The sequence below is a fragment of the Pseudorasbora parva genome, chromosome 2, assembly GCF_024679245.1.
Source record: "Pseudorasbora parva isolate DD20220531a chromosome 2, ASM2467924v1, whole genome shotgun sequence".
Lineage (NCBI taxonomy): Eukaryota > Metazoa > Chordata > Actinopteri > Cypriniformes > Gobionidae > Pseudorasbora > Pseudorasbora parva.
The window spans coordinates 29,712,801-29,782,659 of NC_090173.1; the positions used below are offsets into that span (position 1 = coordinate 29,712,801).

The 69,859-nt window shown below is 38.8% G+C and overlaps 1 protein-coding gene and 1 long non-coding RNA gene across 3 annotated transcripts; one reads left to right on the top strand and one right to left on the bottom strand.

Moving 5' to 3' along the window:
- Window positions 1–15,593: 15,593 nt before the first annotated feature.
- Window positions 15,594–57,990, bottom strand: gsg1l (gsg1-like). Its single transcript, XM_067414946.1, has 5 exons — window positions 57,431–57,990; window positions 47,850–47,897; window positions 41,850–42,002; window positions 21,376–21,487; window positions 15,594–16,727 (listed from the first exon to the last, which is right to left on the bottom strand). The coding sequence occupies exons 1-5, from the start codon at window positions 57,723–57,725 to the stop codon at window positions 16,415–16,417; spliced, it is 921 nt and encodes a 306-aa protein (XP_067271047.1). The 5' UTR covers window positions 57,726–57,990; the 3' UTR covers window positions 15,594–16,414.
- LOC137039671 (uncharacterized) lies at window positions 32,990–34,422 on the top strand. 2 transcript variants are annotated; one of them, XR_010897762.1, is made up of 3 exons: window positions 32,990–33,623; window positions 33,755–33,912; window positions 34,013–34,422. It is a non-coding gene; the product is annotated as an uncharacterized lncRNA (long non-coding RNA). The 2 variants fall into 2 exon arrangements; XR_010897763.1 differs by having other exon boundaries at window positions 33,811–33,912.
- Window positions 57,991–69,859: the final 11,869 nt, after the last annotated feature.

Genomic DNA, 69,859 nt, shown 5'->3' on the forward strand with positions numbered 1-69,859 from the left:
ATTGTCTTCCTTGCTGAATAAAGTATTAATTTGTCTAAAATAAATCAATAAATAAAAGGTAGTGTTTCAAAATCCCCATTTCAGTTGTGATAGTAATGATCTTATTTAGATCTACTCTACTCATCACAAACTCAAATCGCACATCTTTGGCTATCACTTTAAGTGTGCTTGGTCTCTGTATAAAGCCAGTGGTTTAGTTAAAAGCTCCTCTGATGGATCTGATGTTCCAGCCAAAGTAATTGAACGGTAATTAACGTGGACATGTTTTGCGGTGGGCCTGGCCTCACCTGGCAAACTAGGTCATCATTAGAGAGGACAATATGGCAAGGCAGCTGTTTCACCTGTCACAGGGGCTTCAGTCCATGCCAGACTCCCAAACAGCTCTGTAAAAGGTGAGAGAAAAATCTCAGACTGGCAGTGAGTAAAATCCAATATGTTTGTCTGCCCTCCATAGCTCAGAGCAGCAGAAACTAATAAGAATTGACCAATGTGAATTGATTGATATCGTTGTGGAGACCTCACATTATTTATTATTAAGCTGTAATCAACCTCCCTATATGCACAATTTGATTATCACTAATCACATAAGTGAGTGTTTCTTTTCTCTTTTCTTTTTTATAGTGGACTGCCTACATCAGTTACTTTGAAAATCACAGTGCTTTACGAAAGGATTATGTTAAAGGTGCAGTGTGTAGTATTTTTGAGGATCTATTGACAGAAATGCAATATACATAACTATGTTTGCAGTGGTGTATAAAGACCGTACACAATAAACCGTTATTGTAATATTCCACTGCAGGCAAGTTGATAGAACCCATGTGCAGTTTATAACATCCAAACGTGAACAGATACAAAAACAAAACACAGGGCTGATCATACTCCCTAAACAGTGCCCTGACTACTGAATTAGGGACCTGATTGAGACACACCCATGACATGAAATAAACATGAACATAAACATAAACTATGAAACTAACCTCACAGTGGTTACATGAACAATACTAAACAAATTAACAATGCAAACATGAGGACTTAAATACACATGGACTAATGACTATCACGGAACACCTGTGCACAATCAAACCAATAAACCAATCAGAACATGACAACATAGAACACATGACAAGGGAGCACATGGCAAGCCCACATGACAACAGGGACCATGACAGTGCTAACCCCTATACATGAAATAACCAAAACTATACAAGACCATTTCTATCTACATACACCGCGGGTCCCCTTACAGTGAAGTCGCCATTTAGCACCGCTGTGTTTCTACAGTAGCCCTAAATGGACAAACTGCTTTACAGAGCGCTAGCTACTCTCTGCTGTCTCAGACGACGACATCTTTGTCCTGTGTCAGCCACCGTAGCTTCTCTGCGCGCTCCAAAAGCGATTCGCAACCTCACCACCAGATGCCACTTAAATGTACACACTGCAACTTTAACTCTTGATAAGGCAGATTGATTGCAAAAAGGTTCACATATTTGGCTTAGGAGAGAACAAATAAAAGTAATGAATAAAAGTAATGAATTTATTTAGTCAAGCAGCATTCAGGAAGAATTAAAAGTACTGTTCATGGCGTTTAATATGTAAACATGTCATGCAAGTATGTATCATAGCATGGCATGATTTGCATTGGGAGCATGATAACAAAATTACTCCATAAATAATTCAAATTTTCCTGGAAATATTCAATCATGACAAATGACTTCTACCATTTGCCTGTTAAATGGGAGCTGTGCAAATGAACTGTATAAAAGTGATTTCTACTGAGTGCATTATATTAGCTGCATACATTAGTGCATTACAACCGGTGCTGCAAAAGCTGTATTTATTGGGCAGGGTGCGTTCTGTGCATCAATTATATGAATGAGAACGTGTCAGAATATTATGCTTAGAGTTTGTAAACACCATGTGATATGAACTACAATCTGATGTACAAGTGCAGTTCAAGCACAAATTATTTAATGGAACTGTCTGTCTTGGCCTGTTCCACTGCGCTGCACACCATGAAATCAAAATTGAACATTAGTCTTTTTTTATGGGATATTACACTATTTATTATAAATAGTCCCTTGTAATATGCCCTCGTAATATTTAATCAAAATAACTTCCTCTCCCTCTGATTATGCGTTTACATCACTCACGACATCATCACAGCAATAGCTGATATATAGCTTGTATATTATTGTTATACTGTATCTATTTTTTGATATATACAAGAAAAAAACTTGACATCAGTTATGCTCTTTGCTTGCTCCTTTTGAAGTTAGTTTAAGTAAAATGGCTCTATTTGACGAAGCAACCTGAAACAGGCTGGTAACCCCCATTGAGTTTTAACAGACCCCCTAAAGCGTGCTGGTTCATTTTAATGGCAGTAAACGGCAGCCCAAAAAAGTGGATCCATCCATAATAAAAGTAATCCACCCTGCTCTGGGGAGTTGATAAAGGTCTTCTGAAGTGAATCAATGAGTTTTTGTAAGAGAAATACCCATATTTAACACGTTATAAAGTTAAATATCCAGCTTCTGGTGGACCGCCTACACAAACTCATTGGTTCACATCAGAAGGCCTTTAGTAACCCCATGGAGCCATATGATTTACTTTTATAATGGATGGATGCACTTTTTTGAGCTTCAAATTTTGAGCTGCCGTTCACTGCCGTTATAATGCTTGGATTAACCAGGGCACTTTTTTATATAGCTCCAACTGTATTTGTTATGTTATGTATGTTTTATAGGGCTTAGTAAGGATAAGTCCATTATGCACTGAAAAAATAAATATTTTTACTGCTTGTTGAAATTGCTTAGTTAAAGGACAACTCCGGTGAGAAATGAACCTAGGGGTAATTAACAGATGGTTACCGAGTAGATCGTTCTCTGGGATGCGCTTTCATGAAAATCGAATGTAAAGAGTTTTATCTTTAAAAACAGATTAGCTTATAACGCTTGTCTATGGGGCACAGGGTAGACACAGGGTGGTAAAATTAAATCGCTAGTTAATACCACTAACAAGGCTCAAAATAGCCTCACACTAACACGGTAGCATAACGAGGGTCCCTACATGCAAACCGAAGCATTGAGAACTTTGTAAGTGTACAAACAGTTTAATAAGAAGATACTTTATAAACATAGTGCCTTACGCGTTCACGGACAGGCGCCATCTTGGAAAACAAGAATCTCGACGAATCGATCCACGAGCGCTGTTCTAAGTGAGCTGGTCGATAGGAATTAAAGGCGGGCGTACATTGTGCGAATTCGGACACTCGGAAGGTTGTGAGATATTGCAGACACTACGAGTCATTTAATTTGATCATCGCATCAAATCAGCTGGTACACAGCACGACTGTTTGCACCGCGAGCCGGCCGCGATCACACGAGTTTTCATGTAACACAGACACCGGAGCTTTCAATGTTGCTGCTATAGCTTTAGAGTTCATCACTTAGCAGAGCATTTGTGGCTCGATGAGTCGAGACTGTTTTCCAAGATGGCGCCTGTCCGTGAACGCGTAAGGCACTATGTTTATAAAGTATAAAACTGTTTGTACTCTTACAAAGTTCCCAATGCTTTGGTTTGCATGTTGGGACCCTCATTATGCTACTGTGTTAGTGTGAGGCTATTTTTAGCATTGTTAGTGGCATTAACTAGTGATTTAATTTCACTACCCGGTGCCCCATAGACTAGTGTTAGAAGCTAATCTGTTTTTAAAGATAAAACTCTTTACATTCGATTTCCATGAAAGCGCATCCCAGAGAATGATCTACTCTGTAACCATCTGTTAATTACCCCTAGGTTCATTTCTCAATTGAGTTGTCCTTTAAAATGAGCTAAAGCAACATAATTGCTATACATTTTGTCTGTATACAATGTATACAAACTTAATTTGATTGTGTTTGGTCCACTTAAATATAAGTCAAATTGAATTGAAACTTAATCCGTTTGTGTTGCTATATGAATGATATTTGTTGCATTAACTGAAACTGGGTGGGGCTTGTTAATTCCCAGCATGCTTTGCATATGGCTAAATCAAGTACGAGTAAATGTTGTTATTTTATATATAAAGTGGGTTTTTTTAAAATGTATTTTTGACCAAAATGAGAAAGGAGGAGACTTGATTGTGTTTAATAGAGTTTAATGTTCAATTATGTTGGAATTAACAATTTACATTATTGTGGGTTACCATTGTGGAGAAGAGTGGAGCATTTGCTTAGGCTGTGGACTAATACAACTAATGTCATAATGCCTTTGCGGAAGGAGCTTTAAATGCTTAACATGTAAAGTGCTAATGTGTGCTCTTGTTAGCTAGAATCTCAACTAGCTAGTGTTTAGCAAACTAGTGTCAAGTTAGCAGTATTGCAAACCAACTTGTAATTCAAAAAATGAATTAGACACCCTTAGACACCCCCAGCTCAGGTCATGGAGTACTAAACTAATCAGCTGATGAGTTAATACAGCTGTGTTAAATAAGACACCCATCCATCATATGCAGCACCTTTTACTATACAGAAGCCTAAGCCTTTAAGAATCTGAAATCGGATTGGAAAAGTAGTGTAAGTAAACATATCTATTGAGATGCATTTCTTAGGGGGCTGCATATGTTGGACAAGTGTCTTATTTAACACAGCTGTATTAACTCATCAGCTGATTAGTTTAGTACTCCATGACCTGAGCTGGGTGTGTCCAATAAGGGAGATATCCAAAATGTGCAGTGCTGGGGAGGCTCCAGGAATGGTTTGAAAACCCCTGATATAAAGGAATATCACACGCAGCAAGATGGAAAAACAGTGGCAGTGAAAGATAGGAAACACTATCAAGGCTTGTCCAGTCTAGTTAGTCAGATTTTGGACACAAGCTCCTGAACCATCTGTAGCTCTTCAGGATTAATCAATCCATTGATCTAATTGACAGAGAATTCCAGTCAGTGGTGTCACTGAGACCACCGGTAACAAATGACAAATGGGCTGGGATGTCATCAGTTCCAATTAAGAAGACAGAGCCAAAATTAATCACACACCGTGACACGACACACTTTTTTTATGAGGGTTTAATTCATGCGAATAAAGCTATCGATTCAAGCTTCTAAAGATAGACATTAGTGTGTATTATTGCAAATGCTTCTGCAGAATCTGCACTAATTTTTACAAAGCACCAATTTTCTCCACTAAATGGAGGTTTTTGTAGCATTATAATTTTTTTTCACCCACGACATGAATCTACACAGATTTTTGAAAAGCAATAAAATGCTTTTGGTACAATAGTACAAAATGTTTATTGTAGAATAATTTGATTTCTTTAAATTTGCTGTGCCCTTGAATGTTGTGAAGGTTTTCAGATAAATCAATCTCGCAGTATTTAAATCTTAATGTGAACATATAACCCAGTTGCTTTTAATATCTTTCATCGTCCTGAATGCATTTCAGTAGAATGAAGAAAACAATTATTAATTTTTTTAAATCAGTCACACTCAAGCTAGTACCTTTACTATTTTCTGCTTTCAGTAAAACTGGTACAGCTAGGCTACTAAGCCTATATTGAATAAGCCTTGAGCCCATTGTTACTTACCGGTATTCATGTTTTAGAATGAAACCTGTTATCACACGACCATTTATTTATTTTTTAAAACAATTTATTTATTGTAGAACAAAAAATATTTTACAATTAATCAATACAGTTACGTTGTGAATGCATGTTCTCATTAAATAAAGTAATTTAACGTAAGCTCATGAAACTAAGCCATATGTATAATTGTTAGGGGTTAACAGTTTATGATGACCCAAGACCAGTAGTGAAAATCTCCCCTGTGTATTTATACTCCCCATTGTGTTCTGTCCTTGGTCGGTTAGTGTTTGTAGGTGTTTGTATGCTTGTTGTGTTTGAAGTAAAGTCAGTGTTGAACCCTCATCTCCTGTGTTGCACTCTTCCTACTCCTCCTCTTCTTCAACAAACCCTGACAGATTCTTTCCAGTTATGATTTTGCTATATGTTCCTTGTTTTCTAAAGTGTTTTTCATTTAATTTATTATATTTTATTCCTTTTATATTTCCTGTTACTGAAAGAGTGATGGGGCGACGACTTGGCGATATGTGCTCTTATCTGTCTATGTGTGGAAAGTTGCTTACGTTTTATTTTATCTGAGCCTATCATAATGATGTGGATAGACCTTGAAAACAGTATACCTGTTGGGACAATTTGTATGTACGATAGGGCGAGGCAACGAGACGGTGAGAGAGGGAGCGCGGCCTACGAACTCCTTGTGAGACTTGAAGCTGGCTTCTGCTTTTGAAACTGCAAACTATTCTAAGTACATTTTTCTTTTAATTAATTGCAATCCTGACTATATATGTATGTAAATCAGATTTGTGTACCGTTGCATACTGTATATTGAAGCAGCAATGGATTTCAGAATCTTTCAGTATGTATATGTATGTATTTACAGTATGCAACGGTACACAAATCTGATGGTTCGGCTGTGTACAAAAACCTGACTTCAAAACCATGAAGTCAGGTTTTTCAGCAGTTTTACAAAATTACTTTTTATTTATTTATTTTATTAAAGAGTGGTTTACTGGGGGAAAAAATTGTCTGTCCTAAAATTAATTTGATTATAACTAAAAGTTTCTTAAAGATAAAGCTGTAAACTATATAGGGGGCCATTACTATACCATACCATTACTATAATATTAAAGGAAAGAGTCCAAACTATTAGCCTAAATTGCTTTTATATAATAACACTCAAATAAAAAAAAAATTATGCAAACATGTAAACTTCACATTAGGTGGTTTTTGCTTATGATTATACTTTTCCCCCCTCCAATTCGTTGTTGAAATTGAATCATTTGTACAACCCTGATTCCAAAAAAGTTGGGACACTGTTCAAATTGTGAATAAAAAAGGAATGCAATAATTTGCAAATCTCATCAACTTATATTTTATTCACAATAGAAGATAGATAACATATCAAATGTTGAAAGTGAGACATTTTGAAATGTCATGGCAAATATTGAATAATTTCAGATTTCATGAGAGCTACACATTACAAAAAGTTGGTACAGGTTGTGATAAGAGGCCACAAAAGTTAAATGTACATATACGAACAGCTGGAGGACAGTTTGCAACTTATTAGGTCAATTGACAACATTATTGGATATATTATAATAAGTCTAGATGGGCAGAGAATCACGAATTCTGCAGCTAAAATAGTGGACCTATATCAGAAAGGAGTTTCTTAGAAAAAAATTGCAAAAAGTTTGAAGTTATCTCTGCAGTGCATAATATCTGCAGTGCATAATATCATAGATTCAGAGAATCTGGAACAATCTCTGTGCGTAAGGGTCAAGGCCGGAAAACCATACTGGATGCCCATGATCAATAAAAAAAACCACGAACATAAAAAACAAAACAAAAAAAAACGTTTTTTTTTTTTTTTTATCATCATGCACTGCAATCATTACAGGAATTTACATAAAATCACCACCTCATAAAAGAGTTAAGTTTTATCACGAGATCGGTTTAGACGAAACTGCATAGTTTGTTTGACTGGTGACAGTTGCCGCAAATGTTTATTGTAGTAATTTTAGTCGCTGTTTGGAACTCTGAAAACTCTGACGTTTTTTTATTAGCTAAAATGTTTTGTATGTATCTTCACCAGACCCCACAGTTTATTAACGATGCCTAATAGGTTATGCATGACTGAACAAAAGAATGAACAATCCCTTGAATTGCCATATTCCCCCTTAACAGAAGTAATTAAATGTGAAGAGTGGTAGATGATGTCATAATGCCCTCATAAATTATTCAACATTGTAGATTACGTGTAAGAAACTAATGAATGTTTTGGAAAATGCTGTTAGATTCAGAGGCGGGCGGCTCTTTTGTGTTTCAGGAAGCGTCTGCAGTTCAGTTAATATCCTCCAGACTTGCACAACTATAAAACTGGCAGGGATAAAATATATGCTGGTTTTCAGACGGGCCACTCTGAAGCTGAGCTATGTGAGAGGGATACAGTCTCATTCTTTGTGACTGCTTGCATAAATCTCCTGTATCCATTAAGAAGTGGTCAGTGATGCAGTGCAAAGCACATGTCCCCACATGTCCGCCCACACTGTACCTCACCAGCCATCACCCCTCTAAACCAAATGCATTACATGTGCAAGCGACACTGTGGAACAAATCACACCCACTTAAAGGACATTACAATTCAGACTGGTCAATGCAAGGTGACCTACAGCATTTTTAATGTACTTTTCTTCCCCCTCTAAGTCAGTCATTTAAATGAATATTGACACAGAAGGTTTGCCGTCATTTCTGTGGCAGTTACATTTCTGTAAGTCAGTTATTGTTAGAAAAAGAAAATATAGTGAGAGAGAGATAGCAAGAAAAGAGAGAGCAAGTTTCCATTCCAAGGCCGAATCCTGGAGTTGTTTGATTTGACCATCCATCAAGCCCTGATAAGACCTTTGATTATTCTCTGTCTGGAACATATGTCAGGATCTGAGAGACCAACTAAAATCCCATGATGACGGAGAGAACAGTCTTACATCAAATTGCAGAGTCTTATGAGATAAAAGAAAAAAAATACATGGGTGTTTCTTTAACTGCACTGTTAAACCTTGCTGTAGATTTCTGGGTAAATAACTGTTTACATCTTCAGTCAGAAAACAAGGATTCATGCATTAACACACACATACGCATGCATGTGAGCACACAAATGCATACACAAGGGCTGGATGTCTGAGCCTAAACGAGCAGGTGTCACCCGTTTGGAGTTTGTTTGCTACTGCTGTGTGCTGTGTTGAGAACTCCAATAGTAGATTTATATTTTTTCAGACTGAAAATGAATCGCACAACTACAAGTAAGTTAATGATTCAAATATTTGGGTTTTTAAAATACATAATGTAAAGTTAGATGGTTTGAAATAGCTTCCTGATAAGCAAGTTTTTTTACCCTCTCCCCACAACTCCTCACTAAGTAATATCCCTTTGTGTAGAATTTTTTTTTTCCTTAAACTGCATTTATCAGCAATTGAACTCTTGCTGATAAACAACTTGTTTTATCATTGCTTTCGTTTTTCTTAGTCACACTGTAAAAACTTATTTCGAAAAAAAGTTACCTGGTTTCCTTAAAATTTTGTGTTCATTGAAACTGAAAGTTTGAGTTAATACAATGAATATTTTTTGAGATTCGACAACCTTTATTAAAAGATTATTAAAAGATTGTGTAAGCATATTGGGTAATTGTGTGTTTTATTTCTGATGAACCAGTGAAACATGCCAAATTGTGCTATTTTCATGATTTACCAAATTTTTTATGTGGTTCAGATACAAAAATATTTTGAGTTTCTATTAATTAAACAAATCTCCTTCATTGTATCAACTCAAATTTTTAATTTCAATAAACTCAAAATTTTAAGGCAACCAGGTTACTTACTTTTTTAAGTTAAACCAACAAAAAACAACCAAATTTTTTTTACAGTGCAGGATTTGCCACAATGTACAGATGCAAACTTTGCAATTTACCTTTTCACTAATCAACTTTTTTATACAAAACAACTCTAACATAGGGCACATTTCTTTCCAAAGAAAACTTCAACCTGAATGTCAGTGGAAAATGAACTACATCTACCAGTCACACCAAGGCTCATCATGCTTGGTAAGAATGAAATATGGTAAATAATTAAAGGTAGTTTTTATGGTGAGAACAAATTTCACAAGATAGCCTTCTAAATTTATCTAAGTGGATGAAAGTGACACTCATTGCATTGATGAGCAGTTGGATTTCTCAGTGGCACTGCATGTGTTTTTCAGTGTCTTCTATGTATTTAACATTGAATACCAAGAGCCAGCCAGTGCCACATTAGAACTCATTGAAAGGTACATGTGCAATAATGTAACATGAGTTTGTCACAGTTGTGCATTTTATTTTTATTTATTTATGTTTCGTGATCGGGTTGTTTTTTTTCTGAAGTGTTTGATTTACTCCATTTCTGAAATAGCTGTTGTCTGATTCACTCAACAGGTTTTTAGTGAGGATTAATCCTGATAGGGAACAAAGTGTGCTTCCAAAGCTGGAACTAGCCGTAAAACTGTGTCATCTGTTAAGAAAGATTCAAAGCATAAATCCACATGTACATACATACCTGTCAACACTCCCGTTTTTGCCGGGAGTCTCCCGAATTTTACACCCATCTCCTGCCCCCCTCCCGTTTTGTTATTTCTCCCGGGAAACTCACGTAATTTGTATGGCCCAACCTCGTTATATGAATAATCACATTATTATGTTGTCTAGTTGCCAGAGCATGTATGAAAAGCATCCTTTTCGCACAATAGACACATCATACAATTTTTAACTCATTTGTGACCACCTGGCAACCTACAACCTAGTTTTTGTAGTAGCTCACTGAATTTGAGCGAAAAAATACAACTAACTGAAAGCATTTTTGTTAATGTTTTACTTATAGATATAAGAAGGTCGTTTAATTTGTGTATATCATTAGTGGTCATTAGTGGGTCATTAGTGGCTGAGATGTAGATTTGGGTGTTGCATCCAAGTTAATTTTTATTTGGTTGGAGGCAGGATTTAACATGTCTTGAAAATATTTGTGTGTTTTCATATTATGTTTGTTGATATTATTGTTATGAAGGAGCAAATTATTATTATTTTCATTCGTTTTTTTATAATTCTGTTATGTTGGGCAATAGATAAACATCTAAGTAATAATGTCAATTTGTGTAAAGATTTAAATGTTCTTTATATTTTTATATTTTTTTACATGACAGAATGCTTCGTAAGTTTAAGAGTATCACAACGAGTACTGAATTATAAATTATTTAAATTTATATGCAGTACAGTAATTAACTGAAACCACTGCTGCCAGTTATCAACTGTAATGCCTGATTTACGGTATAAAACTGGCAACACTGTTGCCAGTTAGTCACTGTAACAGATTCTTTACAGTAACTAGCTGGCAACCGTGTTGTCAGTATTTTACTAATAAAAAACCTGGTAAGGTTTAACAGTGTGCAAGCACTTTTGGCCCTGTGGACTTCTAAAAAATATTAATTGTCTAACAGCGCAACATTCACTGTTGTCTTCTTGGTACACTCATCACAAATAAAAAACATTCATTACACTTGATTAAAAAAACCTTTCTTATTTTATTTATACATTTGTTATTACATTTATTTAAAAGGTTATTATTACTTCTAAAAGACAGCTTGATGTTGTTTTTGGAAAAAAACTAAAACCGCTCATTAAAGTGTTAATTTCTGTCATTTGATTTTCATATTTTAAGGTTGAAAGCCTGGGACAGGGGTTAGATATGTTAAAAAATAAAAGTTTCTGAGACATTTTAATGAGACTTTCATTTAGCAAAACGAAAAAGTTGAGACCAACCACAAATAAACAGCCACATATTTGAGTCCCAAGAATTGGGGTTAATCTGAAGCCAACAAATCATGCTTAAAGTAATATCTACCATAAAAGGCTTTAAAAGAATAGAGCCCATGAGTTAAATGCACTACTTCTTGTATATCACTTTTTTGGGTAACACTTTTGTCTTAATGTGTCCCCCTTACACGTTACATGTATTTACTATAGTAATAACTATACATTAGGCATAATAGCATGCAACCCCAAAACCACACTCTAATCCTACCCTACCACTATAGTAAGTACAAAAGTTAATTAATATTATCTTAAATGTATAATTACACTGTTACAATGAAACAGTAAAATAAAGTGCAAATACTGCGGTCATTATTGTACCTTATTTGAAAGAATGCATAAAGCTTCTTCTAAATGTCTCATTTTTGTTTTCTTACAGAAAGGTTAATAAGGATAAAAAAAATCTTTTTTTTAAAGAAACCAATCCTTCTCAGTATTTGCATAAGCACCCTGCAATTAGAAGATGTTTCATTTATTCAGTCTGATAATGATTCATGCCATGTCATGGGAAATGAATGTCATTACACTGCAGCTAGTCTCTCTGGTTTCGTGTGCAGCACGCTGCTTATTTTGCCCTTATATTCAACCTCCATCTCGCCTAGTGAGAGGAACATCATTTATTATAATTTACATGTCTTAATTACTGTTATCTGAGCAACATCAGGGGCAGGAAGTAAGAGATATTCCTCTCATATGGAAACGAGAATAAAGCTGGATCTCAGGCCAGTCATAACTTCAGACGCAGTTGTATCATGGCGACTGGCCGTCTAATGAAAATTAAACAAATGACCCGTCCAGCTCCCATGATCCCATCTCGAAACAGCCCAGCGGGTGGTCCGCCTCATAAACTTCCTCAGCTGCATTTCATTACCTTCCATGACTAAACATTATGTAAATGGCAAATACATGCTCTGAAAAAAACAATTGCTGTCTGTCATCTTGTATGTGGATGAAAGGAAGGTAATTTTAGACCGTTAGGATTCATTCTCGTCATACAAATGAGTTTCTTTGTTTTGCACATAATTTGCAGGCCCGAAAGTTATAATACTGTAAGCGATGCCATGAGGCGAAAGACACACTGCTGATGCACTTTAATTAGTAATGGCTTCTCCTTGATTTATCACCAAACCGTGATGAATTTCTCCTCTCCCTCCAAGCTATCTCTTCCCCAAATGCCAGCTCATTGTGTTTGATCTCCAGTGCTGAAATTGAGCTTGTACCGCATGACCCTTCCTGTTAGATGTATTAAAAGTGGCTTTGTATTGTGTGCTTTGTAAAACTAAATGTGAAAGGAAGCTCTTTTCCATCACTGAACCATCCACTCTCAATGGCAGAGCAGTGTAGTGTTAATTCAAATGACTCTGTGGTCGGTCTGCTGTCAATCCCTTGTGCCATATGGAGATGGACATAATTGCTTTTCACTTAGGGTGTCGATAATCTATGTCCCAGGTCAAGGGTCGCCCACAGGTCAGTGGTCTTTTTTAAGGGGCAATGTTATGTAAAATAATCAGTCAAAGTGGATCTCTGAGGCATCCCGCTGTACTTTGGGCAAATGGCAGGTGGGCAAACCCTAAAGAAAAAAAAGGATGATGGATGAGGAATAAAAAATGAATAAGAGGATGAATGGATGTCGGCTGATTTTGCCACATCTTCAGTGGTCCAGCAATGAAAACATGCTGCAGATTCTTCCCTGTATATTTTACCCACTAGAGAAAGCACTTCACTGACCAGCAGAGCGCTACTTCTGTCTTAAATATATATTGATTACAGAGAGCATACACTAAGTGCTCTTTAGTGAACGTGCAGGTCTTTATTTAAAAGGACAGCAAAAGGAAGAGATTATAATAGAAATCTCACCAAAAGCTAGACTCTATAAGTCAGTACTGTACTGTTACTAATAGAAACTTTTGATTGCGCATTGGCACAATATGTTGCACCATCTGTAAGGACTTTGGAAGTGTGTGTGTGTGTGTGTGTGGGGGGGGGGGGGGGTGGTCTTCAAGTTTTGGGTTGTCAATGTCATCCATTCTAAAGCTTGGATTAGCAAGACATTTTCTAAATATAACTCTTAAATATAAGATAATATTCATCTGAAAGAAGAACGTCATACACTTGGCTTGAGGGCGAGTAAATTATGGGATAATTTTCATTTTTGGGTGATCCTCCTGTTAATACACTGCAACAGCACGATCAGTGTAGTCAGATTACTTAATGGCTCTTTGTATGTCAAACATATAGCTTGTATACATATATGTAGTGCAATTGCCAATTGAACCATTATAAGACATTTTTGGGGGTTTCTGCATCATAAATACCTATTATTCCATATCCCATGTCATTTGACTGTTTTTTTGCATGCTGTGAAGCAGGGAAGTAAGGATAATACACTCAAATACACAGTGAGCGTTTGTCATAGTTACAGGTTAAATGAGTAATTACCTTAATATCCAATAGATAAAAATAGGCTTGCAGCTGATCAGATGTTTTGATAATGTATGAAGATGAGAAAATGGACATCCCCTCTCCTTAATAACACAAATGAATACAACACGCTCACCCTCTGACTGTATAAATTCACACTATTACATGAGCCGGAGTGTTGCATTAAAAGTGTTATTTCAAATCAGCTTTACCAAAAGGTCTTGGCCCTAGTGCATAAACAAGTGCTTGTAGCCAATCAGCAGTAAGGGGCGTGACTACTAATGATGGAGAGAAAAGAGCGCTCGGTGCACGTCATTATTCAAAACACACGAGTCACACATGGCATTAGACGAGTGACGACAGAAAGAGAAAATGTCTGGAACAAAAGAAAGTTTACGATCAGGCGAGAAGTATCAGCTTTCCAGCGCTGGAGATAACTCAAAGGAAATGCAGAGGGTGCTTTATTTCTTCTCGATAGGCGAGTAACATTAGTTTTTGTTATACAGAATTAATATATGCTTTTGCTTGAATATGCTTGTGTGTCATGTTCTCTTGTTTGTCCATTAGCAATCGTATTGTCATTCACTTAACTTAAGCGATGATAAATACCAGTTAATTTCCACACTATATAAGCCTGGAGCGTCTAAACCCCCTCACTATCTGTTTCAGGCATCAGCTGAAAAAATGTGTCCGAACAATAAGATAATATACTCCTAATATATGTTTGTCCTCTTTTCATCATCTATATCACCCTCTAATCTTGCCATAATTGTAATATATTCGTAAGTTGGTCTGTCGTGTTCGTGTATGGGATTGTTCATGAGAACGGTTTGTGTTTTTGTGATCGCTATAACCCTCTAATCTGGTCATAATTGTAATATGTCGTTAGTTGACTTTGTAATAGTTGACGTTAGTTGATGGAAGGGATGACTGTTTAATTGAACATTCGACCTGGATTAACATAGATTCCACCATAGTCGCTGCCTGAGTTATGTATGTGTGGGGCGGAGCTATCAAAATCCGTAATTCACAGAAAATGATTCACTGAGAATGACTGTATTCATAGACTTGCTGCTGAATGCCAGATGTGAAGGACCAATAATTATATTTCCTATAAGAGCGTTATGAACAAGTCATACAACCACAGACTCAGAACCACACCATACCTGGAGGAGGTCCATATTCCACGAGTAGCAATATAGTGCGGCCCCTTTTCGACCTGGTGTCTATGGTAAAAAAGAAAATATGGTAGCTTATAGGCAATAACTGCACTTTTATTTTAGAATATTAATGATAAACATTTTCTTTCCCTATTAATGTTTGCTGCTGCATCCTTTACGTCTATGGCTTATCCCGATTTCTCCAACTACGGGCTATGGATCAGACAGAAAATGCGCGCGGCGTTAACGCGCGTTAATAAATTTAGTGCCGTTAAAATTAATTTGTGTTAACTTTGACAGCCCTAATATATATATATATATATATATATATATATATATATATATATATATATATATATATATATATATATATATATATATATATATATATAGGCTATATAATATAAAACACACAACTAAACATCTGATTTTGTGTAAAGTTATAAAACGCTTTTAGCTCACTTTTTCAAAAATAAAAATTATACATTTTAAAATAATATTAAATAATTATTAAATAAATATAGAGGTTTCAAAAGAATAAAGCAAGCCCAAAAAAGTCAACAAGATGACAATTTTGTACCTCTTTTATCAAATGAAAAAGACAGGATTATAGTGCGTACAGTGATAAATATACAATTTCGTACATTCATTAATAGATAGAATTCAATTCATTGTATGTACATTAATATGATGTTCAAAATTTTACCCCCAAAAAATTTGGATCTGGGGGGTGGGGGTTACAATCTTGTCATTGACTCCTTCTAATCAATCTGGTAATGCGTGACAAAAGACAGAAACAGGCAAAATCCAAATGGCAGTAAGCTTGTATACCTAGTGGATGTAACTTGCAACTGAAATTGGCTGTGCTTCTCCTGTGTTCAGCTGCAGAAGTAATGAAGGCAGGATTTAAACTGTACACTACTCTGCTGTTTGTAACATGAAGGCATATTCAAGCAGATCTGACCAAGAAAGGAGGGCATTTCACATACTTTGTAAGACCGGTAAATACTCAGGAGCGTGTCTAGCTGTCAGGGCGAGGGTCCGACCGATGCTTTGATACGGTTTTAGCAGCGTGCACTGCTCTGTCTTTCCCAGCAGTGTGAGTCGTTGTGTTTTCCCACCTACCCTCGTATAACTTGGCTATCTGTTGGTGGAAAAAAACGCTGTCTTTCCCCATGATTTTATTTACAATCACCAATTTATCTTCACTAAGGCTGAGCTTAATAGAGTGTCTCGTACAATACTGTTATTTAAGTCCATTTTCACCCTTAAAATGCATATCAAAAAAGGAAACTCCACATTGCAACCCCTCGCATCCCAGTTAATCAGTAGTCTGAGATATCCGGTCAGAGCAAGGCCACCTGTGCAGTACCGGATGTGAGTCCTCTCAGCACTGCTCTTCTCCCAGAGACTCTGTGTTGTCACCCTGGTCCATTGGAGCCGGCGGGGAGCGCATTTTCCCACGACTGCTCCCATGGCTGCTTCCGTGGCTTGGGTAAACATCTATAGAGCTGGAGATGGACTGGACGGACGTGTCACGGAAGTAATGGAAGGCCTCCGGGTCCAGGAAGGTTTGCTCCTCTCGCAGGCCTTGTTCAAAGAGCTTCCGTTTGTGCCGGAACTCAATCACCGTCTTTGTGTAGGAGTTGAGGGTGGTGACTGAGGCAGCCATGCAACAGGTGAATGAGCCCCAGGCCATACTATGAAACATAGAGATAAAAAAAAAAGGATTTGAATATTGCATTAATTTTTTGCATGGTGCATTGTCAAATGGGATGGAAGGATGGATTCTAAAAATGTGAATCTGAATGTGTACAATATCTGTTAAGCTTAAAAATGTTGTCATGAGTAGAGTAGCAGAGTTATGACGAGACTTTATTGATTGAATGTGGTATTTTGCATGTATTAACTAACAAAGATACTTGTTGACATTTAAAGTTAGAAAAAATTGTCCCAGATGCATTTTAAACTGTCTAGTCCATTATATCGGTTTAGTGGAATTAAAAATGAAGCCCACAGCAAGTGGCATGCTGCACAACAGCACACTTTAAATCACATGTAATGATGTGGATTTCGATTGATCTTTGTGACCCAGTTTACAGATTAATTCAGTGACTCTTTCTGTAGTTTACGCCGTAACGCCTGTAGTCTCAGCCTTTTTTTTTTATTATTTTGAGAAGTTGAAACACTTGCTTTGCGCCACCGGCCGCTCCGTTTAAATGAATGCCTGCAGTTGCGAGCTGAGCTGTGAGTGCGATCCCACTCCCCATGCGCGGGTTAAAAAACATGTTGAAATGGCTCCCTCTGCTGGCTGTAGTCTTTAGCTTCTGGCCAAAAAATCCTCCGATGACGAAAATTGAAGATATTTGTGTCAGGAGTAATTTTTCCAGAAATAAAATACATCTCTTGTCTCAGGGGGATATTTGAATATCGATCATTTGAATATACTTCAGGGTTTCTACTCATACAAAGCCATATGCTAATCTCTGAAGTAACCTTTTAACTGGCAACACTTCAGGAGTTTCGAAGTCATCATCTGATTGGTTGAATTCTACAGGATGTCCGCGAGATGTGTGTGTTGTGTTCTTTAACGGTCTGCTTGGAAACAAATGGCGTGACACCAAAATCCCTTGTGGAAGAATAACTGTGACGAGTGCTTACCAGGGTCAACTAAACGTTGGATTTTCAAAAGTATGAAGTTCGTTGCTCCACTGTTACACTGTTAAACTTGCACTTAGTTCTTGAATGCATTATTTATAGATATGTGGCGGTCTGTTAATGCAGGGACATCGAATTTGCATGTTTACGCCCCTAAAAATGACCCGGAACAAAACAAACTGTGATTGGTTGCTTTACATGTCAGTCAGACATCCTCTTGGGCAGTCCTTGACCAATGAAAGCTGCGATGGAGTCCAGACCTTCTGCTGTCAATCTAAAGGTCTGGTTATGTGAGACTATTACGCCAGTAGGTAGTGACAAGTAAGCATCTTTTATGTGTGTTATGAGAAAATCGCAGAATCATTCACTCAAACCATTTGACTGACACTTTCTTTGTGTCTACAAATCTTCTAAGAGATTCAAGAAAATGTCACTTATCTATATTTTTTTTTTTTCTCCAGTGTGTACTGTACTGGTAGTTTTATCAAGCTAGTCCTAGTTCATTCATAAATGAGATTTATAATCAAAACAAGGATAATTATTACATATCAAGCATATTTAGTTGTTTTTATCTTGATTTTTCATCAAAAATAAACAACTTGTTTAAGTGAATGTTTTTAATACATTTTTGGAAGTTATATCTTTATTTATATTTACCCATAGTAAAAAAAAAAAGTTGAATTTCTCTAAAAAAGTGTCTATGATTTATACACTGTAAATTACCTTTGCTTTCCAACCATGAGAGTGCAGTAGTTGTGCTCTTGAGCTTGGTAAATTAAACCTTAAGGCTGAAGGGTATGAGAAAGTTTCAATTACTCTTTGATTTTAAGATTCTTAGCATTCAGTAAGGTAGTAAAAGTGATACAAAAATAGAGGGGGAAAACAAGAAATTGGCCAGATGGCAGAGGACAAATGAAGCAATTTTAGCCTAGACTAATGGATACCAGGCAAGCATCTGGGGTAATTCAGTCAATGTAAATACCACTTTCATGCCTGTCAGAACCCCAATGCATGTCTCTTATTTCCAAGTGCCAAAATAACACATCATTTGGTGGGAGATCCAATACAGCCATTCCCTCTCTGGTCTAAAGGACAGGCATGGTCCCAAAAAATGTAATAGCAGAGACTCACTCCAAAAATTCTGTGTAAAGCTGACAAGCAAAAAAAAAAAAAAAAAAAAAAAAAAAATTCACATTTAAGACTTTTTACATTCTTATTAAGGCAGTAAATAACCAGACTTTCACACAAAAATATACAACATGGTCACTGTATACTGACATGTTTTGGATCCAATTTAGCAATCCAACAAGTATCTAACCTTCTCAATTTGCACATTTCAGAAAATATAGACTTATAGACAAGCCAATTTCTAAATGATATTACCTTATAGTATAGATAATACATATAGCAACTGTCAGAGAGCTATTCTGAGAAAAATATTGGGAGATTTTTTGTTCATGTTTTGTGAACGTTCTATTCATCGAAGATACTGTTTTCAACATTATAAGAAAGGATTTGTGAACACTGAAGGGTCATGTGACACTGGAGACTGGAGTAATGATGCTGAAAATTAATATATATTAAAATAGAAAACAATTATAAATTGTAATAATATTTCTCAATATATTTTTGATCAAATAAAGTAGCCTTGGTGAGCAAAAGAGACTACTTTTTCTGGATCAAAATCTAGAATTTATAATGTGCTCTAATACAATGTTTCACTCTTTCTTTTGGTCCGTTTGTTAGATATGTGGGTCAACGTGGCCTCAGAGATTATGGAGAGAAACTGAGGAAACCATTTTGAAGTTAAATTCAATTTTTTTTTTTTTTTTTTTTTTAGGTTGTCAGTTCAGTTCGAAAAAGAGCCTTTATATAGGAGAAAGTGAACCTGAAATGAGAAGTGTTCGCAAGAGCCAGATTAATTTGTTGCAGAATGAGGAGCAGACACCATCACATCTGTGACTTCAGAGGACGCCTCGCCTCTTTGCCTTGGTGAATTATATAACACAGGATGGAAGCAATAGCACAAAGATGTGGAGCTACTGCTCTAGAGAAATCCATTTAATTAATGATCAAGGGTGAAAATATATAGAGTTTTATTTGGTCACAAATCGAAAATGGCTACATCTTCCATGAACTTGAGCAAGAGTGAATGGAAAATCCGCACTCCAAGCTATCATGTGACTTCAAAAGACTCAAAATACGGCACAGAAGTCGTATGGACTATTTTTACAATACTTTAATGGTGCTATTTGTCCTTTTGGATCTTGAAGACACCAGTCCTCATTCACTGCCATTAGACTGAAAAGAGTTGCAACAATATTCACATAAAAACGTACGCTTTGTTTTCCACAGTCATTCATGCAGGTTTGTGAGTAAAGAACAGATTTGTAATTTTTGAGTGAATTGCCTATTTTAATAATATTTAAAAATGAATAAATTCCCTATTGTCAAAAAGATGTTCACTCCCATTCAGAAATGTGGTGGTGGAAGTACTATATGCGTACCAAGGCTGCATTAATTCTATAATTTTATAGAAACCGAAACACCAAGGATGCTTTAATATATGATGTGTTTTATTAGACAGGTTATCAACTGTTTGGATACATTCATCAACAGACAACTAATCGTTGTTGTATAATTGTCTTATTATATCTAATTTTCTTGATTGCGAGTACCATGTTCTACCATGCCGAATATCGATCTGGCTTACTGCAGTGTGCAACAAGTTTCATATAGTAGCCGGCCGCCAAGTGAATGCACAGAGTAGCATTATAACACAGCTTTTGACACTCAAATGTATCTAATAAGATTATTCAGCGCTGCCGTGGAACAGAAGAAGCAGAAGCGTCCGTCTGTGGCATAATGAAAGCTCTACTGCTCTCGGGCCGGGTGTCGCGCTGGTCTCTCATTAACAAACACTCCAGCGGTCTCACTCCTGCTTCAACGGCTTTTAGCTCCACCATGCTTCATACTACCGTAACTTTAAAAAATGTGACCCTGAACCATAAGGCTCAAATATTTGGCCGAGATACAACTATTTGGAAATCTGGAATCTGAGGGTGCAAAAAAACTTACATTTTGAGAAAATTTGCTTTAAGGTTGTCCAAATGAAGTCCTTAGCAATACAAATTACTACAAAGAATACATTTTTGATATATTTACGGTAGGGAATTTACAAAACATGTTCATGGAACATGATCTTTATTTAATATCCTAATGATTTTTGGCATAAAAGAACAATTGTAATTTTGACCCATACAATGTTTTGTTGGCTATTGCCACAGATATACCCAGTGACTGGTTTTGTGGTCCAGGGTCACAAGTCTTTAATACGTGAGCTTATCCATGAATATTATTATATTCTTTTCCAACGTTTGTAGAGGTGAAGACAACAACTCCACGAATATCCACGAAATCAAGGCATCATCAAGCTACGCCTTTGTTTAAATAAGCAACCTCTTGCAGTGAATTATATTGTGCCTTTAATTCATTCTTAAATAATGCACAGATTATTAATGTATGACTCATTTTTTCCAGGATATTTTTTTTTGGTCCATTTTTGCAACAATTTAAAAGTCTTTATTCCCAAAAAACATTTGAACCATAGTGTACGTGATATACACATTCAATGGTTATCCATGAGGTTTTGTCTGATGATGCAGATCTGGAAGTACCAGAGACACTTACCAGAAGGACCAGCCATAGTCCCACGTGTGAGGCCTCCAGTCCTCTGGTCCCAAACTGACTGTTATCTGGAAAACTTGTGTGTACATCATGTGAGCCACCATCCCCAGGAGACCTGTTGAGGAATCCACACATGCAGTTGGTAGGGGCAGGGGGAAGAAATCAATACAGTATAGTGTAACAATATTTTGTGAACAAATATATTGTATCGATGCAAGGACGGCAAGTATCGATATTTTCAGGAACTAAATTTCAGCTTCATGCATTTCTTTCAGACTGTGATATCACAAACGCTCGCTCACACATAAGTTTGTAGTAACCCAGGTAAAAAAAAAAGAAGTACTATTAAATGCATGGGTTTTTATTTTTTTTACAATACAAATATACTACAATGCATTTTCAATACATTTAATAGTACGCCTTTTTCACCTGGAAGCACATTCTTGCAAATTTCGGACCACCTTGCTCTGTCCATATTTATTTGTTAGTTTATTGTGTTGATTTGTCATGTACTGTAAGTGCAAGCCAGCTGCACACTGCAATGCAACAGAATTTTGCTTGCAATGACAATAAAAAAAGCTTGCTGCTTCAGCAGAAACACCGGTAACATCACTTGCACACCGCAGTACCAACTCATTGTGTCTTAAGTATTCGCGATAATATCGAATCGTGCGGCCCTAAGTTAGGTAAGAACACACTATGGTCATACATATCGTCACTATTTGGCAGAAACATCATTTAAAAAAAAAGTTAAACACTGTATCATAAAAGTGGGTTTATTGTGGCTTTATCTATGGTCACACACATGCATGTGTCAATATAATATTAACATTTTATGAAAATCAAGCTAAGATGGAGCTACAAAATTTTTGCCCAGTGAATGACAGATGTATTGTCTCCATCACTGGAACAGCCACGTCCATTTAAGCCAATAAGTGCATCGCATTACGTTCAACTTACAGTTAATAATGTTTATTGTAGCTATGTGGGCGCTCAGTTTTGATCAGTTTGTGGGCGCTCAGTTTTGAGGGCGCTCAATGTATTTAAATATATTTGCCCAAAATCTCATGGTATAAATTAAAAGATGAGGCACTATGCACAGGATATATATAAAAAAATGTATATTGGCTACAACTGAATGGCAAATACCAGACTGAGACTCTTCTCCACTCTTTAAATGCATAAAACATTAGCTTTAATAGACATAGTGTTTCTTGAATGCTGTACTTAATCAAATATCAATTCTTTATTTACCCTTGCATTGCAAACAAGCAGAGACACTCCAACAACACTCCAAACTTGGTATGTCACTTCATTCACGATAGAGGCAGGTGGAGCTATGAGGTTTGACCAACAGTTTGAGGATACAATGAAGTTACAAGGTAGTCACAAGCTCTTTTAATACTTTTCAATGGTTAAATATTTGTAAACCCCACATACAGACACTAGAGCATTGATTTGTAAAGATAAAATACAGAGATGCAAGGTATCAATCCAACTGAAAGTGACACATCTTATTTGTAACTTTTATTTATTCTTGTTTTAATTGTGTTTTTTTGACATTTGATGATTTTCTGTGGCATGCTACAGTAGTTGGGAAATGCTGGTCTCCACAGTTTGCATTATAGATATGATACAAGCACACTTTCAATACAGATTTAAAGGTCTCTCTGGCAAACACTACATTTCACTTTTGATCCTTTGGATTACAAGACAAAATCCCTGCATATGTGCAGGTAGAACCTGTTCCCTATTAAATACAATAGGATCAGTGAAGTGTGCCCGGTGTGTCAAGCGCTCAAAACCACCGGCGAAGGAATAAATAAGGTGGGGTTGTTATGAAACAGTGAAGCTGCAAATCCTCAATTTACTTTTGGTTCAACTTAAGGACAAGATGAACAGATGATGGCCCAAAACAGCAAAAAAAAAAAAATGTTTCAAATCAAAATTTGAAATTCCTTTATACTGTAAAATAGGGCTGTGCGATATTGAAGAAAAATGCGATATGCAATACCTTGTTAAATAATGAGATATTTGATATGCCATACAATATTGCTATTAGTGTGTAAAATCTATTAATACTATATTTAAAAAAATGTAACCGAGAGTGATGCCATTTTGTTTTACATTCTTTATGGGAAAAGAAAGCATCGCTGCAAATCTGACAATACAATTTTAACATCTATGTAAGCAAACAAAAAATGTAATGCAAAAATGTAAATAGCTAAAACTCCTGGCTTGACTTGGTAATAGTTATATCAACCAAAAACTTAACATCAAGAACATCCAGGTTAACAAAGACTCCTGAACTAGGGGTGGACGACTTCCACGCATGTTTCTGTGTGTGTCTCAGATAGCGTGAGACTGCAAGGAGTTGTTTTTGCAATTTTGGTATTTGGTATTTTGGTATTAACTCTTTTTAACATCAAGCAAATCACATTAGTAACAGTCATGTTCCCTGTCAATTTTCTGCTATATGCGTCAACCTAAAACGTACACTTTTAACAGTGTTAATGTAACGTCTCGGGTTACTACTGTAACCCTTGTTCCCTGAGAGGGAACGAGACACTGTGTCGTCGAGTGACGACACTAGGGGAACGCCCCCAGCGTAACGGCTCTGAAGTATGAATGAAATCAGCCACCAATCCGATTGGTGCAACGTCATGACGTAGTAGGTGACGGCGTACACGGAAGCTATAAGAAGGCGCCGTCACATACAAGCGATAGCCTTTTGCGATGAAGCGAGCGCTCTGCGTGAGGTGCGGCGACGAGACGCAGTGTCTCATTCCCTCGCAGGGAACAAGGGTTACAGTAGTAACCCGAGACGTTCCCTTTATCGAGGGAACTCAACACTGCGGCAATACGGCATAGTGGGCAACGAATACCCACTATGCCGTACCGAACCATGCACATCCTGGTGTGAAGCTGACAAACCAGGCACACTCAGGATGCGAGCACTCTAGCACCCGGCGTAGCCGTGAAGTCCAGCTTATAAAACCTAATAAAGGTGTGTGGATTAGCCCAGCCCGCCGCCTCACAAATCTCAATAAGTGAGGCTCCCGAAAGGAGGGCCACCGAGGAGGCCAAGACCCTCGTAGAATGAGCCCTCACGGCTATGGGTGAAGGCAAATTGCGCACCCGATAAGCCGTGGCTATAGACTGAACGATCCAGTTACTAATAGTCTGTCTCGCCACAGGCAACCCTTTCTTAGGGGGGCCAAAGCACACCAAAAGCTGATTCGACTTCCTCCAATGAGCTGACCTGTCCAAATAAATTCTCAATGCCCTAACAGGGCAGAGCAGGTGCAGCCTAGCTTCCTCTGCCGTCACGTGAGGCGGAGGATGAAATGCCTGAAGAAAAACTGACCCCATCCCCGTAGATGGAACCTTGGGCACATAGCCTGGTCTGGGGTGCAAGATAGCTTTCACCCCGCCAGGGGCAAACTCCAAGCAAGTTGGCGTGACCGCCAAGGCCTGCAGGTCCCCTACTCTCCTCAGAGAAGTGATAGCGAGGAGAAAAGCTACCTTGAGGGTCAGATTTCTCGCCTCAGCCGACTCCAATGGTTCGAAGGGGGCCTCGACCAGCCCTTCGAGAACCACTGCCATGTCCCAGGCCGGGACTCTGGGATGAGCCGCAGTCCTCAACCTTCTAGCCCCACGGAGGAACCGTACTACCAAGTGGTGTCTACCCAGCGGGCCCCCATCTAAAGGCGAGTAGAAAGCCCCTATGGCAGCCACATACACCTTCAGAGTGGATGGGGTCAGACCGGCAGAGAAACGGTCTTGGAGGAACTCCAGCACTGAGGCCACCGCGCAGTTAACTGGGTCCACCCTCCGTTCTCTACACCAGCTAGTGAAGACATTCCACTTAAGGCTATACAGTTTCCTCGTAGAGGGAGCCCTAGAGCTGAGAATGGTCTCTACGACCTCTTGTGGCAGGCCATCCTCTAGGTACTGAGCCCCCTCAAGGGCCAGACCCAGAGGTCCCACAGCTCGGGCCTGGGGTGGAATATCATTCCCCCTGCCTGACACTCAGAGGGACCTGCCTTGGGAGGCCGTCTAGTAGTGCCACAATGTCAGAGAACCAAGCTCGGGACGGCCACCGGGGTGCCACTAATAGGAGGCTGATGCCCTCCCGGTGGACTCGCTCTAGAACTCCCGGGAGCAGAACGATTGGGGGAAATGCGTACAGACGCCGCCTCGGTGCAAACAGATCCACTTCCACCGGGCCGAACCTCTCGTATATGGCCTCCACCACCTCGGGGTGGAGCCACCACTCCCCGGGCCTCAGCCCCTGCCTCGACAGGACATCCGCTCCCTGGTTCTGGTCCCCTGGGACGTACATCGCTCTGAGAGACGACAGTTTCCCCTGGGACCACAGGAGGATCTGATGCGCCAGCCTGCATAGCGGGCGCGACCTCAAACCTCCATGGTGATTCAGGTACGATACTACTGACATGTTGTCGGATCGCACCAGGACATGGTGGCCGTGGAGGTCTGGGAGAAAGCTCCTCAGAGCTTTGTAAACCGCCAGCATTTCCAAACAATTTATGTGCCAGGAGGAATGCAGGGGCCCCCACAGACCTCTCATGAACCGGCCTTCCATGACCGCGCCCCAGGCCGTGAGGGAGGCTTCTGTTGAAAGGATTTTCCTGCAACATAACGCTCCTAACACTGGCCCATGGGACAGGAACCTCTGATTTTTCCATATGACGAGGGAACGAAGGCATTTGCGCATTACCCTGATCATACGGAAAGGTTTTCCCCTCGAGGAAAACCCCTTGGTTCCCAGCCACCACTGGAGGGGCCTCATGTATAGCAGGCCAAACGGAATCACGTTGGACGCTGCTGCCATGAGACCCAGCAGTCTCTGGAACTGCTTCACAGTGCGGCTGTGGCCTAGCTTCATCCCTGAGACCTCCACCAGTATGGACCCATCCCGTGCGGGAGACATGCTTGCCCGCATCGTGGTCGAGTCCCATACTACACCGAGGAACGTAGTCCTCTGGGCGGGTACCATCACGCTCTTGCTCGTCTTCAGTCTCAGCCCCAAGCACCTGAGATGGGCTAAAACGACATCTCGATGCCGAATCGCCATCTCGCGCGACTGTGCCATTATGAGCCAGTCGTCGATATAGTTCAGTACGCGGATGCCCTGGAGCCTCATCGGGGCCAGAGCTGCATTCATGCACTTGGTAAAGGTGCGAGGGGAAAGAGCTAGACCGAAAGGAAGCACCCGATATTGGTACGCTTCGCCCCCGAAGCGAACCTCAGGAACTTCCTGTGGGCAGGAAGGATGGAGACATGAAAGTATGTGTCCTTCAGATCTATCGTGACGAACCAGTCCTTGAACTTGGTCAGAGTCACGATTGCTTGAATTGTGAGCATCTTGAACCTGAATCTCCTCAGAGACCGGTTCAAGTACCTCAGATCTAATATTGGACGCAAGCCCCCACCCTTTTTGGGAACAATGAAGTAACGGATGTAAAAGCCCGACTCCCTGTCTGGCGGAGGAACCCTTTCTATTGCCTCCTTGACCAGCAGAGATTGCACTTCTTGTTCCATAACCTGCCTCTGGGCCGGGGGAACCACGTTCCAGACCACACCACTGAACTTTGGTGGTGGAGCGCTGAACTGCAGTTTGTACCCCCTTCCCACTGTACTCAGGACCCAAGCAGAGATATTCGGGAGCATGACCATGCACCGATATATTCTACTAGGGGAACCAGCCTCTCGAGGCTGGTCTCTGGTACCCACCGAACCTCCTGCCCGACCCCCTGAAGTGGCCACCCGGCAGAGCTTAGTCGGGGAGGATTTTCGGTGTGTGCACGCATTCGCTGCCCCGCCGCAGGTCGATTTCGAGGCGGCTGGGACGGCGCACGTACGCGGAAAATCGATGAGGCCCGAAGTGTTGTTAACGGCGGGAGGACAGCATCGATTTCCCCAGAGCTGCGGGTTCGGAACGACCTCGGTCTTCCGCCCCCGGGAGGGCCAGCTCAGAGCCTTCCAGAAGCCTTCTTCGCCTGAAGGACATCTCTTAGATCGCCCTTCGGCTTAGAAGACTTCTGGCGAGAACGCCGCCTCCTTTGCCAAGCTCCCTCGGGAGGGGCGCGGGAAGCGACGCTCTCTTTCTGCGCCTGTCTGTGGGCGGCGCTGGCGGATGGCCGGGGCTGGCCACCAGAGGCCTCCCTGCTGGCTACAGGAGGCCCCTGGCGGCGAGGGAGATACTGCCGGAAATCCGCCGACTGCTTCCTCACCTCCTGAAATCTCTCGACGATGCTGTTGACTGCGCCGCCGAAGAGACCCACAGGGGCTATTGGGGAATCCAGAAGAAAGGATTTCTCCTTCTCCTTCATCCCCGATAGGTTTAACCAGAGGTGCCTCTCCACGCACACCAGGCCAGCCATAGAGCGGCCGATAGCACGGGCGTCTCTTTGGTGACGCGGAGAGACAAGTTGGTTGCTTTCCGCAGCTCTGTTATATCGTCCGGGGACGGACCCTCTCCCTCATCGAGCTCCTTCAGGAGCTCAGCTTGGTAGGCCTGCAGGACCGCCATGGTGTGCAGGCAACTACAAGCTCTCCCGGCCGCTCGATAAGCCCTGCCCACCAGGGACGACGTGTCCCTGCATGGCTTGGTGGGCAGTACAGGGGCTTTCAGAGACGCTGCTGCTTCGGGAGACAGAAAGGTCGCTAGCGCCTCCTCGATGCGAGGCAGCGCCCCATAGCCAGCCTCAGACGCACCCACGACACACCCAAAATCAAGAACTGGGGGGTTCGATAGGCGCGCCGAGTATGGTTTTCCCCAGGATTTACACAACATGTGTGTAAATCCGGGAAAAACGGCAAGCCCCTGCGTGGCGGCTGAGCACACTTCTTGAAGAAGCGTCCATCCAACCTGCTCGCAGGCTGGACTTCCACCTCTTCCTGTGGCCAGTCGATGTTTAGTTTGGCCACAGCGCGTGTCAGCACGTCCACTAGCTCTTCTTGAGCGGGGGAGTGAAGAGGTGAATTCACCTGCACTCCGCCTGCCTCCAGGCTGAACTGATCTGACCCCTTGGAATCAGACAGCATCAGCACTGGGTTATCGACCTTGTGGGAAGATGCCGCGGCGCGGGCTTCCTCACGAGGTGGAAGAGCATCTGAATCTTCGGACGAGGAGTGGGAAGATGTCTCAGCATGCCCGCCTCCTGTCGCGAGATCCAGTTGTGAGCCACAGGATCTACGCCGCCGCGCTGCCTCAACAGACGCGGGACCAGATCCACGGGGCTCGCGAGCCTGGCCGCTCTCGGTGAAAACGGCCAGCCGTGAGCGCAGCACCCGGAGCGGCAGCCTCTCGCACTCGCTGCAGGCGGCACCCTCAAGCGCCGCCTGAGCGTGCTGCGCCCCGAGACACTGCACACACAGCTGGTGTGTGTCCGAGCCCGTAATGAAGCGCGGGCACGGGTGCACACACCGTCTAAACTGCTCGCTTGCCATGCTTAAATGTGATATTGGTGACAGACAACAGTAAATAGACAAACAATATCAACACAGAGCGCCTCGCTGAAGAGCAAAGACTGTCGCTTGTATGTGACGGCGCCTTCTTATAGCTTCCGCGTACGCCGTCACCTACTACGTCATTACGTTGCACCAATCGGATCGGTGGCTGATTTCATTCATACTTCAGAGCCGTTATGCTGGGGGCGTTCCCCTAGTGTCGTCACTCGATGACGCAGTGTTGAGTTCCCTCGATAAAGGGAACTATTAAAATCATTCAGATATTGCGTGCCATTGCGATATGTACATTTGTGATATTTTGATAATTGCGATATATTGCACAGCCCTACTGTAAAACTTTGTAAAGTTTTTATGTAACATTCTGGTACCTTGAAGAGTTTTGTTCATTTTGTTTGAGGATTTAGGGCATGTCTATTCTGGCATCTGCCTAATCTTCAGAGGTGTCAAAAGTACTCGCATTCATTACTCAAGTGGAAGTATAGATACTAGGGTTTAAAAATACTTCTGTAGAAGTTGAAGTATCAACTCAAGCTTTTTACTTAAGTAAAAGTGTAAAAGTACTGGTTTCAAAACTACTTAAAGTATAAAAGTAAAAGTAATGTAAGGAAAAAAATGCCATTAAAGACAAAAGCTTAGGCCACACCACAGGGGCCTATTAGTGCACTACCTCACCTCCTCAAAAAACATTTTTCTAAAGGCCATAATGACAATAATGTTATATGTTAATGTTGAAAAATTTGGGAGGCACTAGCTACCTGCTTCAGCTGCATATATACCCATTGAAAATGAATGCATTTTAGTACAATGGAAATATACCATATGTGTCCTGCTGAGCATTAACATGTGTTTCCTGAAGCGGAAGATATGATGACTAGTTGCCTATAAGTAATGTTATCAATAACCTTTATTGGAATGTAAATGTAGGCTACATGTGTGATCAGTGTTGCCAGATTGACGACGCTTTAGAGCCCTACGGGCCCTGACTTTTTTTACACCCCTAACCTCATACCCACTGTCGACTGCTGACTGCTTGGTTGTCACTTTAAAAAAAATTAACAAACAAACAAATTATCCAAACATTTTTCTAAATTAACTTTAATAAAGAAACTAAACGAAATATAACTACTTGGACATTACAAACAAAGCTGAACTATTTTAATGACTGCAGGAGTGTGTCATAGGATTGTGCAGGGCTCAAAGCTCAACAAAACCAGCCCACTTTCCTCCTCTGTGAATATATAGTAAAATGCAATTTATTCCTGTGATCAAAGCTGAATTTATCATTACTCCAGTCTTCAGTGTCCTATGATCCTTCACTAATCATTCTCATATGAGGATCTGATGATCAACACACATTTATGATTATTATCAGTTGTGCTGCTCATGGTGATGCTTAAATTTTGTGGAAACCATCTAAACATTTGTGGTAAAATTAAAAAAGAGAGAAATTAATACTTTTATTGATCAGACATGCATTTAATTGATCACAAGTGATATTGTTAATATTACAAAAGATAATAATTTATTTAATAAATGCAAATAAATGCTGTCCATTGAACTTTCTATTCATCAAAGAATCCTGAAAAATAAAATGTATCATGGTTTACACAACATTTTAAAGCAGCACAACTGTTTTCAACACAGATAATAATCATAAATGTTTGTTGATTATAAAATCCTCATATGAGAGTGATTAGGGAAGGATTATGTGACACTGAAGACTGGAGTAATGATAAATTCAGCTTTGATCACATAGGAAAAAAGCTGTTTTAATTTGTAATAATATTTCACAATATTACTGTTTAACTATTTTTGATTAAATAAATGCAGCCTTGGTGAGCAGAAGATACTAAACATTATAAAAGCTGCATTATTCATATGATAGGCTACTTTATTGTCAATAAATAGGCTACATTGAGATGGCTTGAAAAACACACATAAAGCATATATTGTCGCACTCGTCTGACTGTCTTCGTCACGTTTCATCACTCATAACGATTGTTTTCCTTCAGCTGCAGCTCCAGCGCGACAGGGTATTACTTCTACGAATCCGCTTTTGGACTTTCTGTGAGAGCGCCCTCCTCATATTTAGATGCAAATAAAATGACAGCAGGTCATGCATAGATTATTTTTTTGTCTCTGATTTTAAATCTTAATGTATTCACATTGGTTTCTATGTAAATACACTTGCCCGTGACCTCAAAAAGCGCTCTATCAACCGAGATTAGAGAAGGCTGTCTTTAGCGTCCCTGTTAATTTGGCCGTCGCCGCGCAGGGTAATGCTGGTTCGCATCCCGCTCGGAGCGGGTCGACTAGAATCGATGAGACCCAATAAAAGTGCGGGGGACGAAAATACATTTAATAAAAGTGAGGGGGACACGTCCCCCCCCGTAATCTACGCCCATGCCACTGCCAAAATGCGTAATTCATTGATACTGTACAATAATCCGCCGACAAAAAAATAACAACAATGCGCTTAGCTTTGCTCTGACAAAACTACAGTAGCCTACCCTTGTTCATAGAACATGCACTTAGCCCAGTCCAAACTGATTCATCATTGATTCAAACCTCTTTCAGCAGCTGTTGGGGTTGCTAGTCGCAGATGTCCTGAGTGTGTATATTATGATGGACAGGAATCATGATTATATTTATAAAGAGTCTTCGAGTCACAGGTGTAATCCACGTTTTCTGTAGAAACGGCTTTTATATATATACTGTATGTATGCCACTTTACCATAGCGATCACTTGAATACATCTACGACGAGTTATCGCGCTAAAAACCTGGCTGTCATGAATGAGCGCGTCTGCTGCTGATTGACTGAAAGTGCGTGCTCGTCCGCTGGAACCCGCCCAATCTGGCAACACCGTGTGTGATTTGTGCTTGAGTCATCACTGCATGAAAAGTGGGATTTTCGTCAGTAAGCGGCACTGTAGATTGTCGTGGAAGATCAGGTTTACGACTGTACACGGCAGTTTGCAGGCGACACCGAAAACTGCCGTGAATTGTCAGAAATTGACGTGGGCCTTGCTTGGCAGTTGTCCCCCCCAAGACCCCCCTTCCCTTAACTCCAGGGGAGGCTTTAACATGTAAATGAACATGCTGTGAGCTATACAAATGCAAATCAGGGTAGCAGGAGTTTTAACCCATGTGACATTTAAAAGGTATTAACTTCCTTCTAAGAAAATCTCTTAGATAGATCAGGCTCAGTATAGCCTAATTGTAAAATCTTAACCTTAAGCTTGAATTTATATATTTGATGAAAGTATTCTAGATTATTTATTGTGTGTCATTTGCAATCAGTCCCCGTGAATTCAGTGCGACTCGCAATTTTGACCAATCACCGCAACTTTTACCAATCATTGCGGTCTCCTGCTAATAAGCGGCGTCATACATCAGCAAACTTTATATATCATATATCATTGCCTGTCAAAATTAACGTGTTAACGCAAATGAATTTTAACGGCACTATATATATATATATATATATATATATATATATATATACACACACACACACACACACACACACACACATACATACATACATACATACATACATATGTATGTATGTGTGTGTGTGTGTGTGTGTGTATATATATATATATATATATATATATATATATATATATATATATATATATATATATATATATATATATATATATATATATATATATATATATATATATATATATATACATACATACAGGGGTTGACATTGACTTTTTTGCTCACCGGCCACTGTGGCTAGTGGTTTTCCAAAGTTACTAGCCACTCAGCATTTTCACTGGCCACAATTTTGCTGTTTGGAAATTACATTGTATATGTTTAAAGTTGACTTTGGCATATATAAATTACTTGATTTTGAATCCTTTTACTTTATTTAGAAGATTTAAAACCCTTTCAAACTTTCAAATGCAGAATGACCCCCCAAATCTTTTATATCAGCTGGGATGTGCAGGTGGGCAAGGGGTGGGCAATATAATAGATTATAATAGAATATAATAGGCTAATATGAGAAAGGTAATATGACAGGCTATGAGTTATTTTAGTTATATATATATATATATATATATATATATATATATATATATATATATATATATATATATATATATATATAATTTAAAAAATACCCTAAGCAAATTACAAAAACAATAGTTATTAAAAATAAAATAAAAATTCCGATACTAATACGACACAATGTAATTTATTGAATGTAATTGTCATTGGATACGACTTTCATCGAAAAGAATGTAACAAAATGTGGGCGTGGTCTGTGTTGTGAAATGAAACCACATTAAAAAATTCCCTTAAACTGCGTTTGAAACATACAGCAAAGCAGCGACAGAGGAAAACACAGAGCCTGATATTATGCAAACATTTACCAATAATGTGGAAAGCGTTTTAAATCTGTTCAGTGGAAAATCCGCTGTGACGAATCTGTCCTCGTCTAACATCTGCTGTAAATCCAGGTAAAACTAGCTGCGTGCACGCGCCCGTCCCCAGATAACATGATCCCCAGTTGATCTGTAACACCGGCGGGAAGAAACAGCTGAATGCAATCAGTGGGCTATCTCGTCAGCTTGCTCAGTTTGCTGCCGATTTTAACGAGCAGTTAACTTTAGTAATCTCCAGGTTGCTGTCCATAGACGATAGGTTGCTTGCTTTGGAGTCGAAAAACTGTGTGGAAGATACTAACTTTAAGAAGAGAAGACGAGTGCCTAAGAGAAGACCAGTCCTAAGATTGCGGTAAGACTGTTATCTAAGCTAAAGTAACCTAAAGCAAAGCTTTTTAAGTAGCACAAGCTGAAATTAGCCTAGTAAAAGAACAAATGTAAGTTGCTTTATAAAAGTGTTTTCTTTTTCTGGTCATTTTACAGGAAGCAGTACGCCGTCTTCACAACTTCGTCATAACACTCATTTAATTGTTTTCCAGCTGCATGTAAGACATAGAGACAGTACGCAGGAGGTACAAACATCCGGTTCTTGCATCGCACGCAGAAGCTGTGAAGACCGGAGTCGATTGAGAAGAAAGAGGGTAAGATTTATTAGATTAGATCCGTTTTTGGTCAGTGTGACTATTTTTCAGGTGCAGTACATCGCGCAATACTGATTGTCTTTATTGTTTGTTTTTACAGCTGCTACAAGCAAGAAAGAGCGTGTTAGCTGAGGATGAGGTGGGCCTTTGGAAGTGCGCTACCATAGACCTGATGTCTGATGAGGAAGACGGCATCGTTCGCGCGGTGTTTGGATGGACTGTTCGACCAGCCAGGAGCTCGCCGAGCTCTGTGCCACGCTGCAATCGAGATTAGAGGCGATTCCAAAGAACAGGGCAACGCACGACAGACGTCTGAAAAATGGACTGAAATCAGACAGAATGGCGCTAGTTACCTACAGCTCTGAAGCGGAAAACAGAGACTTCATGTTGCTGTAGGATTTTGGGCTTCTCGTGAGCTTCCTATTGTTGTGTGGGCAGATCTCAAACGTTTTGCATTTGGTTGTGTGTTTGTGTTTGTTCTAATAAAGCTCTTTCTTTGAATAAACTGCACGTCCCTGGCATATTTTCCTTTCCTCAATAAATGAATGTCCTTGATGGTTATAATAGCGTAGTCCATAGGATAACAATGACATGAATATAAAACATAATAGCATATCACATGAATATGAATATATACAATTAAAAATTAATATGCAAATCATAATTTTATATATATATGTGTGTAAAATTATTATAATTTGGGGGTTTAAATTTATTAATTTATTACCCAGGTTGACCAATAGTAACAGATCTGCCAACCAATCACGAGTGATATTTCTTGTTTCAATGTAGTAGTTTCAACCAATACTGAGTGAGGAAATTCAAGCCATTCCGGCAAGGCGCCGCCCAGAGCTGCTATTCATATGCTAATTAGAGCCATTAGCGCCGGCGCCAGCATGCCTCCGCAAGCTCCACATACGTCATGGTTCGTTTCCGTCAATATGTGGCACAGACGAACGCGACGTTCACAGGCTGTAAACTGACGTTAATTGTCGAAAATCAGGGAGATTTCCGGCCGTTTACGGGGACGAAAATCCCACTTTTCATGCAGTGCATGTGGAGGCTCGATGGATCGCGTAGTAACCAATAGGGTGTTGGTTTGGTATATGTTTACACTTCTCATCCAACCACAATCAAATTCACACTATCCGGATGACGCGAATTATCTGCATAGTTTTTTTTTAAACAAGATGAAATAAAAGAGGAGTAACGAGGCTATTTTTAAAAAGTAAGGAGTAGAAAGTACAAATAATTGCGTGAAAATGTAAGGAGTAGAAGTAAAAAGTAGGCAGAAAAATAATTACTCCAGTAAAGTATAGATACCCGAAATCTCTACTTAAGTAAGGTAACGAAGTATTTGTACTTCGTTACTTGACACCTCTGCTAATCTTGCTGATTTCTACCAAGTGACAGATGAATTTGTGCCAGGATACTATAGTTTGATTGGGTGGATAACCTGTGATATCAACAACTGAAGATTTGGAAATATTTTTTTCTAGTTAAAAGCCTATTTATTTTATCCAACCTCATTTTTAAACACTGTCAGCTAACCACACAAAGGCTCTCTCTCTCTCTCTCTCTCTCTCTCTCTCTCTCTCTCTCTCTCTCTCTCTCTCTCTCTCTCTCTCTCTCTCTCTCTCTCTCTCTCTCTCTCTCTCTCTCTCTCTCTCTCTCTCTCTCTCTCTCTCTCTCTCTCTCTCTCTCTCTCTGCGTGAGTGCGCGTGTGCGGATGTGCGGAGTGACTGGGTGGAGCGCGTGAGTGTTTGAGCGCGTGTGGCGGCTTTTTGAGTGAGTTTACTTTTCTTTTTCCTCTTTCTATAGTAATTTAGTTTAATTTGCCTTCTAGTTATTTAAAACTGGTAGGGTAAGTGCAAAATGTCGGCGGATTCTGACGGTTTGCTACGTTAACCGCCCGGAACGGCTGTAAATGTGTTCCTGATGGATCTATCTCAGTTGAAGACTGCTTGACTGCTATTAGTAGTGAAATAGGTGCTCGTAACATATTGTCAGCTTCTAGAATGAATAAAGCTTTCGTTGTGTTTTTGAAAGAAGAGTCTATGGTTCATCATTTAGTAGAAGTTGGTTTGTCTGTTGGTGATGCTTTTCTGCCCGTTTTACCTCTGTCGAGCCCTTCTAAAAAGGTCATTCTTTCTAATGTTCCTCCGTTCATTTCCAATGACTCACTTGAGCGACTACTTGGCCGCTATGGTAAAATATTGATGCCGATTAAAATGATTCCTCTTGGGGTTAAAAATCCCGATTTGAAGCATGTGATGTCCTTTAGGCGTCAAACTTTCATGATTTTGAGTGTTGAATTTCAAAATTTAGATGTTTCAGTGAAATTGACTTTGGAAGGAAAAGATTATACGATTTTTATCAGTACGGAGTCAATGAAATGTTTCTCTTGTGGGATTTTTGGTCACACAAAAAAGAAATGCCCATCTAATAAGGTGGCTAATCAGAATGAGACTGAACCTAATATACCTGCGGAGATAGTGGCTACTACCTCGGTAAATATTAATCAGGATTCAGGCAATAAAACCGATGAGCGCGCTGTATCTGATTCTTTGTCTAAGGGTGAAGAATATCCGGAAGGGCACGCAACGAACAGTCATGCTGAGGTTGCAGAAAATAGTTCGGTGAGCGTTAGTGAACTTGATAATGCCAGCAGTGAGACTAGCGGTGCATTAAAGATCGCCGATGCGGGAACAAGCGATCTAGAGCGGCCGGGAGAGCCAGCTGAGCTCGCGGGACTCGAGGACTCGCTCGCACCGGCTGGTCTGGCACTGGGTGAGGTGGTCCAGATCACCGAGGGAGCTGACACTCAGTCCATAGATATGGATTCTGACAGTGAGGAATCTGATATTGATGATCTTTACACTGATGTCAGTTCACAAGGGAGCAACGCAGACAGGAAAAGTAGTCTTCTAATGAAGCCACCTTATTATACGGTGCAACAAATTAATGATTTTCTGGAAAGCACTTTTAATCAGCGAAAACCAAAATTGGAAAAATATTTTTCTGATTTGCAGCTTTTTGTTGATTCCTGTGTCATTGCTATGAAAAAAGCTTCATTGGAGGAGCTTGATCAACAAAAACGATATAGACTCAAGAAACATGTTAGTTTGGTTAAAAAAAGATTAGAAGTTAAAAAATATTAATAGGATCATGTCAGTTAACAGGGTGAGATTTTGGCTGGTTCTTTGCTTAATCTTTTCTTTACTTATGACAACCTTAAACATTGGGACTTTTAATATCAATGGTTGTCGGGGTAGTGAAAAGAGAACGACTTTATTTGATTATTTGCGTTTAAAGAAGGCAGATGTAATTCTATTACAGGAAACACATACAGATCAGCAGAATGAGGTACAATGGGTTGGTGACTGGAAAGGCAATGTTTTATTAAGTCATGGAACAAACATTAGTGCAGGTGTTGCCATCCTTTTTTCCCCAAGTGTCTGTAGTCAAGCAGACATGGTTGAAGTAATGCCTGGTCGGATTCTGAGGGCTGATATTGTCTTGGGTGATACACATTTTTCTTTTTTTAATGTGTATGCACCAAATGTTGGTCGAGAACGTATCATTTTTTTCAGAATACTTTCTAATGCATTGGCACAGTGTCCTTTGGGAAATATTATTGTACTTGGTGGTGATTTTAATTGTACTGTTAATCCGGATCTAGACAGGAATCATGATGAACCGCACCCATCTTCAGCTAAGATTTTAAAGAAATTAATTAATGATTTCAATTTAGTTGATTTGTGGAGGGAGGCTTTTCCTGGGGTCAGGCAGTATACATGGCTAAAAGCTAATTCCAATCATTTGTCTGGAGCTAGACTTGACCGTGTCTATGTTGCAAAAAGCAATAGGGGTAGGTTTTTTAGTAGCTCGATTTCGCCATCTTTTCTTTCTGATCATCACTATTTGTCTATTGTAGTTTCTGTCTCATTTTCTGGATTCTCTAAGTCACACTGGCACTTTAATAATAGATTATTGCAGGACTGCACCTTTATTCACTCTTTTAATCTTTTCTGGAAAACTTGGAGAGAGGAGAGATGCCAATTTCAGTCGTTGAGTCAATGGTGGGACAATGGCAAAGCTCAAATTAAGTCCTTCTGCCAACAGTTCACTGCACATAGTACTACAGCCCTTAAAGAAAAAATGAAGATTCTCGAACAAGACATCCTTGGGCAAAGCAGTGACTCTACCCATAATAATTCATCTTCTATTGACTCTGTGGCAAGAGATAAGCTTCTTTTAAAGAATTTATTGGAGGAAAGAGGAAAAATGGCACTTTTAAGGACCAGGTTTGCCCAGCTGAATGATATGGATGCTCCTACAGTCTTTTTTTTTGGACTTGAAAAAAAGTCAAGAGAAAATAAAATCTTTCATCAATTGAAGATTCCAGGTGGCAGAGTTACAACTGACCAACGGGAAATACAACGTTATGCTCTTTCCTTTTACAAAGATTTATACTCCTCTGAAACCTGTGATGAAGCAGCAGTTGGTGAATTCTTAAGTGACTTATCTAAGATATCTGAAGAGGAGCGTGATGACTTGGACAGTTCTTTGTCATTTCGAGAACTTTCTCAAGCTGTTCAGGAGATGAGTGCTGGGAAATCACCCGGTTTGGATGGACTTTCAGCAGAATTTTATAAGTGTTTCTGGAATATAATTGGACAAGACCTTTATGATGTTTTTCTTGAATGCATTGATCAAGGAACTCTTCCTTTGAGTTGTCGAAGGGCAATTCTGACATTAATCCCAAAGAAGGGTGATCTTGGGTGTCTAAAGAACTGGCGCCCGGTATCATTGATCTGTGCTGATTTCAAAATTTTATCAAAGGCATTGACTAATAGACTTAAGAACTGCATGGCATCAGTCATTCACAAAGATCAGACTTTTTGTATCCCCAAAAGATCGATATTTGATAATCTTTTCTTGCTGAGAGACATTATTACAGTTGCAAAAATGCACAATTTGGACATTGGTCTTCTTTCATTGGATCAAGAAAAGGCATTCGACAGGGTGGACCATCAATATTTATTTAAGACCCTGGAAGCCTTTGGTTTTGGTCCTTATTTTGTTTCTCTCATCCAGTTGTTATATAAGGACATTTACAGCATGTTAAGACTTAATGGTTCATTAACAAGGCCTTTTTCTGTAAACAGGGGAATAAGGCAGGGGTGCCCTCTTTCAGGGCTTCTGTATGCAATTTCTATTGAGCCTCTCCTGGTTTCACTGAGGAGGCAACTACATGGTGTTAATGTACCCATTTTCCCTAATGCAGATCCAGTTAAATTAACAGCGTACGCTGATGATATAACAATAGTTATAAAAGATTCAGATGATGTTTCAAGATTGATATCTTCTTTAGATAGATTTCAACAAGCTTCATCTGCACGTATTAACTGGGGGAAATGTGCATCTTTGCTGTTGGGAGACTGGCAGGGCGTGGGACCTCCTCAGCTGCCACAGCAATGCAGATGGGCCCGAGATGGCTTTAAAGTCCTTGGTCTTCATTTTGGGACTAAAAGTTACACCGAAAAGAACTGGGAAGGTCTATCTGATCGAGTGATCTGTAGACTTCAGAAGTGGCGATGGATTCTGCCACAACTCTCCTTTAGAGGGAGATGTTTGGTTATAAACAACCTGGCAGCTTCGATGCTATGGCATAAATGTACTGTTTTGGATCCTCCTAAAGAACTAATTACTGGTGTTCAAAAGGCATTTGTAAAGTTTTTTTGGGATGGTTGCCACTGGCTTCCTCCAGGTGTCCTTTATCTCCCTGTGGCAGAGGGAGGGCAGGGATTAATACACTTAGAATCCAAAATAATGGCAATGAGGCTGCACACTCTACAAAAACTCCTGTATTCTTCAGATCAAGTACCTTGGGTTGTTTTTGGTCTGTATATACTCAAGAGTGTTGGAGGAATTGGTCTTGACAAGCAGTTGTTCTTGATGCAGAAATCATTTGTGGAGAAGTCACATTTTTTGCCTCTCAGTTTTTATAAATCAGTGTTCAAATCATGGGATTGTTTTAAACTGCTTCGACATGAGGATGAGCATTATGGTTTTGCAGAACCTCTTTTTTTTAATCCCCTTTTTGAAATGCCATCTAATGTATCATCATCTATAATTGACAAATTTTTGAATGCTGGCATTACCAAAGTTATGGACTTGATTGATATTACGAAAGGTCAGTGGCGAACTGAACCTGAACTAGCTAATCAGGTTGGGATAACTTCGGTTAGAATTGTTGAGGGATTAATTCAGAATTTTAAGACCTCCTTTCCTATGACGCTGACTTCTTTCATCAATAATGTGTTTCAGAATGGTTTTATTTGTCAAACTTTTCCTGAGTTTAAGGTTATTCTTAAAGATTGGGAGTTTGATGATGATAAATGTCAAACAAATTTTCTGAAAGGTTGTGGGGAATTGGTATTTCATTGTATTGAAAAAAAAAAGCTGTATCATGGCTGTGTTAAATCTGTGCATTATGGACAACTGAAACATAGACCAGACACTAAATGGAGGTCTTGGTTATCCATTTCTGAAGAGGTTTGTCCATCCTGGAGATTGTTGTACAAACCTCCTATTTCGAAGAGATGTGGCGACCTTCAGTGGAGGCTGCTGCATTGCGTTGTTGCCTCAAACTCTTTTATTTCGAAGCTTGATGATACTGTCTCCCCAGAATGTCCTTTTTGTAAAGCACCTGACTCTGTGTTTCATATGTTTAGTGAGTGTCTCAGACTCAGCCCATTGTTTGAATTATTGGAGAAGATTATTGTGAAATTGGGTTTCTCCTATACTAAGAGTTTATTTATATTGGGTTGCCGATATAAGAGGTCTTGGCAACAACAGTGCACACTTGCCAATTTTTTAATAGGGCAAGCTAAACTAGCAATTTTCAAAACACATCAGTGTAAAAATGCTGGTGAGGATGTGAACATGGTGACCCTTTTTAAGTCTTTAGTAAAATCAAGAGTGGTCATTGAATATACTTACTATCAGCATACCAATAATGTGCTTTATTTCGAATGGAGATGGGGGTTTGGAGGGGCTTTGGTGAATGTAGGTGAAACAGGGAATCTGGTATTTAATTGGTAAAATGAAATGAATTTTTAAATGTTTTAGTTTGTTTTTTGTTTTTGTAATATTTGTAATATTTGTAAATTAAAGTGTTTTAAAAGTCAAAGTCTCTCTCTCTCTCTCTCTCTCTCTCTCTCTCTCTCTCTCTCTCTCTCTCTCTCTCTCTCTCTCTCTCTCTCTCTCTCTCTCTCTCAGTTGGAATTAAAAAGCATTAATGCCTCAAATGAACTGGACTGTGTTGGGTATTAGTTGAAGGTATTCAAATCAAATAATCAGAAATTCGAAAAAGCAGCAGATGTTCTGGTGTTCTCACTGCTGGGGTTTACCCATAATGCACTGGACTGTAGCTAGAGAGATGAAGTCTGGGGAGACCTCCATTTTCTCCACATTATCTCATTCCCAAATCAATGTGTGTCAAGTGTGAAATTATTCGATTTTTGATGTAATAAGCTATTAAATATCAAATGTTTCCTTTTTAAACAAATATTTTGTATTATTTAGTTTGTTTTTGAAAGAAGTATCTTTGTGTGTGCTAAATATAAGTTTAGCTTTTTTTAAGAAAAAAAAAAAAGAAGAAAAACCCAATACATTAAACAGTAGTTTATGTTATTTTTTTAAAGTATAGTCTAAACTGTAGTAAAATCTTTTGTCTAATGTTACCAGAAACCGTATTTTGTCAGCGGGGACTAACAAACAAAAAAAGCTCAAACCTTTCTATTATCACCATCATTTGTGAGTGCCGTGAGACCAAACAGGAATGTGTCTTTGTATGGGTGATAAATGTAATGAAGTTATGCGTAATTAGTTTCTCTAAGTGTGAGGTGGGGACAAGGGTGCAAGCCTACCTGACAGCACAGTGAAGACTGCGGCGAAGGCGTTCAGTTTGAGTCCATCGATCACATTACTGGAGTGAAAAAGCTCCAGGCACATCAGACTGAAGCCAACGACCAGCAGCATGATGTATAGCACTTCAGACACAACTGACAGCCAAAGGACACCTGCAATACACACACAGCGCACACTGGTGAGCAAAGCGCTCTCTTGTTCCCCCATAATTCTGTAATAGTCATTTCTATTCACACGGTCAGATTCGAGAGAAAATTGAACAACTCACCCCCTGCATATAAAGTGGACATGTATTGGTAGTTCTTCATGTTGAGTTCAATTAGCAGTGCAGATGGGTGTTTTTAGTTCACTAAGCAGAAATCATATGATATGAACACCTAGAGTCTATAATAGCTGTTCAATGAAAGAGCACATTACTAATCTAATTTGAACCTGAGAATGGTTTCAGAAACAATAGGACTTAAATATCAAAATAGATTAAATATTTATGGTAGGGCTTGATTTCAGGGGTGATGAAATCCCACTTGTTGAAAATAATGTATATCCTTTAAACCACCATCCCTGCTTACCATTCCCATATTATGTCAAACAAACAACGAATCGCACTGTTCAAAATTATCAAGAAAACGATTCAAGTGCATCTTTTGATGTTTTTAAAAAGAAACAAAAACCAGTATGATAGTTCTTTGATTAGTGTTTAAGGACATTCTCCTGACATAAATTTCAGTAAGGGATTGTTGTCAAAGTTGCATTGAATTATTAAATATAAATGCAATCACTGAGGTGATAAAGCACACATGCATATGTTAGTTATATGTATGTCTTTTTTAAAACTATGGAATTGATCTGCACAGAAACCATTCAAGCCACAGCTTTATCACTTATAGTTCAACATAAGCACTCAAACTGGCTATTTCTATCCCATTATTTAGAATGAAAAAGATGTGTGCTGTACCTGTGAATGTAAGGGACAGAGAAACCCAGTGGGATAGAGGACGGGCACGAATAACCCATGCCAGGTTGCGCTGATAGACGATGATATTGTATTGATGATAGCCTGATATATTGTCAAAAGAATCAGCTATCGCCGATATCAAAATTATTTGTAATTTCCAATTAAAGGGGACCTAGTATGCCCCTTTTTACAAGATGTAATATGTCTCAGTGTCCCCAAAAAGTGTTTGTAAAGTTTCAGCTCAAAATACCCCAGAGAAAAATATATTATAATGCCTGATTAGTTATGCCAACTTTTGAGGGGATGAAGCACATGCAACATCATCACATCCTTGTTTAATATTGGCTAAACAACATGAGGACATCAAAACAAACTTTGCAAAGCGAGGGTTTAAACTCCTATTTTGAAATAGCAATGAACAACAGTTTGCATATTTCAAAAAAATATTGGTAAAGGGTTGTAAATGATTTACAATATAAGCAACCCAAACTCACAGCATATGCAGAGATGGAGTTTGAGATGCGCTCAATGATAACAATTCATGTGGAGCAGCATTTACTGTGAAGGGTATAGTGATGGGGACACTGTACTGTAACAAGCACAATCCTTCGGATGAGATGTTAAACTAAGGTCCTGACTTTCTGTGGTCATTAAAAATCCCAGGATGTCCTTCGGGGGTAACCAGAAGGACAAACCAGGATAAATCTTGGCCAAATTTGCCCATTGGCCACTGTCCATCATGGCCTCCTAATCATCCACCTCTCCTGATTGGCTTAATCTCTCTGTCTCCTCTCCACCATAAGCTGGTGTGTGGTGGGTGTTCTGGCGCAATATGGCTGCCGTCACATGATCCAGGTGGATGCTGCACATTGCTGGTGGTTGAGATTCCGACTTCTATATGTAAAGAGCTTTGAGTACTCAGAAATACGCTGTATATAAATGAAGCAAATTATTATTTTATAAGGGAACCGATCTGAGATGCACGTAACCTACATGCATGTAAATGATTAAAGCATATATATATTAAATCCATAATACATATTTTAATTTCACTGAATTGCAGCCTTTGAGAATCAAAAGTGTTTTTTTAAAATCGAGTTCTCGAATTCAGTCAAGGAATCATGACTTTCTTCCAAGATTGTGAATTTTATTCAAGGGCAGCACCAGGAGGCCTTGTGGCTTGCATATAATATGACTGCATGTTTCTCTGGGTGCTCTGGTTTCCCCAACAGTCTAGGTAAATTGCAGAGTCAAAAATTGCTTATGGGTTTTTGAGAGCCCTGTGATGGACAGGCCATCTGTGCAAGGTTCTTACCCCTGTCTCTGGCCCAAGAAACTGGGATAGACTCTAGAAGGAGAATCATAGATGTATGATGATTAAACGAATAATCTCAAAATTTGGGCTTTTTTTCCCTCAGAATTTTAAGTTTATATCTCTTAGCTAATAAGGTTCAATTCTGGGTAAAGAAAGAACAAATGTTGCATGTTTTTTCCCCTCAGAATTAAAATCAGAATTGTGAAATCGAAATTCTAAGAAAAAGGAATTGAACTTTATAACTTGCAAATGCACTTTTTTTATCTCACAATTCGAAGAAGAAAAAAATATCTGAATTAATAAAAAGTCACGATTATCTTTTTAAAAACAATATTTATTTAATGGTCGAAAACAAGCTTACATACAAAACTGCCTATAACTTAAAAATACTGCAGTAATTAATTGAATAAAATAAGTGTTTTTTTTATTCAAATAATTTTATTTTTTGCATAGTGTAAATGGTGTAAAATTTTGAGTAAAATATTGTTTAATGCTGTGAATTCCCCTGCAAAATATTTAAGATATTTAAGAAATAAATATTTAATATTGCACTTACAATGACATTTAACATTCATTAATTTAGCCCCATGACCAAACATACAATGCCATTTTAGAAGATATAAGACATGTCCTGTCCTCATTTTTCCTCATACTTTAATCCCTCACCATGGCAACACCATTACAGATATCCTATATCCGTTTGCAATTTAGCATCCTTCATTGGCTTCAATGAAGCTATGCCTTAGCTTAATGTTGACTGAGTTTGGTGGAGATCACATGACTCCCCTAGGATTAGCACTTATAATAATCTTTAAAAAATCCATATTCAAACTAAAGCTGCCTTCCTATTAATTTATACTTTCACTGTTTTGATGAATTAAATTCAGCATCCTTGCTGAATTAAAGTATTAATTTCTTTAATCCAAAACTTTTGAACACTACTGAAATTTAAAAAAAAAAATACATTGGAGAAATATACGCATTTGGGATGCGTATCCGCAAAGAGGAGTAAACAATTGCATAAACAGTTCTTACTAGAAGTCAGCTTTCTCCTTAGCAGTAATCATACTCAACTTGACATGACAGCAACATCTGCAATTTGAAAAACAAAGCTGATTTTGTGCCTCAAAAGGATGTTTAATCTTTATTTATTTTATTTCATTTTTATGTATTTTTGAGAGATTAGGGAAACATCTAGTTGTATCCTTCAGACTGACTCAAGGGGGTTTTCATAACAGTAATCAGTTTCTTCTAATAAGCAGAATTCCCAATCGCCCTGGAGCTTCCTCAGAGAAGGACTCGGCAGAGGCTGTTGTTTTGGTCTGAGCTCATAATGCTATTTTGTTACCTTTTACATCCGGAGCTCACATTGTGCACCTCATTCAGAGCAGTGCTGTGACAGGTGTGACAGTGAAGCTGTGAGGGATAGACTTACTTTTTTCAATGATCTGGTGTTTTTTTTAAACTGAAATTTCTCTTAAAGATATTTTTGTAGTGTTTCGGCGTGCAACAGAACAACCCAAAACGCATTAAATAACAGTACAACCAACTGAAGAGATGCACGTGTCAATCCTTCAAAACTCTTTCATTCACGTTCAAAAATGGCACTGCTGTGAAGGTGAATAGTCAGGTGACTATAGTCTACCGCGGCTACCCCTGTGCTAGCCATTATCCACTGTAAAATGTGGCTTCGTTTGGGGTTTCCCAACACATTCCCTCACACACATGGTAAATAAAAGATGACAGACTTTGAGAGAAACACAGGTGGTGAGTGATTAAAGCACCTTAACCTGAAATATGACGGCATTCTGCAATATTAATGTCTGTAGTGTTTGTCTTCGAGAGTTCAAACACATCAGGGCACCTTTGAAAGTCTGCCCTACATTCTTCAGAGGCGACTATAAACAGTGTGTCGATTGTCTCGAGGGCTCCTTGAGGCAGTCCCAGAGAAAAGCACTATTTGAAGGCTTGATATCATCTGTGGCGTCATTGAGAGAGTAGAAATAGAAGCACTAAATCTTCAGTTGGCCTAACCTGAGTATGTTTAGTAATCACAAATCAAATTTTCCATTCTAGCTTTTGCACAAACAATTCTTGACATGCTTTCATACAAAAAAAAACAAAACACTTAGACGAAGGGATGAATCTGAGAGCGCGTCAATCAAAATGCACTTCCATCGCTCTTTGGCTGATTCCACAAATACAGGCAGCTTTGTATCAAACATGATTATCACCAGAGACCTTGAGAGTCAGTCATGACATATAAGATAAAAAAAACAGAGTCTAAAGAGAAAAGGCAATGGTGTAGTTTGCTTTGCAAATGCTCTCCTCTGAAACTGTGGCAGATGTAATTTGCAAGCAAAATTCATTTTCCTTTTTGATTGCAGAGTAATATTTCCAGATTTGTTCAAGGCGAGATGTATTATGCAGTAGTCCCCTGAACAGAAATAAAATTCCATATTTAAAATGATGTTTCCCCTCTGAAGGCTTTGCCACCATAAAAAAACATCATAAATTAAAGCCTGCCTTTAAAATTATTTTTAGTAAAGGAATGCATTACGTTATCAGTTAAATGTAACTTCAAAGAACAATACAATTTGTTGTCAATATTGGATCACACTTTTGTTTGTGGGTGTTTTCAGCTATACAGACCTTTTGGACATTTAGAAAACAAATACAGTGTTCACACTCTCACTGGTATTACTGTTTAACAGCATTCTGTGGTGGGAATATATACACCTGTGCAAGTAAACCTTATTCCTCTGATCTCAAAACACGATCTATTGACTGACACTAGAGGTTGGAGCCTTTAGGCTCCTCATTAGTCCATCCACCTCTCATGCCAGCAGACCTGGGTTTGAGTCCTGCTTGGAGCAGGATGGTTTGAACAGGGATATTATGGTTTCATTAGTTATTGTATTAACTAACATGAACTAACCATGAACAGTACATTTGTTAATCTTTGTTAATGTTAGTTAATGAAGATACAGCTGTTCATGGTTAGTTCATGTTAGTTCACAGTGCATTAACTAATGTTAACAAGATTTTAATAAACTATTAGTAAATGTTGAAATTACATCAACAACATCAACAGAGATCAATAAATGCTTTATAAGTGCAGTTCATTATTAGTTCATGTTAACTATATGTTGTGAACTAATGAACCTTATTGTAAAGTGTTAACAGTTTTATATTTTGTATTTTTATTACGTTGACTGAAACTTATGTTCTAAAATAGTCTAATCACAGGTTTTCTTTTTTACTGTTTTGATCCAGTTTTAAACATTTATTATGGATTTTCTAAGATTAAAGCTCTGTCTTGGACAAGAATAAAAGTATAAATTATAGATAAGCGTTTGAATACCATGAAAAAAAGTTTTAATATAACCTTCATATAACAAAAAGAAAAAAGTTGAAATCTGGCACATACAAGTGGCTTCTGAAGAAAGACTCTCGCTGTTTATTAAAGAGTGAGATTGCATCACAGTCCGTTAAATTATTTTTAAAGGCTAATTTTTTTTTGTTAACAATTGCAAAACTTGTTAACCTGCACTGACCTGTAGGATGTGATCATTCACTCATGCATGCATACTTTAGCTAATGCACCACTCAAAGTGTGTATCAAATAATGCAGGGATGCTCCAAGGCGGAGATAAGAGATCTATCATAGGTTTCAGTGTGTGCTGTCGGACAAGCCTGAATGGCACTCTAATGACAGCCATTACTCACCTCTCTCAGATGCTGGGGCCAGATCAATAAAACTCCTGCATTTCTCACCTGGAAAAACACAAAACAACCAAAAGAGTTAACATCTGCGTGCTCTACAAGCTCTTTTTGTGTACAGAGAGTCAGAGGGCTCAACTTCATTTTTATAGTGCTGTTTTCCAGTGATAAGACGCCTTTAGCTGTCTGCTTCCCGCTGGATGTATTCATCACTTGAGTTTTTTGTCTAAAGAGATTGTTGTCTTTCTCAGCATTAACCTCCACATGTCATTTCGGAATGAGGCATTTTTGATTACGCAAACCAAGCATTTTTTGCACACTCACTGCTTAATATCATGTTGAATTTGTAGCATAATACATGCTTTTCTGTCATTTAAGCAATCATATAAATGTGTAGTAAGTCTGTATATGCCTCGAATAAATGAGTAAACCAGTTGTTTATGGTCTAACCAAAATAAAGTTTTTAATTAATATTCTACTGTGTCTCTGGGGTAGAACATAAAAAAAAAGTTTTTGGTGCGTCCTCAAAAATTGGACTTTTAATTAAACTGGCAAGGATAATTTGAGGCTCAAGGCTATTTTTCCATAAAACATTAGTTTGCAACTTTCAATGATAATCTTGCCTGTGGAGTAGTGAATAAAGATGCTAAGCTGTGCCTAAATAACAGAGGTCAAATAGAAGTGAGATCATCTAAAGTAGCATGGTTATATGAAGACAGCAACATATTAAAGGTGCAGTGTGTACAAACCCGATTCCAAAAAAATTGTGACACTGTACAAATTGTGAATAAATACAGAATGCAATGATGTGGAAGTTTAAAATTTCAATATTTTATTCAGAATACAACATAGACGACATATCAAATGTTTAAACTGATAAAATGTATATTTTAAGGGGAAAATAAGTTGGTTTTAAATTTCATGGCATCAACACATCTCAAAAAGTTGGACAAAGGCCACTGTGTGTTCTCCCCTCTTCTTTTTATGACAGCCTGCAAATGTCTATGGACTGAGGAGACGAGTTTTTCAAGTTTAGGAATAGGAATGTTGTCTTATTCTTGTCTTATATAGGATTCTAGTTGCTCAACTGTCTTAGGTCTTCTTTGTCGCATCTTCCTCTTTATGATGCGTCAAATATTTTCTATGGAGGAAATATATGGACTGCAGGCTGGCCATTCAGTACCCGGATCCTACGCAGCCATGATGTTGTAATTGATACAGTATTTGGTCTGGCATTGTCATGTTGGAAAATGCAAGGTCTTTCCTAAAAGAGGTGACATCTGGATGGGCGCATATGTGTTTCTAGAACTTGGATATACCTTTCAGCATTGATGGTGCCTTTCCAGATGTGTAAGCTGCCCATGCCACACACACTCATACAACCCCATGCCATCAGAGGTGCAAGCTTCTGAAATGAGTTCTGAAAACAACTTGGGTTGTCCTTGTCCTCTTTAGTCCAGATCACATGGCATCCCAGATATCCAAAAAGAACTTCAAATTTTGATTTGTCTGACCACAGAAAGTTTTCCACTTTGCCACAGTCCATTTTAAATGATCATTGGCCCAGAGAATATGCCTGCGCTTCTGGATCATGTTTAGATATGACTTCTTTTATGACCTATAGAGTTTTAGTAGGCAACAGCGAATAGCACGGTGGATTGTGTTCACTGACAATGTTTTCTGGAAGTATTCCTGAGCCCATGTTGTGATTTCCATTACAGTAGCATTATTTTATGTGGTGCAGTAATGTCTAAGGGCCTGAAGATCACAGACATCCAGTATAGTTTTCCGGCCTTGACCCTTACACACAGAGATTTGGATGATATTATGCACTGTAGATGATAATAACTTTAAACTTTTTGCAATTTTTCTCTGAGAAACTCCTTTCAGATATTGCTCCACAATTTTTGCCGCAGCATTGGTGGAAATTGGTGATCCTCTGCCCATCTTGACTTCTGAGAAACACTCTGAGATGCTCTTTTTATTCCCAATAATGTTGCCGATTGACCTAATAAGTTGCAAATTGGTCCTCCAGCTATTCCTTATATGTGCATTTAACTTCTCCGGCCTCTTATTGCTACCTGTCCCAACTTTTTTGGAATGTGTAGTTCTCATGAAATTCAAAATGAGTGCCAAATCCAAATTTAGCAGGACATTTTTAAAATGTCTCACTTTCAACATATGATATGTTATTTATATTCTATCTTGAATAAAATATAAGTTGACGAGATTTGTAAATTATTGCATTCCTTTTCACAATTTTTACACCTCATTCACAATTTGTATAGTCTCCCAAATTTTTGGGGTTTGTAGTATTTACGAGAATCTATTGACAGAAATACAATATAATATACATAACTATTTTCCAACATGTCCTCCAACCAATACACCTATATATATCGTTTGTCACTTCCTTGAAATATGACCCATAGGAGCGTTTACTAAAGTTGCGCCCCTATCGACAATATTTTAATTAATTAAATACGACGCACAGGAGTGTTTTTTAAAATTGTGTTCCTATTGACAGCAGGACACTTTCATTTTAAAGCATTTTTCCCTTTTATCTGCTTAATATTTCAGGTTTTGCATTGCTAATTTGGTAAAGCATTGCACTCAACAACAACATGGGATCATACGATTGTGAGTTTGATTCATTCATTATTTTTATGGCAGCTAGAGGGAGCATGGCTTTAAAACGTATATATATATATATATATATATATATATATATATATATATATATGTATATCCCCTCTTTGAACTGTCACCTTATCGTGGTGGAGGGGTTTGAGTACCTGAGTACTTGAGTAACCGTATTTTTGCGCCTGGTGGCTGGGCCTTCACCCATGGGGCCCAGCCGGGCTCAGCCCGAAAGAGCAACGTGGGGACGCCCTCCTGTGGGCTCACCACCTGCAGGAGGGATCATAAGGGGCCGGTGCATAGTGGATCGGGCGATAGTCGAAGGCGAGGCCCCCGACGACCCAATCTCTGGACACGGAAACTGGCTCTAGGGACGTGGAATGTCACCTCGTTGGCGGGGAAGGAGCCTGAGCTTGTGCGGGAGGTCAAGAGATACCGACTAGAAATAGTCGGGCTCACCTCCATGCACAGCTTGGGCTCTGGAACCACACTCTGGAGTTGCCCATGGTGAGAGGCGGCGGGCTGGAGTGGGTTTGCTTATAGCCCCCCAGCTCAGTCGCCATGTGTTGCAGTTCACCCCGGTGAGCTAGAGGGTCGCTTCCCTGCGCCTTCGAGTCGGGGATAGGTCTCTCACTGTCATTTGTGCCTACGGGCCGAATGGTAGTGCAGAGTACCCGGCCCTCTTAGGGTCTCTGGGAGGGGTGCTAGAAAGTGCTCCGACTGGAGACTCTATCGTTCTACTGGGGGACTTCAACGCCCATGTGGGCAGTGACAGAGACACCTGGAGAGGCGTGATTGGGAGGAACGGCCCCCCTGATCTGAACCCGAGCGGTGTTCTGTTATTGGACTTCTGTGCTAACCATGGCTTGTCCATAATGAACACCATGTTCAAGCATAAAGGTGTCCATCAGTGCACATGGCACCAGGACACTGCTTAGGGCTGTACTATCCCTTTACGACCAGAGCAGGAGCTTGGTTCGCATTGCCGGCAGTAAGTCAAATTTGTTCCCGGTGCATGTTGGTCTCCAGCAGGGCTGCCCTTTGTCACCGGTTCTGTTCATAATTTTTATGGACAGAATTTCTAGACGCAGCCAAGGGCCGGAGAGTGTCTCCATGCGATTTCATCACTGCTCTTTGCAGATGATGTTGTCGTGTTGGCAACCTCAGACCGGGACCTTCAACATGCACTGGGATGGTTTGCAGCCGAGTGTGAAGCGGCTGGGATGAGAATCAGCACGTCCAAGTCCGAGGCCATGGTTCTCAGTCGGAAAAGGGTAGCTTGCTCTTTTCAGGTTGATGGAGAGTTCTTGCCTCAAGTGGAGGAGTTTAAGTATCTTGGGGTCTTGTTCATGAGTGAGGGAAGGATGGAACGGGAGATTGACAGAGGGATCGGTGAAGCAGCTGCAGTAATGCGGGCGATGTACCGGTCTGTCGTGGTGAAAAAGGAGCTGAGCCGTAAGGCGAAGCTCTCGATTTAACGGTCAATCTACGTTCCTACTCTCACCTATGGTCATGAGCTGTGGGTCATGACCGAAAGGACAAGATCCCGGATACAGCTGAAATGAGCTTTCTCCGCAGGGTGGCCGGGCGCTCCCTTAGAGATAGGTGAGAAGCTCGGTCACTCGGGAGGAGCTCAGAGTAGAACCGTTGCTCCTTCACATCGAGAGGAGCCAGCTGAGGTGGCTCGGGCATCCATTTCGGATGCCTCCAGGACGCCTTCCCAGGGAGGTGTTCTGGGCACGGGAGGAGGCCCCGGGGAAGACCCAGGACGCGCTGGAGGGATTTTGTCTCCCAGCTGGCCTGGGAACACCTCGGGGTAGCTGGAGGAAGTGGCCAGAGAGAAGGAAGTCTGGACGTCTCTGCTTAGATTGTGTCCCCCGTGACCCAGCCCCAGATAAGCGGAAGATGATTTTTTGTTGTTGTGGGCTATATTATTATCAACCATATAATCCAATATATTATTATCTCTATATTATTATGAACATTATTAATTATTATGATTGAGTTTGATTTAGTACAATTCAACGCACCCGCACTTCAACTTTAAATGTTTTGTTACGCTTGTGCTTGATTTTTGGCTTATTTAAAGGGGTGATGAATTGAGAAATCCACCTTCCCTTGAGCTTTTGATATATAAAAGGTCATGGTAATATAAGATTATCCTGTAAGTTTCAGAGCTGAAAACGTCCTTGTTAGTCAAAGAAGCTTTTATAGACACCAGGCCCAGAAAACGATTGTGTGCTTCATCTTCACGTCATCTAGTGGTGTAACACCACCTCTACAGAATAATAGGCACATGTAATTCAGTAGCCCCGCTCACCGACTCATCGGATCACACTAGACAGCAGCAATAAACATGCTGAAGAAGATATTTTGGAAGAACACAATCGCTGCATAAGCTTTCTTTGGATCCTAATATTAGGAATGTGTGTGATGCTTCATTTTTTTGGGGGGGGGGTGAAATGCTGTTTCATGCATACTGAGCTTTTTACACTGTTAACCGTTAACCGGTTTTTTAAGACTTCACATTTACACACTTCACACTTCACATCCTAAACATGGGCAAAGTTTCAAAAACTAAGTTGGACGTTTAATGGAGTATTTCTATGTCAATAGAAATTTTTCGAATACAGGTTTGTGTGACATAGAATGGGCGTAATTTCCTTGTACGGGCTCTTCTCCCAAAAGGGTGCGCGGGTGCGCGGGCGCGCGTGCGACCAGACCAAGAGAGCAAATGCACGCCCATAAAAGCTGCACTTACTGCTGTCACAGGACTTAATCAACAATGTCACCAAACAAGTGTGTTTTTGATGGAGCAGTCCCAACGATTAAGGTTCACGGTCGTGCTTCGAAGCAGGTAGCAGGCAGTGAGTAAAACTGCTTCAATGTCTGTGTGTAACTTGGATATCGTCACATAGTAAACGTGACGATATCCAATGTGTGTGTGTCTGTTCTCGCTTATATCCACAGATTGTGTGGGCCATGTAATACAGAAATAATATTTTCAATCAAGTGTGGGTGTTGGATGAGAAATAAATAATTGTGTTTGTTAAATAAAGATGTTTGCGAGACCTGTGGTCGAGAGAATCATTCATGGCTGCCGCTTTCAAATCAATCGCTCCCTCATGTGAACTGAACTGACATCGAAGCTGAAGCTCATTAAATATGCAAACCTTATCCATTCCTAGCCGTGGGCGTTTAATTCCGAGTATCCAATGCGGCACGCCCATTAAAGCCCAGCGTTCAGAAGAGAGCCTCAAAACCAGTGGAGAAAATAGCCTATTACTTATTAGTTATGATGTTTTTGAATGTAAAAACCACACAAGTGTCATTAGTTGACCTCAGACAACAGTATAAAAAAACAAAAATGCATGGAAATATTGTGATTGTCATAGTTTTGGCTCTGATTATTTGCATGTGGCACAGATTTCTCTATGCCTGTTTAAATAATGGGCCTACAATAAATATATTGGCAGTGGCCAATGCTCAAGTCTACAGACACAACATGCATAATTCCAGGCTTGTTAGACTCAACAAAACTATGTACTGTGCCATCTACATTACAGACCACACAGGCCTTTTAAAGTTTTACCTTCAAAAATCTCAGTTCACAATATGCGCAAAAGCAAACAAAAATAACGACTTAAACAATTTAATTCTTGCCTGTGCCAGTCTTCTACGTAGTTTCCGTTGTAAAATCGTACAACATTCTGTTCATGTGAGCACCATGACACGTGCGGGAGCTGCAGCGTAAACAGCGCAGGAGACTGGCACAAAAAAAAGTTATTTTTGTTTGATTTTGCACACAAAAAGTAAATTACACATTAAATTAAGGTTGACCATGTCGATTAAAAAGCTGTCTATATGGAGGGGTCAGAGAGCTCTCGGATTTCACCAAAAATATCTTAATTTGTGTTCACAAGATGAACAAATGTCTTACGGGTTTGAAACAACATGAGGGTGAGTAAATAATGACAGAATTTTCATTTTTGGGTGAACTAACCATTTATCAACTTGATGTAAAAATTTGTTCCATACACACTGCATTTGTAAATGCGGTTGTCAGTACCTGCCTTTGTAGAATCCAGATGTCAATCCTGTAAATTAGCTGTGTGTACAGAACAGGATTAAGCCCTAAAAGGTAAACTGACAACCTAATTCAGCAGCAATTTGTACTGTACGTGGCCAGAAGTAGTTCCGAATGTGACTGATCACACATTAGTTTGCCATCAAACATGACAGGGTGTCATAATCTGGGTTTCATATTCTGCACCTTTTATGCGCACTTCTTTTCTCATTACATCTCCCCTGAGCTTTTTCTCTCAGTAAACAAGGTCCATGGAGGGAATTTAATCCTTCTGCCAGGCAGATAAGTGGCCCATGGTAACCTCTCCTCAATTTCAATAACAGAATCTTACTGCACCAGGAGAAATGCATTAACCGATTCCAAAAATGGCCGATGATGCAAAAACGTGAGTAATTGAATTTCTAGTGGGTTTTATTTCACCAGTTAGGTGAGGCACTTGCGGTAATCATTTCATTTATATCAATGACAAGAAATGTCTACTTCTACTATGATACATTCTAGGCCAATTTTTGGATACAGACTTATTTGTATAGGCCTACTGGTCACATATGTGTTTCAATAGAGCCGTTTTAAATCTTAAAAAAGTAAAGTGTTTGAAATAGCATCAATTTTATTTCAAAGATTCATAATTCAAGAAATCTACTGAAACTATATGCGTTTAACAGATAATCTCAGGCACAATGTGTGGCAGTTATATATCACATAAATATTGAGTATGCAATTCTTTTCCCAATGCCTGGGGAATCAGAATGACATGGGCTGACTCACTCATTATGGATTTAAAAGCTGTAATCACATTCATTCAGTCCAATACTGTTCTTCCAATATTCCATATGATTAAAGATCCCTGGCTTTTGATCAGCTCCTAATGTGTTTAATCTGCTATCTGAGGTTGGTTGAGGGTAATTGCATCAGTAATGAGAGTGAATGATTTGAGGGCCATTAGCATTATTATATGGTACTGCACTGATCAGGTAATAGGCAAAGAGAATAGATCTTTAAGCATGATTTATTAATTAGCACTCTACATTTTCATGCCCTCTATGTGGCTTCGCCACTCCTCCGCCTGAACTATGAGTCAATTCTTGAACGTTTCAGTGTTAAATGGGGGCATTGGTCAGAATGGTCACTTGGTCACACATAAAGCTTTACAGTTATTGATGGCTCTTCAGTTTATGCAGTTAAACTGCTTCTTTTATGCAAGGGATTCAAAACATCACTACAAATTTAAGAAAACTATTAAAACTGACTGACACTGACCGGTGCATCTAGCCTTGTTTAATTTCTTGTTTTCTTGTGCTTCAGCACTGATGAAATAGTGTAAGATAATGCATGCACACAGATGTTAGGTATACCTATAATAGGTACGTATGATGGATTATTATGTTAATGACGACGATAAATCATCATGCAGAGATTGACCTGAGCTGTTTGTGTGGCTGTGTGATGAGGTTTGAGCACAAAGCCTGTATGACACGGTCAGATTAATCACAAATACCGTTGATCACTAGATAGAAAAAGGCGTCAACAACAACTCTGACAAAAATAAAAATAGGGGGAAAAAACCTCATTGAGTCACATAACTTAATCCTCTTCAGCCCAACACACACTGAACTCACTCCCCTGACAATGTCTGTTGGATTAAATTGAATACAATTCTGAACTCTTTTGTTTATCTCTGTGTTTTGAAGACATTATGTCAGTGTGTCTGTGAGACCAGTGATCACGTATTTGAACCTGACAGCCCCAGCCATGGATTTAGCTTTTGAGCGTCACCTTATATGAAGCAAAAAGCTTTTTCTACCATTATTGATGGTGTTTATTTAACCAATACATATTGTATTGTGCAAGTAAGGTACAGATTTCCACAGCTTTTTTTTACGTTGTAGTTTGAGTATTGAAACCCTGATGTTATCTCATGCCTGACATAAATATTAAATATAATTATGATTTAATAGTCAGTTAAATTTTAAGTCAGTTTAATTAAATGTGAAAGCAAAAGACAGTAACATTTCATGTTTTATTCCTTTTGCTGGACATCCTTTAATCTTGGTGAATGTCCACTAACCAATAACTCCTGATGTTCTACCATAGAATTTGAATGTAGTTATCTAACGGCGCCTTTACCAAGTTCCTCAAAACTCATCGAGAGTTAAGTAAATCCTGACAGATGTTTCCAAAGCTGCTGGCGCACAATCATTCCCTGCCAATCCATTGCGCAACACATTCACACTGCTTAACACACGGCCTGTTGAAGTTTCCCCAAAGTGCAAAAGCTCTTACATATTTTCATCATAGAGTATAGTTTGATTTGTAATCCTATTAATGGATGTTAAATAACAGATATTGTCTAAATCATGAGGTTCTATTGGTTAACATAATATAATGCACTTTTTTTAAACCACATGTTTAAAACACTAGCTATATTAAGGGGTCTAACTCTTTTTGTATATTCTACTGAACTTGGTGACACTAAGACCTGGTTTCACAAACAGGGTTAAGATTAAGCCAGGATTAGGTCTTAGTTAAATTTATTTTTTTAAACGGGCCTTAGAAAAATATTACTGGTGTGCACCTTGAGACAAAAGCTATTTTAAGATGTGTCAGTGCAATTTGACTGCTCAGACCTGCATTTTAGTCTGGGACTAGTTTTAAGCCTGTGAAACCGTGGTCTAAATGTATGGGTCATATTTTAGTGACAAAAATACACTTATTTAATCAATTAAAACGTTTCATAAACGTTTTACAAATTATAAAAATATGTTACAACAATGGTTGTGAGGTATCACGTAAATCAGCACTCTTTGTACTTGACATTCATTTACACATCCAATTTAGGAATGATGAAACCAACTCTCACCTCCTCCGTGGATATTCTCCTCACACGAATACCAGATCCCCGTGTGAAAATGCCTAAAGAGAAAGCGGTCGTCGCCCGTTTCCCAGCTATAGTGAACTTTACTCGGGTCTGTCTCGTTCACTCCATAGTCAATACAATTGTGCCGTCTTTCCTTACTGCAGTTGGGTTTGGGGACCCTCTGAGTACCTTCGCACCAGTAGGTCGTGATGAACGCCGTCGTTGAGAATAAGAGTGCCAGAAGATTTAACCCCACAGACAGCAGAGCGCGGCATTTTCGAGTAGTCTTCATAGTCATATAAGAAGTGGCTCACACACTTGTATGAGCGCATTCAAACCGGGCTGAAAAATCTTAATGTGTGTGAGGAAAGCGCAGCGGTTGCGCTCACCTCACATCTGCTCACCGGGCCGAAATGACAGTGACAGGTTCGATCTTCACGCATATAAAACGAGCGTCACTCCTCTGATGCGCGCAGGTGGATCCATTCGCATGGAGACAGACGTGATTCAAGTAAGGAAGATCTTTGAGAGAGGCACTTACGCTGCCAACTGTTCTCTCTCTCTCTCTCTCTCTCTCTCTCTCTCTCTCTCTCTCTCTCTCTCTCTCTCTCTCTCTCTCTCTCTCTCTCTCTCTCTGCGCGTAGGTTACTACGCGTCCCCGTGTCACCCTCTGCCCTAACTGTTTTCTTTTTCTTTTGGTGACTAAAGGGATCATCAACATGTTTTGTAAAACTAATTACGGGTCAATGACGACGTGTGCGAACTGTAAAATAATTTGTGGGGGTAAGTAATTACACGGCACAGTCCAGCTCACAGTTAGCTTTAACTAGGCTATATGTTATAGACTTTTTAAAGTCTGTAATTTGTGATTAGGCTATATGTAATGTGAAGATCTAATAAAGTGACGATGACAGTTGTCGTTTTCCAGTCCGAAACTGAAATCGCTATGTCTCCTCCAGGCAAACGCAAATTCACTACACTGAACGTATAGCCTACAAATGTCCTTTATATTATGTGTGTACATAGGCTAGTTCCACACACACACACACACACACACACACACACACACACACACACACACACACACACACACACACACACACACACACACACACACTGATATTTCAATACATAACGATTAGCAACAAAATAAAAATAGGAAGATTTTGAAATCTGTCCTTTTTATCATCTTGTATATTTGTCATCGACTCTAGCCGCATAAATCATTCAATATTTGTGAGCCATAGTTGCCTTTTCTATCCAGACTTAAAGGGATAGTTCTCCCTAAAATGAAAATGATCCTCCGATCTGTAGGGGAGCACGGGGCACAACCTAACGCTGTTAGGGGAGACTGGGATGGTTGTAACATTTTTGACCTTTCTGCCTATATCTTGGAGCACTTTTAAGCCAATGTGTTCAAAATGTGATTCAAACTAGTTACAAGTGTCTGCTAAAATTAGATAACCATTATCTTTGCACCACAAAGATAATAGTATGTTACAGATAATTGTTACTTGTTAGTATGTTACACTGTTACAGATAATTGACTGTAACAGTAAAATGTTACAATTCACCCCAGTCTGGGTTAGTTGTAACATAGCCTGGGATAAGATGTAACATTATGATATCCACGGGGGTTAAATGTAACATATAAGGATTATGCCAAAAAAAATAAAGTAAAAAAAAAAAAAAAAAATTATATATATATAGGAAGCTTTTTATTCAAAACTAACTTTTCAATACAACTGATGTGTGTGCCACTCTCAGTCTCACCAGGACAGAACTTGAAAACAGGACATGTCCTGAGAAAACAGTACGTTTGGTCATGTAGCCATGAACTAGCCCAACTTACAGCAGCTAAAACATTAGCATAACAACTTGGATGACAAATATCTACACATACACACAATACACATAATTTAAATTAGATGTGTTTAACTACAAAATGGAAATTCCTGTAAGAAAAAAAAAAGTTAAAAAAGTAACTTTCTTACATCAAAATAGTTTTTTTACTCTAACATCTTCTATGTCTGCCACCGAGCTCTACTTTATCACATGTGGAAAAAGGACTAAACTGAGCATGTGCAAAGTGAATTAGGTGATTTGTAAATAACTAAAAAAATATATAATTATTAAAAGTCATTATTTTATATGAAAAAATGTATAATTGTATCTTATTGACAAAATATTTTAGTTTGTCTTGTGTATTTTTTATTATATCAGATAATATTGTAAGCTGTCATGTTAATGCTTTCGCTGCTTTCTGTGCTGTCACCCATACTAGGCTGCAGGGATGCACAGGGAGTTCTTGCCCCGAACAGAACTATACTGCAAATCCAAACTACCGGTATATGCTAATAGTCAATCAATCATCTTTGACGATAGTGGTCCTGACAGAAATATTATTATCTTATTTCAGACAAACTTAGAGTTATAATAAAAATATCCTGGCTCTTCCAAGCTTTATAATGGAAGTAAATGGTGGTCCTGATTTTGAAGTCCAAAGTAGTGGATCCATCCATCATAAAAGTGCTCCATACAACTCCAGGGGGTAATAAAAACCTTCTAAAGCAAAGTGAGGTTTTTGTGTAAGAAAAATATCCCTACTTTATACACTAAAATAGATAGCTTTTGGAAGTCGACTTGTGGCAAAAGTATAACCCCTAACGTGATGTAGGAGTAGCGTAAGCTTTGACGCCTCTCACAGTTCACACATATAGGGGTGGGCAACAAACTCAAGCTCCTTCTTATATTGAAATCCTCTGACATATAGCTTTAAAACTTCTAATTAGTGACCGGTGCTGTGTTGTGCCTTGTTTTGCTCTATCTTCTGCGCTTCCGGGTTGCATTTTCTCTGTAAACCCATGCCTGTGGCCTGTGTCTGTCGGAAGCTAGTTATTTTAGTTTATAAAGTTTAAAAAAAAAGTTCTTTATTTACACCCTAGAGCCATAATAATAATTGTTTATTATGGTTTGATGCACTTTTTGGACTTCAAAATGAGGACCGCCATTCACTCATATTATAAAACTTGGAAGTGCAATGATATTTTTTCGATTGTATTGTGCTGAAAGAAGAAAGTCATATAGCTTGAGGGTGAGTAAATCATGGGATCATTTTCCCTTTAATGGCCATTTTATATATCCATTATATAAGAGCTTTGAATCTATGAATTCTTTACAGGATAATTGTGTATAGAGACAAAATCAACTTGTATTGATTTTAAACACAGACTTCTGTTTCAGACAGACCACGTATACTGCTAAAGGGTAAAATATCTCACAGGAATCAGGCTTGTCAAACTGTAAACTTTATGTCTTAGCATTATTTTGAATCTATACAACAGGAATCAAATTTCATATTTTCAAATAAACCTGTCATAACTGCATTTATAGACAGAGATGTCATGTCAGTTATAAAAATAGGCTTTTTTTAAAGTGTGTGTGTGTGTGTGTGTGTGTGTGTGTGTGTGTCCTTGTTTATATTACATTGTGGGGACTAAATGTCCCCATAAGGATAGTAAAACCTAAGCTTACCTATATTGTGGGGACAAGTCAGCAGTCCCCACTTTTCAAAAGGCTTATAAATCATACAGGATTTTTTTTGGAGTTTTTTTTTTTTTGAGAAAGTAAAATTGCAGAACGTTTCCTGTGATGGGTAGGGGCAGTGTAGGGGGATAGAATGGACAGTTTGTACGGTATAAAAACCATTACGCCTATATGTAGAGTCCCTACAGAGATGTGAACCAGACGTGTGTGTGTGTGTGTGTGTGTGTGTGTGTGTGTGTGTGTGTGTGTGTGTGTGTGTGTGTGTGTGTGTGTGTGTGTGTGTGTGTGTGTGTGTGTGTGTGTGTGTGTGTGTGTGTGTGTGTGATTTGTGTTCAGTGGGGTTAGTGTTTATGGGTTTTATTCCAGAAAGCAAGGTTAACTTACCGTCACATAACTCTCTGTTGATTAACCCAAACCTTGCTTACTCGTCGAGCTATGCTGGTTCTAAAAACGAGTCCTGGAGTAAGTTCAGTATGTTCCCGGTTAACACCCAAGACATTCTCAACAGAGCAACAATTAAATCAATGACAAAGCATGAGAAGTGCGCCATTTTACTTCCTCTTCTTCTTTTGTTTAATGGCAAGTTACATAGTGCACATTGCCATCTATTTGGTGGTTATGCAATATTTTTTTCCAATGTCTTTGTTTAATAAGTAATCTTTATTCACTGAGAATCGGGATTATATTCACTGAAAAAAAGGAAAACACATTGTCCAATTTACTTAATCTTATTATTTGCGATCTACGCAACAAAATTGTGTTTCTCTTCTAAACGTGATTTCTTTGCTTTCAATTAATGTAATTCTCTAAAATGTGCAATCTACTAGATTACATTATTTGGGGTGAATGTAACCAATTAAGTACTCAAACGTGATTTTTGCTTAAAATTGTAGTCCCCACTGTAGTTTCTTAATGTCTAGTGACATATAAGGGCCATTTTATGATTAATTGAAATACATTTCTTACATATTGCTCCTTTAAGTGTTATTTTATGTGTTTTTTGGGGGCAAAATTAGACTTTATTGTTTAATGGTGTTTAATGTTAACTATGTTGGAATAATTAGAACCATTTAAAAAATTATACTGGGTTACCATAGTGAAGAAGAGCGGAGTGATTGCTTAGGCTGTAGACTGAGACAGCTCAAGCCATTAAAAAGCATTTCATAGCTCTTGACATGCTTATTATGTGCTATTACTGACTAACAGAATTGAAAGCTAGTCACAGTCTTATAAATCAGTCAAGTGACCACAAAAATAACAAAAAACAAAATAAGCTTGTGATCTGATTTAAAAGGCAGGGTCTCAAGCCCCCCCAAATACCACTTTTGTTAGGAAGCCATATTAAAATCTTTTTGAGACTACTCATTTGGGTTATTTAAGAATAACTTTATTCCATGATGTTGAAGTTATGTGAAAAAAAAAAAAATCATCGACGTACATAATTTAATCGACGTACATGATTAAATTATGTAAATCCAACACACGTTTTTTTCAGTGTTGTTTGTTTGATGCTAATTTATTGAATGCAGATCCATGTGTGAGATGACAATAAAATAAATATATTTGAATTGCATTTAAACTTATTTTTTGTAAATAAATGATTTTGAGAGAGCATTTTTGTATTATAATTCTTTAGAATATATAATAATGCATATTATATAACTGAAACAAATGTGGTTATATTAATAACTATATTAATTGTATAAAACACATCTAAATACCTCTTAAGCAAACTAAGCCTGGAACATAACCTGCTCCGGAGAGTGAGCTGTCATGGTAACTTGCATAACTGCATACCCTGAAAGTTACCTTCGTTTTTGGAACCGAGTGTTAAGGTTATCCGCTAACTTACTCTTAAAAATACCCGGGTATGTCACATAACCTGCTTTCTGGAATACCCCCCTGATATGGTCACCATCTCCATTACGAGAGTGTGGTCCAGCTGTCATCTAATGTTTTCTTCATGGCAGGAGGTTACGAAGCGTGGTCCTGTTGTGTTCTGCAGTCAACTTGACATTTGTGAAATAACTTTCATCACCAGGAAATACCATTCCTGGTGATGAAACCCACACACATTTAGCAGAAGGCATAAAATCCATATTTCTGTCATATTACACCTGACTCAAGTGTCCCTTAATCATTGTAATACAACAATAAAGGATGTGTGTCTGTCTTGAAATATCTGAACACAAAATAACTTTACCATATTTATCCCTGTGCTGAGGTGAGATGAGATGGGAAACAGCCCTTCTTGATAAGCCATAGCAAATTGAGCTTAACACGCTGACAAACAGGCAGGTGGTATAGCTTTACTTCTCCGGCTGTCCTTTCAAATTAAATTTTGCTCAGTCATGCCTTCAGATCCCACTGAAACACACTCGACAAACAAGATCTGCGGCAGCAAGGGATGCTCTGCGTGCTCATCGAACACTTGATACAATGTGACATTGACATCCACTATTCTAACCATGGAGCTTGCCAACCAGATTTGACCTCTCTTCTGAACCATTGTGGTGCTGCCGGCTTAATAATAACAGATTGTGTTTTGTTCTGTGTATTCATTCAAACCCCTCCCTTTTTAGTTCTGAGGTTTGAGTTAATATTGCCACAAACTATACTGTCTGGACTGCAATATTATGTAAGACCTTGTCACCGCCAGTCCTTTCCATTGCGCCTCCATTTGTGCACAACGGCAATGAGATGCTGTTTGCTGCAAAGTAATCTAGGAATCCATTCCACAGTCAGGGGTCATTTTCAAAATACCATTTCCATCAAATTTGTATGGCATAAACCGGGGAAGTCCATTATTTTGAGAGGTTAATGATATTTATGCAAATTGGAATGTGATGGATTTGGACAAAAAGATGATAACCAGGGCTGTGCGTAGAAGCCTGGACATTCCAGTTACAATAAAGATCTGACCAGATTGGTCTCTATGCAGCCTAAAATCATGTTTTTGCAAGCTTTTTGGGATATGTTATGATTTCCGCCAACAACAACAACAAAAAATCAGAAGTTTAGCAAGCAAAGACAGTCTGACCTGTTTAACTCAGTTTAAATCTTAATTGCGCTACATTATGTATTCTTCATATGTATTCCGTTTATTAATAAGCTGGGAAAAACGAATTAATATTCTGTTCATAGAAATGCAGACTCTCTCCCCAGGTAGTTCCAAGAATTGCCGTGATTAACCTAACAGCATGATCGTTTCCTCCTCTCATCTCCTCGTTCCTGACCATTAATGTATTAACGACTCTTGAACTCAAACTGTTAAGCTCACTCTAGAGTCTCTATTGATTTCTCTATTGGTACATCACATGGTTGTAATGACAACAGCCGAGTTCTTTGATACATTTATAATATAATACATAGTTTATAACTCGTTTTTCCCATAAGCCCGCCTTTTTTTCCAATAACAGTCATATTTTGTTTTTTCTTGAACATTTTTCATACTCTTCCTGAAATAAAGTCTATAAACACTTTATTTTTGGCTGTGGGTTTGCTATCCATATAAAATATTCAACCGATTCATTCAAAACACTGATTTTTGCATTCAAAGTTGATGTGTTAGAGGCAGGAAAAATGGGCAGGTATAAGGATTTGAGCGAGTTCGGAAAGGGCCAAATTGTGATGGCTAGACGAGATGAGAACATCTCCAAAACTGCAGCTCTTGTGGGGTGTTTCTGGTCTACAGTGGTCAGTATCAAAAGTGGTCCAAGGAAGGAACAGTGGGGCGACAAGGGTCATGGGCGGCCAAGGCTCATTGATGCACGCTTGGTCCGGTCCATGTGGTGTGATTAAGAGATCGTATACCCGGCCAGTGCGATACTCAAAGTGTTATTAGAATCCGAATGAAAAGTTAAACAGAATAATCAAATGTGAAGTTATGACCAAATAACCCAATCAATATTCTAACCTAAATTTGAGGTCATGATAAAATGGAGTCAGATAAAAGTAAATTGGCAAATGTATGCTGTTAAAGCAAAATCATGAAGAACAATGGCACTCTTACTGCTCGTGTGCTTATATTGCTTAACTTTAAAACTGTTGTGTAGTTTTTAGCTTTCTTATACTTATAGTGTCTATGCAAAGCCGTGAAAAGCTCTGAAATATTGTTAAACTCTGTTAAAACTCTTATTGATAACTTTTCTGGTGTTTAGGAATAAATAGTCTATCCTGCATTCATGTTTCGATGTAATCTGGTGCAGCAGAGTTGTCATTATTGCAGCTTAGTTTCAATAAATTCTTCTTATGAACACGAAAGGTAGTTTTGAGTCTTGAAAGTTGCAGTGTGTTCTGATATAATGTATCGAATTCACCACAAAAGATCAATGCAATTTTGATTTGACTTGTTTTAACCATGACTGGACTTCATATTGGTCTAATGTGAGATCTGGTTAGCGCCTGAACAGTGGATGTTTTTAAACTGCCATGGAAACAGCTGTTGTCCTGTCTTATCTCATAACCTCTGTCGGGGCAGAGAAAAAAAAGTGTTAACAGATGTTTATGTGTCATCTTTACACCTTTACGGATGCCTAAAGTAAGCAGCTCAAATTAATTCCTGGGGCCAGTTGCATAAACATCCATTAAGTCTTTGCTTAAGAACTATGACCGAGTGGCAGGAAAAAAAAGAAAAATTCTCGATCTGAATATCATCCATAAAGAGATCTGACTATAATAGTATCTAAGAACCTACCACCACAGATGGGTGAAAAATCTGTATAGTCTCAGAGATGACTGTAAACAAACATTGTTTACCCCTCATATTTCTTTTTTAAAGCATCTGTGAATGTCAACTGTTATGAGCGTGATGACTCAGCTTATTAAACACTACATATGGGAGTCTTATTGGATTCACAGATGAATGTGCATAAATGTCATCCCTTGTGATGTTTCAGGTGCGCATGCTGTTCTTCATCTTCCCTTTAATTAAAATCTTTGGAAGTTTCGCCATACAAAAGTTCCTCTGGAGGCTTTTGCGCTGTCTCATTTCCACAGCGCCTCCCTCACTCCTCAGATGCCCTTGCCCCGGTCATTTTTTGAACCTCTTATTTCACAGATGGTACAGCGCATAGCAAGAGTGATCTTCTGTTGGGCCGTGTTCATTTCTGATTTAGGAAGAGAGGGAGCAAACCAAACAAGCTCGGTGGCATCCATCAGCGCTGAGGCCCGAGAGTGGAAAGGTGGCGTAAATCTAAAGCCTCTCTATGGCGAGCGAAACAAGGCTATTACAATATACCTCTCTGATGGATGCGCACACTTCACTTCATGATTTTATTTTAGCCAAGAACAGGCATATATTTTTTTCTTTCACTGGCATGTATGCTGATTAATCTGGGGTGGTTATATCATGTAACTTTCTATTGAATTTTTCAATTGGAACGTGGTTGCTTTCATTAATAAAACAAAAGCCACAACATTAAATATGTAATATTTTGGTACCCGATTCTTTTGAGAAATCAGGAAGCTCCTCGGTAAGCTTCATTCGATAAATTAACTTATTTATTAGCGCAACCTTACCAGGTGAGTCTGATAAAATATACTTCTCTAGCCAATTGCTTTCAAATTTTACTTTGTAATGAATGTGTCAAGGATATCAACCTAAATCCCAGCCTGGAATAATGTAGACCTATTGGAAATCTCTCTCACTTGAATCCCACTTGTGCCGGCTATACTTTACTATATTTTATTTATTCTTTTGTCAGGTTGTGTTAGAGAATGTTTGACTTCTCGTTGTTTCTGTGTTTGGCTATAAAAGTTGTGGTCAGAATTATTGGCACCACTGGTAAATATGATCAAAGAAAGGAGTAAAAATAAATCTGCATTGTTTATCCTTTTGGTCTTTCATTTTATTAAAAAAAATATATATATATCTAACCTTTCATTGAAGTAAAGGAATTGAAAGTGAGAGGTAAATCACATAATGAAATAAATCCTTTTCTCCAAAACATGTTAGCCATAATTATTGGCACCCTTTTATTAAATCCTTTTTGCAACCTAATTTTGCCAAGATAACCGCTCTGAGTCTTCTCCTGTAATGCCTGATGAATTTGGAGAGCACCTGATCAGAGATCAGAGATCAGAGGCGTTTCCTTCAGACAGAATCTCTCCAGAACCTTCAGATTCCCAGATCCAGGTTGGTTGCTTCTCCTCTTCAGTTTACTCCACTAGTTTTCTACAAGGTTCATGTCAGGAAACTGGGACGGCCATGGCAGAGGCTTCATTTTGTGCTCAGTGACACATTTTGTGTTGATTTTGAAGCCGTAAGGTTTAGATTTTGTATCTGTCGGCATTTGCTAGAATCCATGATACCATGTATCTGGACATGTCCAGGACTTCCAGCAAAAAAAATAATAACATAGGCCCACAACATTAAAGATCCAGTGGGTTTAAAAAAAAAAAAAAAAACGTAGATATGGGGTACTTTTTATCCCTATCTGCACCAAACCCATCTGGTGGGTTTGCTGTCAAAAAGTTATTATTGTTTTTAATTTTCAAGTTCCAGTCGTGTCTGACAGTGGAATATGCTGGAGTTTGTTTTTGGATGAGTGGGGAAGATTCTTTGTAAATGCTCCTAAAAGATATGTGGGGATTTAGGGGTTGTTTTTGATAGTTCTTAATTTTATTTTTAGGCTTTCTGACCCCAAGACTTAACTAATCTCTGAGATTCTCCATCTATGGCCATTGGAGAGTCTTTGTCCACTCAAACTCTCATTCTTGCCTTGCATTAAGGCAGATTCGTATCTTAATTATTGCCCTGATGGTGGAAATGGTGATTTTCAATGCTTTAGCTATTTTTCCTACAGCCACTTTCTATTTTGTGAAGCTCACCAATATTTTGCTGCACATCAGAAATATATTATTTGGTTTTACTCATTGCGATAAATGATACAGGGAAATCTGTCCTTTGTATTTCCTCATATGTATACCTCCTAGCTAGACAATTTCATATTCCTAGTCACCCTGGTGTGCTAAAATATGTGAATATTAATGTGAATATACTATATTTCAGAGATATTTTACTGATAAAACATTTTAGAGGTGCCAATAATTGTGGCCAACATGTTTTGGAGTAAAAGATTATTATGATTATTATAATTTTTTTTTTAAATTGTACATTTTATTTAGGCACGTTTTATATACACAAGTGCACAGTACAAACTAAAAAGGCAGTGAATCAGACAATTAAGGCATAGAAAGAACAAAACAAACAGGAAAAATAAATAAATAAATAAATAAATAAATAAATAAATAAACAAACAAACAAACAAATAAATAAATAAATAAATAAATAAATAAATAAATAAATAAATAAATAAATAAATAAATAAATAAATAAATAACAGATACAGCCAGCACTCACACATTATATAGAAGGAAAAGGTATAATTATTCATGTCAATTGCCTTAACAGATTTCCCAGAGAGTTCACTTGCACAGAGAGGGAAGAAGCCCTGAGCTGGAGGGGAATGACAAAGTCTCAATATGGATAATTTACCCAAAAATGCAAAAAAAAATAAAAAAATAAAAATAAAATAGAACAAGCAGAAACAAAAACACAAACCATGTACATTGCATTTAGGTCCCAGATTGTGGAAGCTGACTTCCATTCCTTTAGGATAACCCGTTTTGCAATGGTCATACCAAACATGAGGGCTTGTTGTAAAGTGGATGGAAGAGCCAAAGCACATTTGGAGCAGCCCAGTATTGCTAAAAAACAGTTTAGCCGGTTGTTTCTTATAGACAGCACTGTACAAACTAAACATGTCAACCCAAAAACTTGTGAGCTTAGGACAGGACCAGAAAAGATGCCCAAGAGTTCCATTAGCTGATTTACATTTATAACATATGGGGGAGACAGCAGGAAAAATGTATTCAGTCTAGTCTTAGAATAGTGCAGCCTATGAACTACTTTAAACTGGATGAGCTGTAGTCGAGCATTAATGGAGCATGCTTTTATCCTGTTTAACTCTATCGCCCATAGCTCGTCAGATATAGCTTCGCTGTGTCCTTGATCCACGCCTCTTTAATATGGAGAAAGGGGGTGGCCACTGCAAAGAGATTAACAACCCGAAAAAAATCCAATGTTTGGAGGTCGGAGGGCTGCTCATTATATCAAAAAAGTCATGTTGCGTGGGGGTCGCATCTAGGCGAGAAAAAGCATGCTTGAAAAAATGTCTAATTTGCAGAAAACGAAAAAATTGATTTGTAGGGCATTTAAACTTAGCCTGGAGCTGGGCAAAAGATGCAACATTATTGTCAATGTAAAGATCTCTAATAGTATATAACCTTTTATCTGACCATTGCGTAAAGACGCCATCCATCTGTCACAATATGTTCCGTTCTGTCTTCACCTGTGCTCGTTTGTCTCTGATTAGGTTATCTTCCTGTCTAGTGTCCTCCGTTACCTTGTGTATTTATACTCCCTACTTTGTTGTGTCCTTGGTCGGTTATTATTGATGTTAATGATGATGTTGTGTATGGATGATGTTTGAAGTAAAGTCTGTGTTGAACCCTCATCTCCTGTGTAGCACTCTTATACGACAATCTACCCTGACACCATCAGCCCAGGCTTGAAACAGGGATTGTGGCATATGGGGGCATGAATTTAGTTTTCTGGAAGGCTCAAAATGACCTTGATTTGCTTTAAAATTTTAATGGAGTTAAAGAGCAAGAAATTATTGTGTAACTATTTAATTTTAATATCAGGTTTTGAGCATTAATTTTTATAATAATGTTCAATTCTTGTATTTCAATAAAATGTTTGATTGTTTTGTGTTTTTTTTATTATGATTTTTTATTAAAGTTTAAAAGGATAAACAATGCCGGTTTATTTTTTACAGCCATCTGAACATATTTACCAGGGGTGCCAATAATTCTGACCAC

Excerpts from the sequence above, each read along its gene's own strand:
- gsg1l (XM_067414946.1), bottom strand. The coding sequence starts at position 57,725 with ATGACTATGAAGACTACTCGAAAATGCCGCGCTCTGCTGTCTGTGGGG. Across the intron at positions 42,003-47,849 it reads GGCCCCAGCATCTGAGAGAG|GTGTCCTTTGGCTGTCAGTT; the intron begins GTGAGTAATGGC and ends TGTGTATTGCAG. Across the intron at positions 21,488-41,849 it reads AGTCTTCACTGTGCTGTCAG|GTCTCCTGGGGATGGTGGCT; the intron begins GTAGGCTTGCAC and ends ATTCCTCAACAG.